Source organism: Odocoileus virginianus, chromosome 13 (assembly GCF_023699985.2).
Source record: "Odocoileus virginianus isolate 20LAN1187 ecotype Illinois chromosome 13, Ovbor_1.2, whole genome shotgun sequence".
Taxonomy (NCBI): Eukaryota; Metazoa; Chordata; class Mammalia; order Artiodactyla; family Cervidae; genus Odocoileus; species Odocoileus virginianus.
The window spans coordinates 63,346,356-63,418,444 of NC_069686.1; the positions used below are offsets into that span (position 1 = coordinate 63,346,356).

At 39.7% G+C, this 72,089-nt stretch overlaps 1 pseudogene; it reads right to left on the reverse strand.

Annotated features, from left to right (window-relative positions):
• Nucleotides 1–14,287: 14,287 nt before the first annotated feature.
• On the reverse strand, nucleotides 14,288–14,657 carry LOC110141332 (peptidyl-prolyl cis-trans isomerase A pseudogene; annotated as a pseudogene).
• Nucleotides 14,658–72,089: the final 57,432 nt, after the last annotated feature.

Genomic DNA, 72,089 nt, shown 5'->3' on the forward strand with positions numbered 1-72,089 from the left:
AATAGAACTGGAGTGGCTATAAAGATATTAAACAAAATAGACTAAAACAAAAATTGATACTAGAGATACAGTACATCAAGATATAACAATTAGAATACATAAACACCTAGGAGTAAACCCCATGATACATGAAGAAAAGCTGACAGAATTGAAAGGAGAAATAGAACATTCTATAATAACAGTTGAAGACTTCAATAGCCTACTTCTAATAATGGATGGCACAACTAGAAAGAACAGCAAGGAAGAAGACCGGAACCACACTAAAAGCCAAGCAGACCTAATGGAAATTGAGGCAACACTCTACTCAAGAGGAGCTAAATACACATTCTTCCCAAGTGAGTGTGTAACATTCCACAGGATAGGCCTTATTTCAGGTTTATGTCTTAATAGATGTTAAATGATTGAAATCACACAACGTATGTTCTCTGAGTACAATGAAATGATATTTGAAGTCAATCAATGAACGAGTTTGAATAACTCACTAAATATAGAAATTAAATGGTACATTCCTATTAATAAATAAGCAATGATTAGAGAAGAAATTACAGGGGAAATTAGAAAGTGTTTTTGATGAATATAGCCAAACACAACATACCAATGTAATGGAACTGAGTCCAAAAATAAAACCACACACCTATGGTCAATCTCGCCAACAATGGAGGCAAGATTATTTAAGGAGAAAAAAACGGCTCCAAAGTGCAAATAACCCAAAAGTTCATCAACTGATGAATGGATAAATAATGTGGTACATCCATATAATAGAATATTACTGTCATGAAAAAGGAGTGATATACTGATTCATACTACATCCTGGATGGTCCTTAAAAACTTTAAGTAAAAGAAGGCAGGCAAATCACCACATATTGAATAATTCCATTTATATGCAGTGTCCCCACAGGCAAATCTATAGAAGCAGAAAATAGATTACTGGTTGCCAGGGGATGAAGAGTGTGGAGACGGACAGGTAACACTACAAGGTCTCTTTCCGGGGTAATGGAAATATTTTGGAAAGAGGTCACGGTGCTGGCTGCACAACATTGTGAATATACTAAAAATCTCTGCATTATACAGTTTAAAATGGTGAATGTTGTGTGAGTGACATCTCAATTAAAAATGCAAATATGTGTATATATTTGTATACATTTATATAGATCTCCAGTGCAAGTTTTTTATATGCATTAACTCTTTTTATCATAATAACAAACCAATAAGATTACTCTATCCCCCACCCCCCATCCCCATTTTACTTATGGGGAAATTGAAGAAGAAAAAGCACAGAGAAATTAAGAGACTTGCCAAGGTTACATAGTTAAGAGTGGTACGTAGGTTACATGGAGGTCCAGTTTCGCGGTGCATTCTATTGACAGCTGTGGAAGCCCACTCTAGACAGCTACAGTGCTTTATGGTATCCTAATCATTCCCAGCAAGAACTCAGGAGATAATTATACTTGCTTAGGAGATGAGAAAAGTAAGGCTAAATGGTGGTAATATTGTCTATGGTCATACTCTAATTGAAATGCAGCAATACCAATGTAACAAAGCCAAATGCATCAAATGACTAATATATGGTGATTGTTAGAAAGTCTGGGGATTATCTGAAAGTCCAAATCCTTTCTGTTTTCTTGTACTGCAAACTTTGTTGTATTTATGTCCCCATGAATTTGCCTGACTCTGGAAGGTCCATTTGCCTGTTAAATAACTTTACATTATCAAATAGGGCAGGGTGATGCTTACAAATGAAAGTAGTTTTGCAGCCTGCTGATAAGGAGGCTGACCACAAGAAGTAGATTTGTATTAAACCACTTAGTTTTATCTAAGTCAGGAAGTAGGGTGTAGCAGCATCTCTAGGGGAGGAACCAATCAATCACTCAAATGTAATTTGTCAAAAGAAATTTCCTTTCAAGACAGTTCCCAACCTAACTGAGTCTGTCAATTAAACAGTGTGGTATATGAGTTTAGACCTGTTCAAGAAGAGAAAGGCAATGACAAGGTGTTTAGTCAGAAGTAACTGAGAGGCAGAGAGAGAAGTTTTTGATTTTTTTGAGGATGGAAGAACCTAAGTAAACACAGAGGGAAAGAATGGGTAAGAAGTCATTTTAAGAACCAAAGAAAATCAGAAGAGAGCGAAACTTAGACGGGCCCAGTCAGCCTCTTGCTGGGAAAGACTCAAAGCAAAAGGAGAGGGCTGCCGAAGATGAGGCGGGTAGGCAGCATCACCGACTCAGTGGACATGAATCTGAACTACTTTGGGAGATATTGAAGGACAAGGAGCCTGGCATGCTACCATCCACAGGGCTGCAAAGGGTTGGACACAACTTAGCGACTGGACACCATCAGCAAAACAAGTCAGCCTCTTGTTCAGTCGTATCTCTAAACCTCAGTGAAGTGGAAGGAAACACAGATGTCAGAAACAGATAGGCCTCTGCCTGTCTCTAAGAACCTGAGCAAGTTGCCTAAAATCTTTGATTCTTGGTTTCAGCTTCTGTAACATGGCAATAACAACACTTGCTTCTCAGGGTTTTTCATGGGGGTTAATTAACATAATGGAAAACTCCTAGTGCAGTATATGGTCATGTGCCCTAGCTGCTTGCTAAGTGCAGTTTTTTTTCCCCTTCTCACATATGTCCATGATTTTCTAAAGTATGCACTCGCTATTTTGCATATGTCAAAACTTTCCCAATAATGAGTCACCTAGGTCTCCCCATACTCAGAATAGTTCTGTTGTTGTTCGGTTGCTAAGTAGTATCTGATTCTTTGCTACCCCATGGACTGCAGCACCCTAGGCTCCCCTGTCCTCCACCATCTCCTGGAGTTTTCACAAATTTATGTCCACTGAGTCAGTGACCCTTTCCAACCATCTCATCCTCTGTTGTCCCCTTCTCCTCCTGCCCTCAATCTTTCCCAGCATCAGGGTCTTTTCCAGTAAATGGGCTTTTTGCATCAGGTGGCCAAATTATTGGAACTTCAGCATCAGTCCTTCCAATGACTATTCAGCGTTGATTTCCTTTAGGGTTGACTTGTTTGATCACCTTGCTGTCTAAGGGGCTCTCAAGAGTCTTCCCCAGGTGAATACTTGAAATATACTTTCTTTTACTTTGACCTTGCTGCTAAGACAGAATGTGTTAGTGATCATTTTATTATTATTCAGCAATGGATAGGCCAGCTATCTTTACCCTTGAAAAGAGGAGGGTACATCAGAAGGAGAAGTACACCACATTACTCCATGCAGGGAAAGCAGGGTGGGTCGGGGGCAGAAGGAGTGAGAGGAAAACGTGGGCAAGAGCCTTTGTTATGGTTTCCCAATGAAGGACCTGCCAAGACAGGGTAAGCAGGCTTAGACTGGCTAGCTTGGGTAATTTCAGTGGCCTGGGGGCTGGAAGCTACCCCTAGTTGGCTGGTACCTGGTCCTGAGGTGATAAGGAGTAGGTGGATAGTTGTTTGAAGTATGATAAGTCAATAAAGAAAGAGATGGTGAAGGCTCTGAAGGCAGTGAAGGGATTTGATCAGAGGAGGGGTGTGGCCTGAGTTACCAGTAACTACATCACTTCTGTTGCTGTGTCATGAGCAGCTGATGTTAAGAATAAAAAGTCTAAAGTGAAGTCGCTCAGCCGTGTCCGACTCTTTGCGACCCCATGGACTGTAGCCTGCCAGGCTCCTCTGTCCGTGGGATTTCCCAGACAAGAGTACTGCAGTGCATTGCCATTTCCTTCTCCAGGGGATCTTCCAGATCCAGGGATTGAGCCCTGGTACCCCTCGTGGCAGGCAGACTGTTTAACTTCTGAACCGCCAGGGAAGCCTGATGTTGAGAACAAAAGGAAACTGTTCTCAGGAGCAGGGGTGATAATCTGAGCAGAATGGTTAATGGCTGAATCACAGGGGAGTGATGAGGAGTTGGACTCTGGATGAACTTTTCAAGGTACAGATGATAGGATTTGTCAGAACAGATGCGGGGATGTTAGAGCCAGGAAGGGGAGCTTCCCAGGTGGCCTAGTAGTAAAGAACCTGCCTGCCAATGCAGGAAACCTCAGAGACGTGGATTCGATCCCTGAGTTGGGAAGATCCGCTGGAGGAGGGCATGGCAACCCTCTCCAGTACTCTTACCTGGAGAATTCCTCGGACAGAGAAGCTAGGTCGGCTACAGTGCATAGGGTTGCAAAGAGTCGGACATGACTGAAGCGACTTAGCACACAGCCATGCAGAGGCAGGGAGGAGTGAATGGAGACCCCAGGCGCTTTGCCCTGAGCAAGTGGAAGGGGACAGGCTATCAACTGAGATAGCAGCCGCTATATGAGGACAAGTTTGTGTGTGGGAAAAGCGTTGGGGCAGGGGAAGAGCAGACAGGTTTTTGGAAAATTGAATTGGAAGTGCCTATTAGGTATCCGAACGGAGATGCCCAGAGGCAGATGGATGTATATTTCAGGAATCCATGGAGGAGCTCTAGACTGGAGTATAAATTTTGGAGTCATTTGCATATAAATTATATTTGAAGCCCTGAGACTTGATGGAATAATACAGGAGGTGAACATAGAAAATGTAAAATAATAGGTTGTGAGTACCCTCTGGGCGCAATCTTCAGTCCTGACCTGTAAATCAACTAACTGGCCATCAGTTCAGCAGAATTATCCCATTCATGCTGCTGCATCTTTTTTCATATCACCTGTCTTCTCCTACTTCACTATCTTACATATTTGTCTGTGTATTTGTTGTTTATGGTCTCTCCCTTTCTCTTTTCTGCCCTCTCCTCCACTGGACCCAAGCATCTTAAGGGCGGGGTGTCTGTGTGTCTGTTTAACAATCTAGTCCAAGCACCTAAAATAACACCTGATACTAGATACTCAACAAACTTAAAGTTTTTGTTATTAAAAGAAACATTTATTAATGAAAGAAATGGTGATTTTATTAATTTCTTGTTGAAGATCTTTTATTCTTTAAAAATTTAACTTTTAAAGGTTATAGTATCAGGAAAAGGTAAACTTAATCAGATATCACACTGAAAAGAAAGTCACTCAGTCATGCCTGACTCTTTGCGACCCCATGGACTGTCCTGCCAGGCTCCTCTATCTATGTAATTCTCCAGGCAAGAACACTGGAGTGGGTAGCCATTCCCTTCTCCAGGGGATCTTCCCAACCCAGGGATAGAAGCCAGGTCTCCTATTGTGGGCAGATTCTTTACCATCTGACACAACATCTTTGATAACAGGTTTGGCAAGATCTTGAAAGAAATGGAACTAGAGTCATATCCTGGTCAGGACTGAGTAGAGAGAGGAAAAAAAAAAAAAATTAAGGGGGAATGAAGATAGTAGAGAAAACCAGGCTCTAGGACTCTGCTCTGATCTCTTAGGGAATAATGTGCATGCTAGGCAGCTTCAGTCCTGTCTGACTCTTTGTGAATGTATGGACCTTAGTCTGCCAGGCTCTACTGTCCTTGGGATTTTCCAGATAAAAATACTGAAGTGGGTTACCCTGCCCTTCTATGGAATCACTTCAGTTCAGTTCAGTTGCTCAGTCATGTCCGACTCTTCACAACCCCATGGACTGCAGCATGCCAGGCTTCCCTATCCATCACCAACTCCCGGAGCTTGCTCAAACTTACATCCATTGAGTCAGTGATGCTATCCAACCATCTCATCCTCTGTCATCCCCTTCTCCTCCCACCTGCAATCTTTCCCAGCATCAAGGTCTTTACCAGTGAGTCAGTTCTTTGCATCAGGTGGCCAGAGTATTGGAGTTTCAGCTTCAGCATTAGTCCTTCCAATGAATATTCAGGATTGATTTCCTTTAGGATGGACTGGTTGGATCTCCTTGCAGGCCAAGGGACTCTCAAGAGTCTTCTCCAACACTACAGTTCAAAAGCATAAATTCTTCGATGCTCATCTTTCTTTAGAGTCCAACTCTCACATCCATACATGACCACTGGAAAAACCATAGCTGACTAGATGGACCTTTGTTGGCAAAGTAATGTCTCTGTTTTTTAATATTCTGTCTAGGTCAGTCAAAGCTTTTCTTCTAAGGAGCAAGTGTCTTTTAATTTCATGGCTGCAGTCACCATCTGCAGTGATTTGAGAGCCTCAAAAAATAGTCTGTCATTGTTTTCATTGCTTCCCATCTATTTGCCATGAAGTGATGGGACCAGATGCATGATCTTAGTTTTCTGAATGTTGAGTTTTAAGCCAACTTTTTGACTCTCCTCTTTCACTTTCATCAAGAGGCTCTTTAGTTCTTCCTTGCTTTCTGCCATAAGGGTGATGTCATCTGCATGATATTTCTCCCAGAAATCTTGATTGCATCTTGTGCTTCATCCAATCCAGCATTTGTCATGATGTACTCTGCATATAAGTTAAATAAGCAGGGTGACAATATACCAGCTTGACGTACTCCTTTCCCAGTTTGGGACCAGTCTGTTATTCCATGTCCAGTTCTAACTGTTGCTTCCTGAACTGCATGCAGATTACTCAGGAGGTAGGTCAGGTGGTCTTGTATTCCTATCTCTTTAAGAATTTTCCACACTTTGTTGTGATCCACACAGTCAAAGCCTTTGGCATATGGAATAATATAACATATTATTATTATTTCTAAGACATGGCTCATCCTAGGCATCAACTTTGACAGGAATAGTTTTGCTAACATTTTCAACATGATTCAATTCAATGAAAATGTGGATAATGAATAAATATTTGTTTTGCCTTAGCCATGTTCTAAGCAGTGTGCTAGCCTGAGGCTAAAAGTATGAATAATGATAGTCAGTATTTAGTTGGGATATGATCAGTTAAACAATAAGAAACAGACACATACAGGGAGACCACAGGATAAGAGGCATAAGCTTGCTTGGTAGAATTAGAAAGATCTGTAAAGCAGGTATGGCTTGAAGTAAGACTTGAAAGGTGAGTAGCATGAGTTTGTCAATCATCACTCCTTTCTGGACATTTTTTTTTTGTTGTTATGTGGATTCTGACAGTTGGTAATCCCATCTTCCCGTAATGAACCAGAAAAGCTCCATAGAACAATTCAGAAGATTCAAAAGTAACTCAGGTGTCCAGTCATTCTTTCACAAACATTTACGGAGTGCTAACTTTAGGTCAAACACTGGACACTAGAAATATCAACTTAAATAACTCATGAACACTGCCCTCAGAAGACTTGTGCTCTATAGCTATAATTTTCAAACGTTGGGGCACCTCAGAATCCCCTGGAGTGCTTGGTAAAACACAGGTTCACTGGCCTCTGTCCAAGAGTTGTTGATTCATTAGGTCTGGGGTAGGGCTCAATAAGTTGCATGTAAAGCAGATTCCTAGGTAATGAGGTGTCACTAGACTGAAGACGACTTTGAAGGCTATAGACTCTGGGAGAACGGGTCAGTTAAGCAGATCCATGTGGTGGGTACATGAAAGAGCAGGTAAGATTTGGGACAGCCCCGTCTGGGATGTGGGAGTAGAGGTCACACCGCAGCAAACCGTCTTTGCTCTGCTTCCTTTGGAGCTGATTCTCTGCTGATGAGCTACAGGCTTCCTTGTGATGTATCTTACATAAAAGTATCAAAACCACAACCCCATCAATTCTCTTATGCAAGGAACATTCATGATCGCTGACAATACTCAGAGTCATTACTATAAACTAAGTACATCTGGATTTTGAATTTTTTTACTGAAAGAAAAAAAAGAAACATTTAATTCACAATGATTGAAGACCATTAAAATAGAGCATAAAACACTTTATAAAACCTACAGATTACCCAGAATTTAAGTAGATAGTAGAGTTGGGAAGAATGACTCATTTATACCCCTACAGTGAAAAGAATTCAAACCAGATCCTGCAACCAGTTAACCTTTAATGAATCAATATTGTTCTGTGAGTTTCAAAACAGTCAAAAATGTTTCTTCAGCTATCTCTCTGTGTATAGTATGGTGTGATACAATGGAAAGAAAAGCAACTTGAGAGGTGGCCCATGGCCTCAAATAGATTGCAGTACATAGTTAGACAAAAGGGTTAGGTTGTATCCATTCATGCATTTACTTTGCCTCTACTGTATACTTGAAGCTGTGTTATATTCTGGGAAAATTAAACTGTAGAATTTAAAAGGTTTTATATTTCATATTTTAGTGAAGGAGGCAGTAATTTGTGAAAAAATAAAGATATGTTGAGTAAGGTGTAGTGATTGCTCAAGGATGAAATGGTAGCAGTGACATCGATCAGCAAAACTCTGAGGAAGGAATAAGGCATTCATCGGCTCCTAATGGAAGCTGGACAGCTGGATGAGTCTATTGGACAAGGAGACATTTAGGGGAGAGGGACCGGTTTGCTCCTACAGAGAGGCATGGCATGGCATGTGACGGTCAGGAGACGTGAGCAGCTCAGTGCAGAGAAGCAGGCGAAGGGCAGATGAGCAAAGAGTCTGATTGATGTTTTTAATGCTTTAATTTTTGGAAATTGGGTTATGCTTGCCGTGCAACACTGTGCAAGTTCAAGTTTGTCATAATAAATGACAAGTATTTATTAATTCAGTTTCTGTGGGTTGAGAATCTGGGCACAGACTATCTCTGTGCCCCTGAGCCGAGATCCTTCACCAGGTTGCATGTATCAAGGTGCCAGCAGGCACTGTGGTCTCTTTGGAGGCTAGACCTGTGGAGGATCTGCTTCCAAGCTTCCTCACATAGTGTTGGAAGGATTCAGTACCTCCTGGGCTTCTGGACTGAGGGCCTCAGTTCTCTGATGACCACTGGCTGGAGACCCCTGTCCATTCCTTGCCATCTGAGCCTCTCCTAGGGCAGCTCAGACATGGCAGCTGGCTTCTATCAGAGCCAGCGAGAGAAACAGAAGGTGTCCCTAGCTTAGGCCACAGTGTTTTTGTAACCTGGACTTAGCTTGACATCCTATAACTTATGCTGTATTTTATTAATAACAGCAAGTCAGCAAGCCTAGTGCACAGTCAGAGGGCGGGGAGAAGATGAGGACATAAGCTGCAGGATGTGAGGCCCTCCGGGGCCACCTGAAGGGTCCTCACAACAATATGGATTCTAACCTCATCCACAACACTTGTTGCAATCTACCGGCCAAAACTAAGGAGCTGTTTTGACAAACGTTCTGGGACTCCGTGAAAACTCATGGGAGGAGAGTTGAGGAGGTGGGGTCCCAGATACTCTTAGCCAGGCCTTCCACCTGCTTGGCTGTCTACTGAAATAAACATGTCAGCAGGGAAGGAAATGAGCATCGTGCATCTGAAGCACAGTGCCTGCTGAAGGATTCTAAAAGTCAGCTCCATCAGCGATTCACTGAGGTTCTATTAATCTGGCAGGAAAGCCACAGGGTCTGGCTTTTAATAGAGGAAAAGCTGAGCCACAGCTGTCTTGCAAAGCAGAAGGATGTCTCCTCCCACTCTGGCTCCCTCATTGACATTCTACATAAACTTGAGTCACACTGCACTAGTTTGTCTTCATTTTGCATTTGTGTTTTTCTGCTCCTACTAATTCCTGAAAGGATAAAGGAGACACAGAGTTAATAGGAAATTCTCTATTGAGAATTAAGTGGGTTTGCTGGGGCTTCTTAGGAAGACTTTGTCAGCTATGGTAACTGATTCTTTGGGGTTTCTGGACTCCTAAGAGTCTGCCTAAGCTTAACCTATTATATAGGTAGAAGGGACATAGTTCAGCATGCAAAATTGAGGTGACATTTAAGAGCACCTCCTAAACTCTTTGCAATCAATGTTCAAGGAGCACTTAGGGCATTATTTCAGTTAACTCCTGCAAACACTATGCATGCGTGTGTGCATGCAAAATTGCTTTACCTGTGTCCAATTCTTTGCATCCGTAGGACTGTAGACCACCATGCTTCTCTGTCCATAGGACTTTCTAGGCAAGAATATTGGAGTGGGTTGCCATACCATCCTCCAGGGGATCTTCCCAATCCAAAGATCAAACCCCTGTCTCTTATGTCTCCTGTCTTGGCAAATGGGCTCTTTACCACTAGTGTCACTGAGAAGCCCCAAACACTAGGATAGACAGAGTTATTATCATCAGTTGGCAAATGACCAAAGTGAAATTTGGGGAGGTTAGGTCACTGGTTCAAGGCTACTTTGGCCATGGGTAGGGCATGAGCCAAGGTCTGGTGAAGGCTTGCCTGATTGCAGAGACCCCACTCCATGGCACATCTGTGTTCTTCACAGAGGAACATAATCACAAAAGCAGCAAGGAAGCAACAAAACAAAGCACTCCATACCCTTGGATGGCTGGTACTTAGAAATCAGGCTCACATTGCTTCACTTTTCTTAACTGGGATAAGTGTTGCTGCTGTTATGAATACTGGGACTGACACTGTTAGTGTTCATTCAGTATGTCCAAGGAATTAACCCCAGGGCCTTGGAGTGTGGCATGCATTAGTGCACACTAGTAACTCCATCACGTCTGACTCTGCGACCCCACAGACAGTAGCCTGTCAGGCTCCTCTGTCCATGGAATTCTCCAGGCTAGAACACTGGAGTGGGTAGTTATCCCCTTCTTCAAGGGGATCTTCCCAACCCAGGGACAGAACCTGGGTCTCCTGCACTGCAGGTGAATTCTTTGCCAGCTGAGCCACCAGGGAAGCCTGGAGCAGGGCATCAGTTCAGTTCAGTTCAGTCACTCAGTCGTGTCTGACACTTTGTGACCCATGGACTGCATCACGCCAGGCATCCCTGTCCATCACCAGCTACCGGAGTTTACTCAAACTCATGTCCGTTGAGTTGGTGATGCCATCCAACCATCTCATCCCCCATCATCCCCATCTCCTCCTGCCTTCAATCTTTCCCAGTATTAGGGTCTTTTCCAATGAGTCAGTTCCTTGCATCAGGTGGCCAAAATATTGGAGCTTCAGCTTCAGCATCAGTCCTTTCAGTGAATATTCAGGACTGATTTCCTTTAGGATTGATTGATTTGATCTCCTTGAGTCCAAGAGATTCTCAAGAGTCTTCTCCAGAACCACAGCTCAAAAGCATCAATTCTTTGGCACTCAGCTCTCTTTATGGTCCAACTCTTACAACCATCCATGACTACTGGAAAAACCATAGCTTTCACTAGATGGACCTATGTTGGCAAAGTTATGTCTCTGCTTTTAAATATGTTTTCTAGGTTTGTCATAGCTTTTCTTCCAAGGAGCAAGCATCTTTTAATTTCATGGCTTCAGTCACCATCTGCAGTGATTTTGGAGCCCCAAAAGATAAAGCCTCTCACTGTTTCCATTGTTTCCCCATCTATTTGCCATGAAGTGTTGGGACCAGATGCCATCTGTTGACCAGATGACTCGACATTTCTGAATGTCAAGCTTTAAGCCAGCGTTTTCACTCCTCCTTCATATCCATCAGGACACTCTAGCTCCTCTGTGCTTTCTGCCGTAAGGGTGGTGTCATCTGTTTATTTGAGGTTGTTGACATTTCTCCCTGCAAGCTGGATTCCTGCTTGTGCTTCATCCACCTTGGCATTTTGCATGATGTACTCTGCATATAGATCAAGTAAGCAGGGTGACAATATACAGTCTTGACGTACTCCTTTCCAAATTTAGAACCAGTCTGTTGTTCCATTCTGGTTCTAACTGTTGCTTCTTGACCTGTATACAAATTTCTCAAGAGGCAGATAAGGTCGTCTGGTATTGCCATCTCTTGAAGAATTTTTCATAGTTTGTTGTGATCCACACAAAGGCTTTGGCATAGTCAATGAAGCAGATGTAGATGTTTTTCTGGAATTTTCTTGCTTTTTCAATGATCCAGTGGATGTTGGCAATTTGATCCCTGGTTCCTCTGGCTTTTCTAAATCCAGCTTAAATATATGAAAGTTCTTGGTTCACATACCGTTGAAACCTGGCTTGGAGAATTTTGAGTATTACTTTGCTAGCATGTGAGATGAGTGCAATTGTGTAGTAGTTTGAACATTCTTTGGCATTGCCTTTCTTTGGGATTGGAATGAAAACTGACCGTTTTCCAGTCCTGTGACCACTGCTGAGTTTTCCAAATTTGCTGGCATACTGAGTGCATTGGCATGCCTGAGTTCAAATCCTGGCTCCTTTTTCTACTATCTGTGTGACCTTGGTGAAGTTACTAAAACTGTGAACCTCAATTTATTTGTCTGTAAAATGGAGCTAAAAGTGCCATCAATGTGGGTTCCTAGGAAGAGCTGGTGTTTGGCATGTGGAAGTTGCTGCCTTTCTTTGGAATAAGAGACAGTTAAGCATTTAGCGCTCCTCTGAGGATTTGCCTGGTTTCCTTTATCAAATGGAAGCTATGTTTTTAAGTAGTTTTATATCTTTAATGGAAATAGTTACATTCAAGTTTAGCTGTTAAGGTTGGTCTTTTCGTGAAGCATCACTAAAATTACTTTTCACTGAAATGTATTCCCCAGACTATTTTCCCCTAAAGATGGCTGGGTATTGATGAGGGATGCCCTCATGGCCAAGCTGCCAGTGGCCCATAGTGAAAGGGAAGGGCCGCTGAATCAGAAGCAGATAACCTTGTTGTAGCCCACTTGAGATGACCTGATTCCCCAATGTTACTAAATGCTGCTGAATTAAGCAAGCAATCACTGTCCCATTTTAAATACATGTTTCTTGCAGCTAAAAATCTAAGGAGCATTTGAAAAAAAAGTAGACATATGCAGAGTCAAAAAAAGAACACAAAATCCAGCTACATGGTACATCTTAAAGTAAGTGTTTCAGGGACAGAAAAACTCAAATAACATCTAATGCACAGATCCAGTTAGGAGGAAACAGAGTGTCCCTTAGGTCTGTGAGCTTGTTGAATGGACATTGATGGATTTGTTTTCCTTTCAGATTAAATTGAACTCTGATGTGAAAGTGGTTTACTGGTTTCTGATCTTGAAAGCAACATTTTTTTTGGGTTGTTTGTTTTTTCTCCCTCTAACTAAATTTCTCTTGTTTAGGTGTTTTAGCTTTTTAGCAGCTTGAAAAGAGGCACATCAGAGTATTATCAGAAGAAATTATTTGCTTAAAAAATATTGAGAGAAACAGAGAATTTGGCTAACTTTACTTTCCCTCTGGTAAAGTGGTGTCTGACAAATGGACCGTTCTAGGGGCTTGAATATTTTCTCTAAGGCTCAAATGCCCAAAGATATGCAAAATAACATTTCAGCAATTTTTCATAGCTTGACAAGATAAATATTATCAGAACTGAATGTGAACATTTGTGTAAATGAGGGCTGGCCTTTAACGATGGAGATAACACATAGGAGTGTTAAGTAGATGTCAGTGTTGGCTGTTAATTAGATAATGTCTGTGCTGAGAACTCATTTTACCTTAGCATCTGTGGATGTAATCTCATCTTCAGGGTTAGCTGGTTTAGGAAAAGATATCTTATGCTAATTTATTGCTCAATAAATTTTAATTTCAGACATTGGCAGATAAAATATCTAGATATGGCAGAGACACCCACATGAATGTAGAATAAATGCTATTGTTTATGTGTGATTGCTAGCTTTCCCTGTCATCTTTGATTAGATGTTACACTTGTCAAAAACTAAGCAATCAACATTGGTTCCTCACTGCTCACTAAATTCTAGACTTTATTTGGATTTCATCAGTTTTCCATCAATGTCCTCTTGCTATTCCAGGATGAAGATCGGGGTACCATGATGTGTTTAAGTGTTATATCTCCTGAGTTTCTTCTGTCTGTTGCAGTTTCTCCATTTTTACTTGCTTTTCATGACCTTGGCAATATTACTGTGTGCTAGCCAAGTATCCTGTGGAATTTATCCTAGCCTGGGTGTGTCTGATATTTTTTCTCATGAATTGATTGAGGTAAAGGTCTTTCTGATCACAGTATATGATGGGGTCACAACAGCCACATGATATGTCTGATGATGGTATTATTTTCCCCTGTTCTTGCTAAAAGATACACTAAAACATGCCATACTAAAGAGTATATCAAACGACTCATTTTTGCATGCTAGGTAGGAGTGATTTGAAGTGAAAGGAGGGAGTGTCATTAAAAAAATACTCTGGATATACCTTAGCCCTTCTGCATATCTGAACTTAGGTGGAGTAAGTCAAACGAAGGAACATCTGGGTTATGCCTTTTTTTAAAAGTAGTTTTCTTTTTTGTTGTTATTGTTGTTGCTGAGTTTTTATTTCATAATCATAAATTTAACTTTGCAATCCAGCTAGACTTGGAGGGGGATAAGGAAGATATGGAACCCTAAGAACTGTAGCAAGAGCACAAAGATTATAGGATATTTCAAGCATATGGGGTAAAGGGGTGCTCTCCTGGGCTACAGAGGAATAGGCTGGTGGGTAAGTAAAACACAAGTCAAATTCATTAGATTTTTCCACAGTCGGAAATGGTTATATTCTTGCTAGTCTTGCCATTCCTGGATCCAAAGCCCTCCACGGCTTCTACAATATTCATGCCCTCTTTTACCTTGCCAAAGACTGCTTGCTTGCCATCCAACACTCAGTCTTGGCAGTGAAGATGAAAAATTGGGAACCGTTTGTGTTGAGGCCAGCATTTGCCACGGACAAGGTGCCAGGACCTGTATGCTTCAGGATGAAATTCTCATGATAAAATTTCTCCCCGTGAATGGACTTGCCACCAGCACCATTAGGGCATGTGACATCACCACCCTGGCACATAAATCCCGGAATTATTCTGTGAAAGCAGGGACCTTTATAACCAAATCCTTTCTCCCCAGTGCTCTGAGCATGAAAGTTTTCTGCTGTCTTTGGAACTTTGTCTGCAAACAGCTTGAAAGAGATGTGGCCCAAGGGCTTGCTGTCGACAGTGATGTTGAGAACAAGATGGGGTTGAGCGTGGCTGGACAGCGTGAGACTCTGGGGTGGCGGTGTCTACAAGGCCTAAAGTAGTTTTCTTTAGGAGCTGTCAACGTGTTGTTGAAGTGTGGACTTGTAACTCCTCATGGACTATGGCCAGGCAATGATATGTACTTAAAAGCTGCATTATTGAAAAATGAGTGTTTTATCCAGGTACTCATTCTTTTATTGTTATTTGCTTTTTAAACTTTGTTTTAGTCACTTAAAGAAAATTTTCTTAAGGCACATTTTGCCTCAAATCCATTCCAAGTTGTTTAGGAATGGATAAAGAAGATGTCACATATGTGCATGTAGACAATGTAATATTAAAGAATAAAATAACGCGATCTGCAGCATGTGGCTGGACCCAGAGAGTGTCCTGCTGAGTGAAGTAAATCAGACAGAGAAGGAGAGATATCATATGACATCCTTTATACGTGGAATATAAAAAGAAATGATGCAAATGAATTTACTTACAAAATAGAAAGAGACTCACAGACTTAGAAAACGAACTTCAGGCTACCAGGGGAAGGAATAGTTAAGGACTTTGGGAAGGTCATATACACACTGTTATATTTAAAATGGATAACCAACAAAAAACTATCACATAGCACTTGGAACTCTGCTCAATGTCATATGCCAGTCTGGATGGGAAAGAGGTTTAAGAGAGAAAGGATACATGCAACTGTATGGCTGAGTCCCTTCACTGTTCTCCTGAAACTATCACAACATTGTTAATTGGTTATTCCCCAATACAAAATGATTTTGGTATTAAAAAAATAAAAAATAAAATTAAAAAATTACAATTAAGAAATAATAATACAAATTAAAAATATTCATAACCTTGGGTGTGCCCTTATGTGGATATGAACTAGAAAGACAGTTGTAGTTTTTTAAAAAAAATAAGATGAAATGAGGAAAATTCCGTAGAATCCAGTGATTAGTTTGAAGGGGAGGATGAAGAATGGTTTTAAAGTATTAAGTATGTGCCAGATGAATAAAAATATCAATGATAATTAGGTCTAGATAGGAAGGTAAACTTGGATAGTGACTCCATTTTACTTGGATTCAGTTTCAGAAGAAATTATTGTTCTTATGGGGCCATCAAAGAAACAGTTGAAAATGTGGGATTGAGTGTCATAAAGAAGGTCAGCATTGAAGAGAGAGCCTGTTTGAAATGAAGTATCAGTAAATGGAAAAGTTGTTTTAGAGATCTCCAAACATGGTCACTCCTTAATCTCTGCAATTTATTCAGTGGAACCACCTTCCACGTCAGACACTTCTTTGGCCGTCCCCGTTGCAGCCTCTCATTACGACTTTGGGATAAAAGCAAACCAAGGTCAAACATCAGACCCCTGCAGGGAGATAACCTGAGCCCTTCGTCTGATGAAACCTCTGCCCCTGACAGCTCGCTGCTCTTCAGGGAAACCCAGAGTGGCTTCTTTCCTTAATGTTCAGAATTCAGCACTTTGAACCGAGTCAGGGGCCTCGCTGCTGCTCCTCTCGCCTCCTCTCCAGTGATCTAGCAAACTGAGGATTTGCTGGCAGCCCTGGCCGACTCCTGGGATTTTAAGACCCTTGGCAGCTGGCACTGTGTTTGATATTGCTCTGTATTTTTCAAAGTACTTGACATGGAACAGGAAGTGTGCCACTCACATCACAGGAGGAAAACGTGAACTAGAGAGTCAGGCGTCCTTGAGTTCAGAATCTTGCTCTGCCATTTACACTTGAGCATGCAGGGATGTTGCTTGATCCTGTGGACCTGCAGATTCCCCCTCTGAAATTTTAGGAGAATAGTGCACAGTTCATGGAGAAGTTGTAAGCGTTATGTGTGGCAACATATTGAAGCTCTTAGCACAGAGTCTGGACATAATATGCACTTGGCAAAAGGTAAGAGTAACAGACACCTATGTAGCATTTACCAAGGTTTGGGTATTGCACTAAGTGAATCTAACTTAACTCATCCGTTGAATCCCCTATAACAACTCAACGAGCTCAGCAGATATTGTTACCCATTCCATCGGTGAGCAAACTGAAGATTGGTAAGCCAACTTGCCTAAGGTCACACAGTTAGAGGTAGTACAAAGTAGACAGCTGGACTCCTAATCTTTGCTTCTAAACAGTATGATATACCATTATTATGCATATAGCACACAATAATAATAATGATACCTATTATTACTATTCATAAAGATTTTTGTGTTACTATTTGGGTAGGGACAAGACAAGAGCAGTTGCTATTAACACTCTTACTTAATACAGCTTTAGCTATTCTAGTCACTAGAACAAGAAAGATGAAATATACACACAATAGAAAAAATTTTTTTTTCAGGTGTTGGCTCTCTGGCATGAAAACTCCAAATAATACATCTAAATAGAAGAAAAGCTGGGTACTGAAAAGGTTCAAAACCTGTCCTATGTATCAACTACATCAGGCAGCATTCATGAGCACTCCACAATGCCTCTGACACGTGTTTTAAGAGTTGATGCTGGCTGCTGTCTGGGGGCTCAGCAGATACTGTCAGCCAGAATCCAGGAGCCTCTTCAACTTTGTTCAGTTCAGTTCAGTCGCTCAGTCACATCCGACTTTTTGCAACCCCATGGACTGCAGCACACCACGCTTCCTTGTCCATCACCAACTCCTGAAGCTTGCTCAAACTCATGTCCATCGAGTCGGTGATGTCATCCAACAATCTCCTCCTCTGTCGTCCCCTTCTCCTCCTGCCCTCAATGTTTTCCAGCATCAGGGTCTTTTCCAATGAGTCAGTTCTTCGCATCGGGTGGCTAAAGTATTGGAGTTTCAGCTTCAACTTGATAGCGCTGGGTTAAGATACTATCAGGTTTCAATTCCACATTCCCATGAGCTGTCACCAACAATATCTTGAGTTGTGTTTCCACCCAAAATCTCCTCAAGACCAGTCCAGCTCTTAACACCAAATCCTAAAACTACACTACATAGTTTAGGCTTAAGTTATAACACCAACCCATTTCTGTACCAAAGTCTGTTCTACTATTTCTGGGTAACAAATTATCACAAATCTTAGTTGTATGCAAATACCACTTTATTTATTTTTAATTTCAATTTTACTGACAAAAACTGACAAATAAAATAATTGTAGGATATTTAAATTATACTTTATGGTGGTTTGCTCAACGAACACATTGTAAAAGGATTCCCTAGTATAATTAATACATCCATCACCTCATATATTATTCTCTCTTAGAAGGACATTTTTTTCTCTTTGGAAATTTCATTTATACAATGTTATGCTATCAACTATGCTCACCATATTTTACATTAGAGCTTTACCTTATTCATCTTATAGCTGAAAGTTTGTACCCTTTATGGCTGAATAATATTCCACTGACTATGTGCATATATAAATACACCACATCTTCTTTGTCTGTTCAACCACTGATGAACATTTAAGTTATGTCCATGTCTTGGCTACTGTGAATTGTGGATAATGCTTCAAAGAACATGGACTGCAAATAACTTTTGAAATTCTATTTTCATTTCCTTTGGATCTATGTATTTCCAGAAGTAGGGTTTCTGGATAAAAATAAAATGGTAATTCTTTTTTATTTTTTTTAAGGAAACTCCATACTGTTTCCCAGAGTGGTTGCACCATTTTACATTCCCAGCAATAGTGCACCAGGGTTCCCTTTTTTCCACACTCTTGCTAACATTTGTTACCTCTTATATTTTTCCTGATATATATTTTAAAGTGTGTGAGGTGATAGCTTACTATGGTTTGACTTCCCTAATGATTAGTGATGCTGAATACCATTTTATGTACTTGTAGGCAATTTGAATATCTTCTTTGGAAAAAAAAAAGTCTATTCAGTTCCTCTACCTGTTTTTAATTGGATTGTTTGCTATTGAGTTGTATGAGTTTTTAAAAAATAGTTTGAATATTAACCCCTTATCAGATATACTATTTGCAAATACTTTGTTCCAGTTTGGTGGGTTGCCTTTTTATTTTGTTGATGGTTTCCTTTCCTGTGCAGATTTTAAATTTGATGTAGTCCTACTAATTTATTTTTACTTTTGTTGCTTTTGTTGTCAATTTCAAAATAATTATTGCCAACATTGATGTGAAGGTGCTTACCCTCTATGTTTTGTTTCAGGAGTTGTATGAGTTCAGGTCTTACATTCAAGTCTTTAATCCATTTTGACTTGACACTTTGATGGTGTAAAATAGTGACCTGATTTCATTCTTTTGCATGTGCTGTCCAATTTCCCAATACCATTTATTGACTGTGCTTTCTCCACTGTATAATCCTGAGTGCTTAAGCGTATATGCATAGGCTTAATTCTTGGTTCACTATTGTGTGGCATCGACTTCTATGTCTGTTTTTATGCCAATTCCATCATATTTCGAGCACTATAGCTTGCAAAGTAATTTGAAATTAAGAAGTACTATGACTCCAGATTTATTCTTCTTTCTCAAGATTGCTTTGACTATTTAGGGTCTTTTGTGGTTTCATACAGTTTCAGAGTAATTCATTCCAGTTCTTTGAAAAATGCTGTTGGAATTTTGATATTGTTGGATACTAATGGAAATTGAACTGAATCTGTAGATTGCTTTGGGTCTTAAGAACACTTTAACAATGTTAATTCTGCCAGTCTATGGACATGGAATATCTTTCCTTTCATATGTATCATCTTCAATTTCTTTCATCAGTGTCTCAGTTTTCAGTGTATAGATCTTCACCTCCTTGGTTAAATTTATATCTAGGTACTAATTTTTGATGCAGTTGTAAGTGGGATTGTTTTCTTAACTTCTCTCTCTGTTAGTTCATTCTTAGTGTACAGAAACTAAACTGATTTTGGCATATTGATTTTGTATCTTGCAACTCTACCAAATTCATTTATTAATTCTAATAGTAGTCATGTATGGATGTGAGAGTTGGACTGTAAAAAAGCTGAGTGCCGAAGAATTGATGCTTTTGAACTGTGGGGTTGAAGAAGACTCTTGAGAGTCCCTTGGACTGCAAGGAGATCCTACCAGTCCATCCTAAAAGAAATCAGTCCTGAATATTCATTGGAAGGACTGATGCTGAAGCTGAAACTCCAATACTTTGGCCACCTGATGTGAAGAACTGACTCATTGGAAAAGACTCTGTTGCTGGGAAAGATTGAGGGTTGCACTAGAAGGAGATGTCAGAGGATCAAATCATTGGATCACATCACTGACCTGGAAATGTGTTTGAGCAAGTCTGGGAGGTGACGGTGGACAGGGAAGCCTGGCATGCTTCCATGGGGTCACAAAGAGTTGGCTACAACTGAACAACTGAACTGAACTGATAGTTATTTTTAATACTTTGGTCTTTTACCCTTAATATTAGATTTGTGAGTGATTTGTCTGAGACAATTACAAAAAGAGTATTCTAAGGTTAATTCTGTATTTATCTTTGCTAGTGAGATTTATACTGTCATTTTTTCCCTTGTCATTAGTATCTTTTCATTTTAGTTTGAAGAAGTCCATTTAACATTTCTTGTACTACCAGATTAGTGGTGATGAACTCCTTCAACTTTTGTTATCTGGCAATCTCTTTATCTGTCCTTCAATTATGAAGGATAACTGTGCCAGGTAAAATATTCTTGATTGATATTGTTTGTTTGTTTGTCTTTCCATACTTTGAATGTGTCATGCCACTCCCATTTGACCTGCAAAGTTTCTGCTGAAAAATCTACTGATAGTCTTATGGAGGTTACCTTGTATGTAACAAGTTGTTTTTCTTTCACTGCTTTTAAGATTCCATCCTTGTCTTTAACTTTTGATTACAATATATCTTGGTGTGGCTCTTTTTGGATTCACCTTAGTTGAAATTCTCTGGTCTTTTGGTTTTGGATGTCTAACAGATCCTACAGTTTGATTGGTTCCTGCCACACAGTCACTTGTCCCATAGTTAGGGGCTTCATCTCTAATAGAGTCCAGTAGCACATAAACAGCTGTTCTTGAAAACTATAATGGCTTAAAGATAAAATCTATTATGGGTCCCTTCTATTGGCTCACACCATAAATTCCACATGGCATCTTTCCCACCATCGATAAGTTCTTGATTGTAACTGTGAGTGACTGTAAGCAGATGCCCCATATTAAGTGTATCCTGATTCCTCCACATTGGGCCACCCTTGGTACCATTTATTATATATTGGATTCCCTGGTAAGCCAACTCTGAGATGGAGATTTGAAAGCAGGGCATTTGTTGGGAAGGGTGCTTTCAGAATCAACACTTCTGGGAGAAAAAAGGAAGCAGGATTGGGCAGAGTGAATATGGGTCAGAGTGATATAGTAACGATAAAGTTAATCAATCCTATCTTTAGCTATTGAATGAGTTGTCCCTTCAGAGTTGTCTCAGGTTAGAAAAGGAGGTCGGACATTTATATATCTGCATTGGCCAGCCACTGGATGTAGGCTAAACCCAGGGAAAGGGGCAAAACTCGTGCAAGGCAGCTTTCTTTAGCTGAAGTTTCAGTCTTGGACAAGGCTTCTGGGAGGTACCCTCATGGCACCCAGTAAGTCTAGCATTAAGGTTTATTGCTATCAGAAACAAGCTACTGATTGAAGTCAGCATTCACAGATCTTATCTCTTTATATAGTCCAGTGTAAGTTATTAACAAGACTTCATAGGAATGTAATAGCATTTCAGTTGACCGGGGTTTTAACACACTTGTATTAGCAAAGAAATGCAATCTTGTCAAACAGGAATATGTAGTTTATTAATCTCTAAGAGAACCCCAAGATTCCTACAATTGTACCTATAGAAAGTGGGCTTCTAAAATGAAAGAAATTCTAGAATGTTAATTATTTCTATGTCTCTGTCAGACATAAGCATGGATGTAAATGTGCCAGAGAATAGAATTGGGGCAGCCAGACTGACTAATCAAGGATTTCATCCCACCAATAATGCAGAGAGACACTACGCTTCTTGTCTAGTATGTGATATGTGCTATGGGTTAAGAACATCGCTATACTACTCCCTTTCTCTGATTTCTGAATGAGAACATTTTGGATTTTTATCTTATTTTCCTTTCACTTTTAAATTGATATGCTTTGGATGATTAAATTAATCATGCATTCCATTTGTAGACCACAGAATATTGAAATGGGATTTCAAGAGGCATTAGAGGCAGAATGAACATACCTTGGATCTGAAAGTGACTTAGGGCTATAACTCTTTGGGAAGTGTTGAGCAAGATTTAATTGTACATAGATACCTTGTAATTTGTTAGGTGGAAACAGAAATGGATGCCTGAGAGGGGTGTATGTGCTTGTTGGTGAGGTTAAGGAAAACTCAAGATATTGTTTTTATGTTTTAGCATTTTCCTTCCATTTACATTTCCTCTTCCTTTTAAGATGCTCCTATCTTTTTCTATGTTCCAGGAAGTCAATGAATCACAATCCCTCTCTATCACATTCACTATAGGATTGAAAGATGACCTAAATATAGCCAATCATACTAATCAATTTCTTGAATCTAAGGTTTATTTATGACCTAATCAGGGCAGATTAACTTTTGTCCTGTGATTAACATCTGAACATTGGAAGAAAGACTTCTTTTTTAACTGAGGTTGCTAAACTAAGAGGATATGAATTTGGGATTTCAGGTTATCTGTTTCCTTATCATAGGGGCAGACACTACATACAGGAGAGAAAGAATGAGACAAACCCATAGAGGTAAAGACCAGACCTTGAGAGAAAGCATGGATTGTCATTTGGGCACCTGAGTCCAGGTGTACTTGAAATCATCTCCAAATTCAGTCCTCTTGGTTACATGGGGGCATAATTTTTCCTTTAGTGCAAGATAGTTTCAGGTAGTTTTCTGCCCCTTATAACCAAGTAGACCATCAACGATCTGCTTTCAACAACCAATGATGTTTCATCAGCTCTCATTCTCCTTCAGCTCTTCTTGATATTTCCAAAGGATGATTGGTTTCTGATTTCCTGAAGCCCTCTGTCTTAGCCCATTTGGTCTGTTAGAACAAAATACAACAGACTGGGTAGCTAGTAAACAATAGAAAGGTACTGCTTACAGTTCTGGAGGATCAGGGAGCTAGTATGGTCAGGTGAGTATTCCCTTCCAGGTCACAGACTTGTCATTTGTCTTACTTGGGTGGAAGGGCTAGTGAGCTCTGCGGGATCTCTTATAGAGCACTAACCTCATTTAGGAGACCTCCACCTTCATTACCTAATCATCTCCCAAAGACCTTACTTTAGGAGGGCTAGGATTTCAAAAAATGAAGTTTAGGGGAACACAAACATTTAGACCATCACACCCTCTGTTTACTTGACCTCTGTTATTCCCCTGCCCACCCCCCAACACACACTTGTCTATGACTATGCAAGAAGCATGGACCTTTTTTTTTTTTAATTGTAGGATAATTGCTTTACAGAATTTTTTGGTTTTCTGCCATACATCAAGAAGAATCAGCCATAGGTTACACCCGTGTCCCCTCCCTTCCAAACTTCCCTCCCATCCCCCTCCCCATCTCACCTTTCAAAATTGTCACAGAGCCTCTGTTTGAGTTATGGTACATTCACAAGTAAGTTTCTTTCCCTAAGTCTTTATCTCCTCATCTCAAAAATGAAGATGTTACACTAAAATTACTCCTAAAATACAGCATTCAGTTCTAAATTTCTGTGCTTTTATAACAGGAGGAAGTGGGGAGAAATAACTGTGCAGTTAGAAGTTGCATAAACTTTAGCATGTGCTTGATTCAGATGCATTTAGGTGGAATAATTTTTTAATTTCCCTTTTAACTACTGGATAAGGTCATGATGCTCTATAATATGTGCATGTTTTCCCAGAAGAAGGGAGAAGACCTTTGAAAAAAGCTATAAAGGATTTGACGATGCCCAGTGTTATTGTTGCTCGAATCCAATTACTGGGAAAGCATTCTGCACGTCTTTACACATCACATTTCAACATGTCATCTCCTCTAAGTGGAACCGATTGCATTAAAGTCGTTATGAAACTACAGGCATCCTCCTCCCTTCAGTAAAAATGTAATCATAAAAATTTTAAATGCACATATTCATTTTCCTCCCCTTCAGCCAAGCAAGTATACCTCGTCAGTATTCTCTGCAAAAGTGATTATCAGGTCTCTGTTTATGAAAATCTTAATGGAAAAGTTAGATACACAACAGATTCCTGCTAAACTAAACATCTGATTCCATTACTTGGAAAACTAGCTGGTATTCATTTTTACATCTGCCACAAAAAATCTTTTAAGTTTGCTATTTTTCCTTCTAGTTTTTTTTCCTTTATTATGTATGTGTGAATTAAGAGAAAAGAGAAGTTAAACATTTTCCAGGTACTCAAGATAATATTGTACCAAATATTTAAATTGCAGATTTTCAAGATTATATGTTCTCACTGAAAAGGCTTTAATTTACTTATATCCAAGAATCTTTCATTTACTTTATTTCTTCCAAATCATTAAATCCCATTCCAATTCCTTATTTGTCAAAGTAGTTTTAAAAAAATGTAATGTCTTTTTGTTTTGAAGAACTTTTATCTTCTCGGGAATTATTTCAGAACACTTAGGGCCTGCCGCGAATCACAATATTTGGTTCAGATTTTCCGGTCTCTCCATAATGGTCAGCAGGAGGGTACTATATCCGGACCTACAAGATTCCTTGAAGTTGACAACATTGCACACTTTTGTCGGTGTACAAACTTGCACAAAGAGACTCTTCATGAGGCTAGGAGCCTTTTCTCCTCATGCCCAGTACTTCTGCCATGAAATCTTGTTCTCAGAAGGTCTACCATCTTTTCAAGGTACTGAATTAGGGCCAGAGTAATTGACTCTTTCACCTAAGAGATTTTCCCCCATTTCTACACTGACTTCTGAGCTAGTGCAGAAGTTTAAAAAATGTCCAACTGTTATCTGTCTATCTACCTACCCACCTACAATCTACTATCTTTATCTACAACCTATCCACTATCTATTTATCTATCTATAATCTATTTACTATATATCTACAGCCTATCTACAGTCTATCTACCTACCTATCTATATCTACCTATCTATCTATATCTACCTACCTACCACTTATCTCTCTATAACCCATCTATCTAGATAGCTATCATCTATCTGCAATCTATGTAGGTATCTACCTATAGTATACTACCTATGTACATCTTCTTTTTTCTTCCTTCCTTCTTCCTTATTAATATACAATCTATTTTCTTCCTATCTACCTATCTTCCTATCTACAATCTAGCTAGCTATATGCCTATCTATCTATTATCTATCTATCCATTTATGTCTATCTATGCTCTTCACACATAAGCAAGGTTATAGATCCCCCACAGGGGAAATTTGGTGTCCCCACCTTTGCCTGGGGAGTCTTGTATATCCTAGTACAACACAGGCACTCTTGTATCCTCAAGTCTAGGGGACCAGATGTATATATAGCATTCGAGCTTTTGAAAACAAAGGTCAGAGAGGTGTATCAGAAGTTTGGGCACTTCTGCTTTGAGACAAGACAGAGGAACATGATCAATTATCCACACAAACAAAGGCTTAGCCACATTTTGGAGAAAGGAGGAGTGAATATTACCAGCACATTTTAATATACTATAGTGGGTAAAAAGAAGCACTACCTTCATCTGGGTTCAAATCCCCACTCCATGTAGTTGTGAGACCCTGGGCTAATCACTTAAACTCTCTGTACACTCATTACCTTATTTGTAAATTGAAAATACATTATTAGTACCTAATTTATGGAGTTGATATGAATGTTAGATAAGTTATTATTAGAAAGGTGTCAGGTTATAAGTGAGCACTATGTAAATGTTTCTTATTATTAGTCATACTCTACGGCTGCCTTTTTTGAACTCAATAACCCTCAACATCTAATGTTGAATATGGAAACCCATTCTCCAGATTCAAAGGTTCAAATCTTGATCTTATCAACTGTACCTTGGGTCATGTAACCTCTCAGATTTAGTTTCATCATCTGGAAAATGTAGTTATTAGTACCTACTTAGAAGGTGGTTGAATGTATTAAATGATGTCTGTGAATCTCTTAGCAGAATGTTTAAAAAATTCTTAACTCTTGACCCCTGAAGGAAATTTATTTCCTGGTCCAATTACATGCTGCCCAACTCTAATATCATGTTTTGTCAAAGGATACCTTCTTCTTTCTTCCACTTTCTTGACCACAGGGCTAGAAACAAGGTAGGCACACAACTACACATAAATCCTTGAGTTTAGTGAACCAATCGCTGCAGAAATAGGTCTAAGTTATCTTTCCATCGGCTGTCACCTGTCATCAGCAGCACACCATCTGTTGTCCAGATCTGATGGCAGGGCTCAACCCCCTAGTTGCATTCATTTTTCACGAAGTGGAGTCACACTGAGAGAGTGTTCATTCTTGCCATGGATGCCCTGTCTTGTGCCAAGCAGCCAGGCTGCCTGAATGGAAGCCGATGTAGATTGCCTGGCCTGGAGGAGCCATCAGGACCTTCAGGTTGCCTGGGAGGATGCATCTGGTGCCCATGTTGGGCCAAGTCTAACACATGGACTGTTAGCAATATTAATGACTGTCCTCGAGTGCGCCCAGCCAAATGTCATTTCTGTTCAGTAGTTTTCCAACTCACTGTGTGTGGCAAGGCTGAGTGGGAGGATTAAGCTATGTGCTCTTGATGGCAGTAGCATCTATTCTTTGAGGGACAAAGAGGGGCTCAGCTCACATCCATTAGTTTGTGGCTGTTTTTGCTTGTTTGATTTTCATCAATCAGTGAACTGTCAGAAACATGGTTCTTCTATTGTGTGCCCATCTTTAACCTAGGCACTTTGTGAAACTCCTTAATAACTGTTTTAAGCCTCTGAGAAACTCACTATCTAACTGGGAAGAAACAAGCTATATTTGTTACCTAAGTGGGGAGTTAAATATTGAGCTCTGACATACTGATTTAACAAACATCCATTCATGGGTCACGTAGTTACTAAGAGTGACTGTTGGTGGCATGGCAGTGCACTCAGCTATAGGTGAAGAAAGCAGAACAAACGATGTATCCAAGAACAGTCACAGGACATTTCACAGGGGAGAGAGAGAGATTGAGCATTGGTTAAAGGAAGGGATGTCTGATGTCTTTCCTGCTTGGCCCCTTTAAGTAAATCCAGCCCACTGGTAAATACCATCAGAGGGATAATGCAAAGAGTTCTCTGGGTCTCAATACTTTTCATGCTGCTTGCCAGTCCTGTTGGAGCTGAGGCCTGAGTACATGAATGTCTATTTCCCAAATCCAAGTTAATATCCAGAGGTTGTGGTAAGCATTAAAGCTAGTTAGTAGTAAAGACTGTGCTCTTGTTTCCCTTTTGCTGGGCGTATGGTAGAGATGGGTTTTTTTCTCTTTTTGATGCTGTGTGTGCCCATGTGACTAATTCTGGCAAGTGAGGTTTTAATGGGAATGGACTCTGTTACTTCCACATGGAGGCTGAGAATCAGTGTGTGATTATCCATGACTCTTCTCTCCCACAACCATACAAGCATGTGCCAAAATGGAACTGCCTCAGTCTCTCTCCCTAGTGGCCTAAGCTATTGGCCAATCTGTACTGGTCATTTGTGTGAGGGAGAAATAATTTTTTTTTTTTTTTTGGCTGCACCATATGGCTTGTGGGATCCTAGCTGCTTGACCAGGAATTGAACCTGTGCCCTCTGCAGTGGAACGACAGAGTCCTAACCACTGGCCCATCAAAGAGTTCCTGAGAAATGCATTTTTGATGCATTAAGACTTTGTGTGGGATTTTGGGGCTGTTTGTTATTGAGGCAAAACCTGGATCATTGTATCAGAATTGGAATCATAGGACAAATGCCAATTATAATAGAGATGAGCCTAATGAAGGGCAGAGAGGATGTCTATCTAATCATAGGATGAGGGAATCTCAGAATCTTCTCAATAAAAAAATAATTTCCCCTACCATGTGGGAAATCCCCACTTCTTGTATCTCCTTTAAGTTATGGCAAAAAGTTTCCTGTTAGAATGCAAATATAATCCCCTACAGCTGCTAATTAGACAGCCACACAGATCAAGTTTGCCAGCTGTGTTTCTTTCTAGCCCAGTGGTTTTCATCTTCTGCTTCTGTGTAAGCCTAGTGGTCCAAAGCTACAGTGAGAGATACACACTTTTTTTCCCTCTTAGCTTTCAATGTAAAAAATTAATGAAGATAATTTTTCTTAATTAAAAAATTATTTTATGAATTGCATTAAACTCTCTTTTACATGCAATTGCTTATTGCTAGTAAAAATGTAGTCCCAAAATCTACATAAATAATTATTTCAGATACAAACATTTGCATTTGACATTCCTCATGCTGTCATGGAAAGAACAGAGAGGTGCTTAGGTTTTCTGTGACCTAAATCAGCTTGAGAAACATTGAATTATTACTCATTTATTTTCCTAGGTTTAGGGATTCACAATTGTGAATTCTGTGTTTTCCCCAGAAAAGTATGTTAAAATGATAGGTTTTAGGAGGAAACAAAAGCTCCCCAGGGGATTATGCTGCTGAAGAAGACAGAGGGTTGTCAAGGGAACTGGTATTTGGTATCAGTGGAGACAGGAGATAGCCTGTGTCCATAGAGCCTCACCACCAGGAAGAAGATTGCAGACTCCTGGGTCCACACGATTTAATTCTCCCAGGAAATTCTCACTTGGAACGATACATGTGTAAACTAATAAAGTTGCTGTTGCTTCAGGAAATTTCTGCAGATCAGTTTGTCTGGGCAAATGGTTTGCTCACTAGTTCATAGATCCCACACAGTTTATTTCTCAGGCTCACTTCAAGACCCCGCCTCACTGTGCTACCCGTCCTAAGTTATTGTCTCATGAACCAAATCCAGTAAAAATTGACTCCCTCCCTGGAAAGATCTGCTTTATACCACTGGAGTGAAAATGCCCCAATTCTGTAAATATCCTCCCAGCCTCCTCCTTATGAAACAGTATTAAGGTTCTGTCAAGGTAGCAATTCCCCTATCACACTAAGATTTGATGAAATAGGGAGATTAGGATCATACGTTCGTCCACATCATATATCACCTTCTCCTTGTTGGTGTCTGTGTTAGTCGTTCAGTTGTGTCTGACTCTTTGCAACCCCATGGACTATAGCCTGCCAGGCTCCTCTGTCCAGGGAATTCTCCAGGCAAGAATACTGGAGTGGGTAGCCATTTCCTTCTCCATATCCTTGTTTAGAAATGGAGCATTTTCTGTTGTAGAGCATGGGGAACTCTGCTTAATGTTATGTGGCAGCCTGGTGGGAGGGGAGTTTGGGGGAGAATGTATATGTGTGGCTGAATCACTTTCCTGTTCACCGTAAACTATTACAACATGGCTAATTGGCTATACTCCAACATAAAATAAAAAAGTTTTAAAACTACAGTACAAAATAAATGGAATATTTGAATATTTGCCCTCAAAAACAAAACACATTCTCAACAGAAAATTTATTTTTAATCACATAGCTGTTTATGCTTGTAAGTGACTAGTCCAGTACCAACTGCCTAGGGATTCTAGCTGTGTTGATGATACATTTAGACGAATTAAAAAGAAACAAATGCGCATGTTTTGGCCAAGGAGCCCAAATTTCAAAGTGAGTCTACACTGCATCTATCCCCCAAAGGAAATTCAAACAACTTTGCAAAGGGAAGTATAGCAGTAGATGTGAAACTTCTATAACCTTATAGACTGGTGCTCTCTGTGTAAATGATCATGTCCAGTTTCACCACTGCCAAAAAGTAGACACTTTTACAGTCAATAATGATCCTAGCCTTACACAATATGAAGATGGGTTTGGTGTATTTGGACTTTTCTTTGTCAAAGCTTTAGCTGTAACACTGTTTTGTTTGCAAATGAAGAGTGAATTTTGGTTTTCATCCATTTTAACATTAATTAGCCCTCTCATACTTATAACTGGCATATCTCACACTCCAGCAGACAGCAAGGCCACATTTCTGCTAACCCCACCTTGCCATGATTTTTGCAAATCAGATCTGTCTCCAAGAGACTGGGCTCCAGCTTTATCACTTTGCTGTCTACACCCAAAGGGGAGAACTATCCCTCCCAACCATGTAGCACTCACTAAGTATCAACCCTGCATGGAGACTGTGCTGTGAATTTACTTGTGTTGAGTCATGAATCCTCAAGATAGCCTGATGAATTAGCACTGTTATTAGCCTCATTTTAAGATGAGAACTTGTAAGCAGAGAGAATTCAAGTCAACCAGTGATAGCAGCTAGGATACGGGGAACTGGGATGTGATCTCTACTGGCTATTTCCACAATCTGTGCACTTAACAAACTCCACCATATGACCCAGAATTAACACACACCATAATTCGTCTTACTAAACAAGTCTAAAATACCTGCATCAAGATTGCTTCACCATTTTTTCTTAAGAGATGTGAAAAGGAACGGCTCTTCATTTTACATTGTGTAGGCAAAAAGTGGCTTCTTCCAAATAAAGGGGTCATCTATCTACAGGTAAATGCAAGCTTCTACTTCCAGTGACTGAAATATATTCCAGGCTCCATGAATGCTTATAACAAAGTTGAGCTCCACCTGCTAAGAGGACTGCCCTCATCATCTTGGGTTCCCAAATCACTTGGACCAGAAACTCCTTCAGTCTTGCTTGTACCTTTATTCTTATCAGGACTGGATATCAGCTGACCCTGACTAGCCTTTCTTCTGATTCCTTCCGTGTTCCCAACTGCCTGTCCTTTGCTGCATCCTGGAAACTTTTCTCCCTATATACCTCATTTCCCTATAAGAAGATGTTCTATCTCATTCATTATTTCCAAAATAGTGTGCCTACCAGTTTTATACACACAATTCAATTTTTTTCTTCATGTAGTATAAGATTAATCTATTCCTTTTACTTTATTAGATTGTTTGTCCACTGAAACAGTGAAAGTGAAAGAAAGATGAGATTGAATTAACCTTACAAGTGAGATTGTAGTGAAGTCTGAAAATCTTTAAAAAGAAAACTGAAAGATTTCTTGTTTTTTGTATAACTGGGAATGTTTTCCAAGTGGCTTAGATGCTCTATAAAAGAGGGGGAAGTTGTTCTCCTTTGAGCTTACACCTGTTGAGGCTAATAAATCACTGTACTGCACACTTTGATTTTTATCCTCCCCACACACCCCAACCTCATTTGCAAAATGCAAAGATACATGCTTCATCTGTGGGTGAATGAGTCTGTTTAATTGGCAAGTTGTCACGATTTCTTGTAATTATGGTTTTTTAACTATGTGAAAAAAGACAAATGGTAAATTATAGTAACATCATTTGTCATCTGATGTAATGATGGTCTCTGAATTATAAGTGCTGTGTGCACTAATGCATCTGTTATTTCTCTGTGACAAATAGGATGATCAAAACCTTTAATAGATTGTACTCTTTTCTCCTGACAGGTTTATTTATTCTTCTTTCTATGTTTACAAAATCCCTTCCCACTCATCATCTTTTACTTGCACCCAATGCAGGAACATAGAACCAGGAGTGAGAGCAAACCAAGCTTTTCTCTGGAAAAAGCAGAACAAAATAAAACCACCATCCTGACTGCCGGATGGGGTGTTCTTGCAGGTAGCTTAAAGAGGGAACTCGGAAAACTGAAGCCACTGTTTATGTAATACCAGCTCTTTGCTAGACATGCATTACTATTCTGGTGATCTCCAGGAATCGCTCAGGAGGATTCTCTCCTTCGGAAGGGCCCTTCCTCTGCTGAGTCTAGCCTCATTCTCTCAGTTACTCGGCGAGGCATCTTTGCTCCTTCTTAGAGTTTCACACACCGCTGTAAATTCCATCTGCCCTGCACACTACATAGGGTGACCCAAAGAGCAGCAGACTGCTCTCTGACAGCACTTGGAGGGCTGAGCAGGTGGTTTCTCTGGTGACTGGCATCTTATCTCTCATGTCACCTGTTTATTATTCCTTCCTGTCTTCTTCAGAGACTCATAATCAGTAGTCTTTAAACAGGGCACACATGTCCTGTGGATGTAGGAACATTTTCTAGGCAGTATGTATGTTCTGTGCCATGCTTAGCTGTTCAGGTGTGTCCAGCCCTGTGACCCCATGGACTGTAGCCCGCCAGGCTCTTCTGTCCATGGGATTCTCCAGGCAAGAATTCTGGGCTGAGTTGCCATTTCCTCCAGCAGGGGATCTTCCTGACACAGGGATTGGATACCACATCTCCCAGGGCTCCTGCATGGTAGGTGAATTCTTTGCATAGATGTAAGAAAATAAATTTATAGATTCTCGCCTTTCATTTGTACCCTTCTCTAAGACTATTCTGCATGAAACCCATCTATCAGTCCTTTACTTAATTCCTGTTTATGAATTTCTTTTTCTAATTTCCAAGGGAAAAAAGGAAAGTATCTCTCTCAGCTATCTGGATTCTATTAAAGCGCTGTGATCCAGGCTATAAGAACCTCCTGGGCACTCAACAAAAGGACAACTCGAGACTGTTTCCCTCTGAAAGAAGGGAGCTTTATTCCAGCCAGGAAACACCCATGCAAGAGAATATTCACTGCTAGCTAGTTAACATCTTAGCATTAAAACTCAGTAGTGAGAATTTCATGAAGGGGATGTGCACTAACAAGTTTATTTAAATTTAAAAAATGAACTTAGGCTTTTTCTCTTAGAATTTAAGCCTCTTTGGCTGATTGGTGTGACAGCCAGGACTAAGATGAATGGACTAAATTTGTAGATTTTAATCAAAATATATTTAAAGCATTATAAAACATGTAATACATTGGAAAATGATCTCTGACAATTATTAGAATTGTGATAAAGCTTTTCAGGTATCATATTAAAAATATGTCATGGGTCCAGCCACGTTGTCACATGCGAACAAAATAGCACTGACTGTTCAGCTTCCTATCCCAATTCAGCCTCCCCTCTTTCTCTTCCTGTATTTCCTCCTTCCATCTCAAAGTATGGAGAGCAGCAGTTCCTTAAAGCTTGAACCGGAGATAGAAATAAAATTGTTTTTTTAAAAAGATCTGAGTTCTTAGAATACAGGAGTGGACTTGTTCATTTTAAATGTGACACACGTTCTTTACACAGATGGATTAAGGTTGATTTCATGGCTCTCTTTCACATCCTGGCATGATTTACTTTTATAGACATTAGAGTTAAGGTAGTCAGTGTATGTTTTGAAGGAATTAAAGCCTTAGGGATTTAAGTGGTCGCATAAACTAGTGAATTATTAATGAGCCTGCAGCTCAGTGGAAATATAATTAGGAGAGAGACCCAGTGCAGGGCAAGAGCCCCAAAGACAGAGGCATCCATTCAGCCCTTAAATGTTAAGCAAAAGGTTTCCCTAAAATGCTTCTGGATGAAAGCAAATCCAGAATCGTCAGTTTTCAGAAATATCAGGGCCTAAAGGAAAGTTCTTTTTAATGTATGTCTTGTAATATTTATACCCAAGTGTCAAAGGGAGAGTTTGGGTATTAATTCAGTCATAAACTTGAGATGAAACAGCCCCCAGGAATATACTTGTCTGTTGAGATCTGTCAAAGCTTGGTAGCAGGGTGCACACCTTCCCTTCTGGCTGGAGACATGACAAATGATCTCCTGAGATCAGAAAGCTTGTGGGATGGGACATGAGGCATGGTATAATTACATATTTCCCCCTGCTCTGAACTTTGGAACTAGATGTGCACAAAGGAAAGTTACCTTACTATGTGAAAAAAAAAAAGGAGTTTATGAGCAAGATGAAGACATAGCATGTGAGCAGACAACACTCTTGCCCAGAAGGAAGTCACTTTGGTGTGAGGTGAAATGGAGCCCTTGAGGATCATAGAACATGCTCAGAGAAGCAAAGGCATAAGAAAGACCTGAGAAGGGAGGGCCAGAGAATAAGGGAAAGGTAGACGGAAGGGAGAGAGAAAGAATAGCTGGTTTAGAATGCCAAAACTATGAGTACAGATATGTTCAGGGCATGAATACAAAGGTGACTGCATCAGTGCATAGGGGATTAGAATCCACAGGGGTTTGCTAAAGGAGGAAGCAAACATTTTTAAGTCACCACAGTAACAGCATAGTCCAGTATTGCCGCCACTGCTGCTAAGTCCCTTCAGTCATGTCTGACTCTGTGCGACCCCATCCCCGGGATTCTCCAGGCAAGAACACTGGGGTGGGTTGCCATTTCCTTCTCCAATGCGTGAAAGCAAAAAGTGCAAGTGAGGTCGATAGTCCAGTACAGGGCTCAGTAAGGAGTCAGTAGCAATGGCCTCGGGTCATTCTGCCCCACCGCCTGTTTTGTATGGTTCAGGAGCTGTGAATGGTCTTGATCTTTTTAGATGACAGAAAATACAAGAAAAAATATTTCACAATGGTGCTAATTTGTGATTTTCAAATTCCAGTGTCCACTTGAAACTAATTAGCACACAGTCATACTCCTTGTGACTCCACAGACTGAGTCCACCAGGCCCCCTGTCTATGAGATTCTCCAGAAAAGAATACTAGAGAGGGCGGCTATCCCCTTCTCCCAGGGGTTGGACCTGGGTCCCCTGCATTGCAGGTAGATTCTTTACCATCTGAACCACCAGGGAATACTTCATATTTATTTGCGTATGCCTAAATAAAAGAATTGAATCGTTGTAACAAGGTCATATGTCCTGCAAAGTCTAAAATATTTACTCTCTGACCCTTTACAGAAGAATATTTCTGACTCCTTGCCTAGAGAATGTATATCGGGCTTTTAGACAGAAACACATTTTTGTTTTCCTCTGCGTCACCTGGGTAGGTTAGTTAGACTTTATTGGCTTTGGTTTCATCATAAGTAAAACTGATAATATATTTTGGTGGGTTTATGGTTTAACTGGGAATAGTCTCAAAATGTATTCATGAACCTGGCAGAAATTGTTTAAAGTCATTATTTAACATAACAATGAGTAATTCTTCTAAGTCAGATTGACTATTTCTTCTGGAGTCAGTTTCAGTAGTTGGTCTATTTGGAATTGGTCAATTCCGTCTTAGTTATCCAATTAATAGACATAGAATAGAGTAACATTCCTATAGAATCTCTTTCATTTCTGTAAGGTTGTTACTAATGTCCCTGTTTCCTTTTTTATTCTAGTTATCTGACTCATTGAACTTTTTTCTTGGTCAATTCATGCAAAGATTTGTCAATTTTGTTGATCTTTTGGTTTTATTATCTCTGTCATTTTTCTATTCTCTATTTTATTACTTTCTGCTAATTTTTATTCTTTTCTTTTTTTTTTTGTTTGCTTTAGACTTAATTTTCTCTCTCTTTTCTCTGTCTTAAGGTAGAAGGTTAGATTATTGATTGAGGTCTTTCTCTTTTTTCTTTTCTTCTTTTTAAGGTCTTACTTATTTTTTTAATATAGACATTTAGAACTTTCCATTTCCCTGTCATTACTGTTTTGACTACATCACATCAGTTTTGGGATATTGTGTTTTTATTATCATTTCATCTCAAAATATTTTCTCATTTTCCAATTAATTTCTTCTTTGACTAGTTGAATGTTTGAGGTGCTTTGTTCAGTTTCTGCATATTTGTTAGTTTCTCAAATTTCCTTTTGTTATTGATAATTTTGCTCCACTGCAATAGGACAACAAATTCATTGAATTTTATCTTTTAAATTGACTGAAATATATTTTATGGACTAGCATCTGGTCTGTCCTGGAGAATGCTCCATTCTGCTTAAAGAATGTGTAATCTTCCACTTCTTGTTGGATGATTCTATAAGTATCTGTTAAGGTTAATTTGTGTATAGTGTTATTTAATACCGATATTTCATTTTTGTCCTCCTATCTAATTGTTCAACCCTGATGCTGGGAGGTATTGGGGGCAGGAGGAGAAGGGGACGACAGAGGATGAGGTGGCTGGATGGCATCACTGACCCGATGGCCATGAGTTTGAGTCAACTCCTGGAGTTGGTGATGGACAGGGAGGCTTGGCGTGCTGCGATTCATGGGGTCACAAAGAGTCGGACATGACTGAGTGACTGAACTGACTGACCTAATTGTTCAATTCATTAATTGAAGGTGTGGTTGTTGAAGTCTATAACCACTATTATTGAATTATCTATTTCTTGTTTCTAAGTTTTTTCTATTCTTAGGTGCGTTTTGTTGCTGTTTTTCAGTTGCTCAGTCATGTCCAACTCTTTGCAATGCCATGGGCTACAGCATGCCAGGCTCCCCTGTCCTTCACCATCTCCTGGAATTTGCTCAGACTCATGCTCATTGAGTCAATGATGCCAGCCAACCATCTCTAAGTCTTTTTCATGGCCCAGCTTTCACATATGTATATGACTACTGGAAAAACCGTAGCTTTGACTATATGGACCTGTTTCTGCAAAATGATGTCTCTGCTTTTTAATATGCTGTCTAGGTTTGTTGTAGCTTTTATTCTAAGGATCAAGCATCTTTTGATTTCATGGTGGCAGTCACTGTCTGGTGATTTTGGAGCCCCCCAAAATAAAGTCTGTCACTGTTTCCATTGTTTCCCCATCTATTTGCCATGAAGTGATGGGACTGGATTCCATGATCTTAATATTTTGAATGTTGAGTTTTAAGCCAGCTTTTTCACTCCTTTTTCACCTTCATCAAGAGGCTCTTTAGTTTCTCTTCTCTTTCTGCCATAAGGGTGGTGCCATTTGCAAATTTAAAGTTGTTGATATTTCTCCCAGCTATCTTGATTCCAGCTTGAGCTTCATCCAGCCTGGCATTTCACATGATATGCTATGACCAACTTAGATAGTGTATTTAAAAGCAGAGTCATTACTTTGCCAACAAAAGTTTGTCTAGTCAAAGCTATGGTTTTTCCAGTAGTCATGGATGGTTGTGAGAGTTGGACCATAAAGAGAGCTGAGTGCCAAAGAATTGACGCTTTTGAACTGTGGTGCTGGAGAAGACTCTTGAGAATCTCTTGGACTCAAGGAGATCAAACCAGTCACTCCTAAAGGAAATCAGTCCTGAATATTCATTGGAAGGACTGATGCTGAAGCTGAAACTCCCATACTTTGGTCACCTGACGCGAAGAGCTGACTCATTGGAAAAGATCTGAATGCTGGGAAAGATTGAAGGCAGGAGAAGAAGAGGACAACAGAGGATGAGATGCTTGATTGGCATCACCAACTTGATGGGTATGAATTTGAGCAAGCTCTAGGAGTTGGTGATGGACAAGGAAGCCTGGTGTGCTGCAGTCCATGGAGTTGCAAATAATCGGACATGACTGAGTTACTGAACTGAACTGACTCTACATATGAGTTAAATAAGCAGAGTGAAAATATACAAACTTGATGTACTCCTTTCCCAATTTTAAACCAATCCTTTGCTCCATGTCCAGTTCTTACTGTTGACTTTTGACCTGCATATAGGTTTCTCAGGAGGCAGGTAAAGTGGTCTGGTATTCCCATCTCTCGAAGAATTTTTCACACAATTTTGTTTTGATCTACAGAGTCAAAGGCTTTAGTGTAGTCAGTGAAGCAGTAGTGGTTTTTTGGAATTCCCTTGCTTTTTCTATGATCCAACAGACATTGGCAATTTGATCTCTGGTTCTTCTGCCTTTTCTAAATCCAGCTTACACTTCTGGAAGCTCTTGGTCATGTACTGTTGGAGCCTCACTTGAAGGATTTTGAGAATTACCTTACTAGCAAGTGAAATGAGTGCAACTGTGTGGTAGTTGAACATTCTTTGGCATTGCCCTTCTTTGGGATTGGAATGAAGATTGACCTTTTTCCAGTCCTGTGACCGCTGCTGAGTTTTTCAAATTTGCTGGCATATTGAGTACAGCACATTAACAGCATCATCTTTTAGGATTTGAAATAGATCAGCTTGGTTTGTAGTAGTGGTTCCTCAGGCTCATTTGACTTCACACTCCAGGATGTCTGGCTTAGGTGAGTGACCACACCATTGTGGTTATATGGGTCATTAAGACCTTTTTTGTACTGTTCTTCTGTGCATTCTTGCTACCTCTTCTTAATATCTTCTGCTTCTGTTAGGTCCATACCATTTCTGTCCTTTATTGCGCGCATCTTTGCTTGAAATGTTCCCTTGGTATCTCTAATTTTCTTGAAGAGATTTCTGTCTTTCCCATTCTATTGTTTTCTTCTTTTTCTTTGCATTGTTCACCTTACAAGGTTTACTTTTATAATTATTATATCTTATATATATATTATATATATATATATAACATGCATTATATTATATATCTTTTTATATATCTTATATATAAAATGTCACTATTTACCTCTGGTAACATTTGTTTTGTTTTAAAGTGTATTTTTTCTGAAATTATGTAAGTAAGCCAGCTTTTTTCTGTTTGTGTTTTCATGATATATTTTTCCATATTTTTAATCTTGTACCTCAGACTCTATATTTGTCTCCTGTAGACAGTGTATAGTTGAACCACCCATTGGGAAGCTGGGACTAGCTCCAGGACCCTGCTTACCAGTAGGCCAACACCAGCTATCAGTCACCAGTGAGCCAACACCAGTTCTGGGTCCATTGGGCCCCGGTGCCAGAAACTACAGAAAACATTATGGACATTCTTCAAAAAAGTAAAGATAGAACTACCACATGGCCCAGCAGTTTCCCTCTTGGGTGCTTGTCTGAATGAGAGGAAAGCACTAACTCGTAAAGCTACATGCACGCCTATGCTCACTGCAACATTGTTTACAATGGTCGGGATACTGAAGCGGCCTAAGTGCCCACCAGTAGATGCATGGACACAGAAGATGTACTATGTGGTTTATGTGTGTGCATACGTATACTTTTAAATGTATAGAAATATAAAATCAATATGTTATGTAACATGAACTACACAGAGTTGTAGGTCATTTATAATTCAAAAACCTACCAACCAACTCATAGAAAAAGAGATCAGTCTAGTGGTTACCAGAGGAAGGGTTGGAAAGGGGAGGAATTGGATGAAGGTGGTCAAAGGTATAATCTTCCAGTTATAAGATAAATAAGTACTAGGATGTTATGTAAAACATAATAAATATGATCAGCATTGCTGTATCTTATGTATGAAAGTTGTTAAAAGAGTAAATCCTAAGAATTCTCATCACAAGGAAAATTTTTGTTTTCTAGATCTTTAATTTCTTATTTATATGGAAGGATGGACGTTCACTGAATTTATTATGATAATCATTTCATAATGTATGTAAATCAAATCATTGTGCTGTGCCCCTTAAACTTTTTTTTAAAATTTTTGTATCTAATATTATTATTATTATTTTTTCCATTTATTTTTATTAGTTGGAGGCTAATTACTTTACATCATTACAGTAGTTTTTGTCATACATTGAAATGAATTAGCCATGGATTTACATGTATTCCCCATCCCGGTCCCCCCTCCCACCTCCCTCTCCACCCGATCCCTCTGGGTCTTCCCAGTGCACCTGGCCCGAGCACTTGTCTCATGCATCCAACCTGGGCTGGTGATCTGTTTCACCCTAGATAATATACATGTTTCAATGCTGTTCTCTTGAAACATCCCACCCTCGCCTTCTCCCAGAGTCCACAAGTCTGTTCTATACATCTGAGTCTCTTTTTCTGTTTTGCATATGTTGTTATCGTTACCATCTTTCTAAAGCCCATATATATGTGTTAGTATACTGTAATGGTCTTTATCTTTCTGGCTTACTCTTTTTTTCTCTCTGTATAATGTGTGCCCCTTAAACTTATACAGTGTTGTATATCAAGTTTAGCTCAATAAAACTGGAAGGAAAAAGCAAGTTCACACGTACACATCTGTATGTCTTAAATTGGTTATTTTGTCTTTTTTTTTTCATTTTTGTGCCAAAATTGTATTCTTTAAATTATCATGGCCTAAAACTGTGTCAGATTGCTTGATAGAGTCAGTGCAAATAATCAATTATTCCATGTATATTTGAAATATAAGTTTCTAATCACAAACGCGATGGCTGCGACGTCGCACAAGCGCGGCGGCCGAGAGGAGCTACCCCATGTCAGAGGTAAGGAGCAGCGGCTGCGCTTTGCTGGAACAGCCGTGAAGAGTTATCCATGTCCAAGGTAAGAGAAACCGAAGTAAGATGCTAGGCACTGAGAGAGGGCATCAGAGAGCAGACAGACTGAAACCACAATCACAGACAGCTAGCCAATCTGATCACACGGACCACAGTCTTGTCTAACTCAGTGAAACCAAGCCATGACATGTGGGGCCACCCACGACGGACGTGTCATGCTGGAAAGGTCTGACAGAATGTGGTCCCCTGGAGAAAGGAATGGCAAACCACTTCAGTGTTCTTGCCTTGAGAAGCCCATGAACAGTATGAAAGGCAAAAAGATAGGACACTGAAAGATGAACTCTCCAGGTCAGTAGGTGCCCGATATGCTACTGGAGATCAGTGGAGAAATAACTCCAGAAAGAATGAAGGGATGCAGCCAAAGCAAAAACAACATGCAATTGTGGATGGGACTGGTGATAGAAGTAAGGTTCGATGCTGTAAAGAGCAATATTGCATAGGACCCTGAAATGTTGGTTCATGAAGCAAGGAAAATTGGAAGAGGTCAAACAGGAGATGACAAGAGTGAACACTGACATTCTAGGAATCAGTGAACTAAGATGGACTGGAATGGGTGAATTTAACTCAGATGACCATTATATCTACTACTGTGGGCAGGAATTCCTTAGAAGAAATGGAGTAGCCATCATAGTCAACAAAAGAGTCCGAAATGCATTACTTGGATACAATCTCAAAAACAACAGAATGATCTCTGTTCGTTTCCGAGGCAAACCATTCAATATGAAGGTAATCCAAGTCTATGCCCCAACCAGTAACACTGAAAAAGCTGAAGTTGAACCGTTCTGTGAAGACCTACAAGACCTTCTAGAACTAACACCCAAAAAAGTTGTCCTTTTCATTATAGGGGACTGGAATGCAAAAGTAGGAAGTCAAGAAACACCTGGAGTAACAGGGAAATTTGGCCTTGGAGTATGGAATGAAGCAGGACACAGGCTAATAGAGTTCTGCCAAGAGAATGCACTGGTCATAGCAAACACTCTCTTCCAACAACACAAGAGAAGACTCTACACATGGACATCACCAGATGGTTGACACTGAAATCAGATTGATTGTATTCTTTGCAGCCAAAGATGGAGAAGCTCCATACAGTCAGCAAAAGCAAGACTGGGAGCTGACTGTGGCTCAGATCATGAACTCCTGATTGCCAAATTCAGACTGAAATTGAAGAAAGTGGTAATACCACTTAATGGTATTACCTAAACCATTAAGGTATTACCTAAATCAAATCCCTTATGACTATACAGTGGAAGTGAGAAATAGATTTAAGGGACTAGATCTGATAGACAAGAGTGCCTAATGAACTATGGATGGAGGTTCATGACACTGTACAGGAGATAGGAATCAATACCATCCCCAAGAAAAAGGAATGAAAAAGGCAAAATGGCTGTCTGAGGAGGCCTTACAAATAGCTGTGAAAAGAAGGGAAGCAAAAATCAAAGGAGAAAAGGAAAGATATACCCATTTGAATGCAGAGTTCCAAAGAATAGCAAGGAGAGATAAGAAAGCCTTCCTCAGTGATCAATGCAAAGAAATAGAGGGAAAAAAATAGAATGGGAAAGACTAGAGATCTCTTCAAGAAAATTAGAGATACCAAGGGAACATTTCTTGCAAAGATGGGCTAAATAAAGGACAGAAATTGTATGAACCTAACAGAAGCAGAAGATATTAAGAAGAGGTGGCAAGAATACACAGAACTATACAAAAAAGATCTTCATGAGTCAGATAATCACAATGGTGTGGTCACTCACCTAGAGCCAGACATCCTGAAACATGAAGTCAAGTGGGCCTTAGGAAGCATCACTACAAAAAAAGCTAGTGGATGTGATGGAATTCCAGTTGAGCTACTTCAAATCTGAAAGATCATGCTGTGAAAGTGCTGCACTCAATATGTTAACAAATTTGGAAAACTCAGCAGTGGCCACAGGACTGGAAAAGGTCAGTTTTCATTCCCATCCCAAAGAAAGGCAGTGCCAAAGAATGCTCAAACTACCACACAATGGCACTCATCTCACATGCTAGTAAGTGAAAGTGAAAGTGAAGTCGCTCAGTCGTGTCCAACTCTTTGTGACCCCATGGACTTTAGCCTACCAGGCTCCTCCGTCCATGAGATTTTCCAGGCAAGAGTACTGAAGTGGGTTGCCATTTCCTTCTCCAGAGGATCTTGCCAACCCAGGGACTGAACCTGGGTCTCCCACATTGTAGTCAGATGCTTTAGCATCTGAGCCACCACACACTAGGAAAGTGACGCTTAAAATTCTCCAAGCCAGGCTTCAGCAATATGTGAATCGTGAACTTCCAGATGTTCAAGCTGGTTCTAGAAAAGGCAGAGGAACCAGAGATCAAATTGCCAACATCCACTGGATCAGCAAAAAAGCAAGGGAGTTACAGAAAAACATCTGTTTCTGCTTTATTGACTATGCCAGAGCCTTTGACTTTGTGGATCACAATAAACTGTGGAAAATTCTTAAAGAGTTGGGAATATCAGACCACCTGACCTGCCTCTTGAGAAATCTGTATGCAGGTCAGGAAGCAACAGTTAGAACTGGACGTGGAACAACACACTGGTTCCAAATAGGAAAAGGAATACGTCAAGGCTATATATTGTCACCCTGCTTATTTAACTTACATGCAGAGTACATCATGAGAAACGCTGGGCTGGAGGAAGCACAAGCTGGAATCAAGATTGCTGGGAGAAATATCAATAACCTCAGATATGCAGATGACACCACCCTTATGGCAGAGAGTGAAGAAGAACTAAAGAGCCTCTTGATGAAAGTGAAAGAGGAGAGTGAAAAAGTTGGCTTAAAGTTCAACATTCAGAAAATTAAGATCATGGCATCTGGTCCCATCACTTCATGGCAAATAGATGGGGAGACAGTGGAAACAGGGGCTGACTTTATTTTGGGGGGGGGTCCAAAATCACTGCAGATGGTGACTGCAGCCATGAAATTAAAAGACGCTTACTCCTTGGAAGGAAAGTTATGACCAACCTAGACAGCATACTAAAAAGCAGAGACATTACTTTGTCAACAAGTCTGTCTAGTCAAGGCTATGGCTTTTCCAGTGGTCATGTGTGGATGTGAGAGTTGGACTGTAAAGAAAGCTGAGTGCCAAAGAATTGATGCTTTTGAACTGTGGTGTTGGAGAACACTCTTGAGAGTCCCTTGAACTGCCAGGAGATCCAACCAGTCCATCCTGAAGGAAATCAGTCCTGAATATTCATTGGAAGGACTGATGTTGAAGCTGAAACTCCAATACTTTGGCCACCTGATTCGAAGAGCTGAATCATTTGAAAAGACCCCGATTCTGGGAAAGATTGAAAGCAGGAGGAGAAGGAGACGACAGAGGATGAGATGGTTGGATGGCATCAGCGATTCAATAGACATGGGTTTGGGTGGACTCCGGGAGTTGTTGATGGACAGGGAGGTCTGGCATGCTGTGCTTCATGGGGTCGCAAAGAGTCGGATATGACTGAGCAATTGAACTGAACTGAACTGAACTGAACTGAATCACAATGTAGCCCATTGCAAGAACATTAAGTTTATAGATTTAAGTTGAAATAGAGTTGACATCTTTACAAAATTAATCCTTCTGATATACAAACATGGTATAATCTTTCTAATTATTCAGGTTTTTGTTTATGTTAATAGATTTAAACTTTTTTCTTTGTAGAGTTTCTATCTGCTTTTTTTTTTTTTTACAGTTATTAGGTTAATTCCTCAACCAATTATTTTGCTGTTGGTATTCTACATCATATTCTGTTACAGTTTTCCTTTTTAAAAAATTATTCATGTTGAAAAATACTTCTAAATGTTATATGTTGTTCTGTCCTTTGTGGTCAGTAGCTTCAGTCATGTCTGACTCTTTGTGACCCTGTGAACTGTAGCCCACAGGATCCTCTGTCCATGGGATTTCTCGGGCAATTTTCTTAACCCAGGGACTGAACCTGTGTCTCCTGCACTTCAGGCAGTTTCTTTTCCACCGAATCTCCAGGGAAACCCCTATACATTGTTTTATTACATAGCAGTTTAGCTAAACTTAGTTTACTGGCTTTAATATCTTCTCAATTTTGCTTTCTTGTAAGTTATCATATCATCTGCACATGCACAACTTTATTTGTTTTCTTTTGATCTTAATAATTATTTTCTCTTATTATAGGTATTCTTGTCTTATTATTAACTTAAAAACACCTCTTCAGTTTCTATATTAAGCTTAAATTTTATGTAGAGGTTTTGTAAATACCGTTTGTTAGATTACAGAACTTTTTTATATTCCTGTTTACCTATAGGTATCTTAAATTTGTTAATATATGTTAACTTGCTAAATGCCTACTGACTGCTATGCTGTGATTTTGTTTTTCTCCTTAAACTGTTAATTTGGTGAAACAAAATGAAAGACCTGTAATTATATCTTTGGTTTTACATCCCAGTGATAAATCTATATGAATTGGAAATTATGTTTTGCTTAATATACTCTTGGGTAGAATTAACTATAATATATTATTTAAGACTTTTTAGATCTATGCTCAAAAGGAAAATGAGTCCACATTTTTTTATCTCTTTGAATTTCATTATGTGACATGTCAATTACATATTAATTTCATTTGAAATCTGAGAAGTTTTCCCCTTTCCCTAATTTTGGGAATGACTTATTTGTGAGTGTGATTTTGTCTTTTGACATGTGGGAAAATCCACCAGTAAGTCATTTAGGTTTAGAAATGTGGAGAATTGGGAGATTGTTGACAATTTCATGGTTTAATAGTTATTTGAATATTTAATTTTTCCATCCATGTGCTAATTTTGACAGTTTCTGTGACTTTGATCTTATATATTTATCCATGTTAAACATGTTTTTGGCTTATTCTTTTCCAACATGTTCTTCAAAGATTTTTAATCTCTCCTATATTTGTGGCTATTTTCCTCCCTCTTTTCTTGTTTTGGTAACTTCGTTCTCTCTCTGTTATAAATGCTTGCTTGTTGTGTTTTATTGATTTGTCTTTTCAGAAGTTTATCATATTCTCCATTCATAATCATTCTTTTGTTGTTCTTTTTTCTGTCTTTGTATTTGTGACATCTTTTTTGATTCCTTATTTCAAGTTTATGTTTATAATTTATTTAATTTCCTGAGGCTGATACTTAAGCTCATTCATTTTTAAAAATATTTTTCTGACAAATTAAAAATTATTATTTTTCTGTTTAATTAAACATTTTGATATTTTAAAATTTAACTGCTATTTAGCACTAAGTACTTCAGATATTTTTCATCATTTCCTCTTTAAACCATTGGTTAATGGGAATAAACTATTTTTAGTTATGTGTACCATATATGTGAGGTTGCTTCAGTTGTGTCCAATTCTGACACAACTGAATCCGGCAGACCATATGGTCTTTATGACCATATGGACTGTAGCTGGCCAGGATCCTCTGTCCATGGAATTCTTCAGGCAAGAATATTGGAGTGGCTTGCTATTTCCTTCTGCAGGGGATCTTCCCAACCCAGGGAGTGAACCTATGTCTCTTTCGTCTCCTGCATTGGCAGGTGGGTTCTTTATCTCTACTGCTCTCTGGGAAGCCATTTTCAAATTTATTGGATTGTGGTCAGAGAAAATATTTGGATGCTGAAATGTACTGAGACTTTGTCTATGCCTTATTTCATTATTCCACATGCTTTTTGAGAGGAATCTAGAGTCCTAATGAATGGTACAGAAAGTGGAAACACTTCAATTAAAGTGTACTTGTTATGCATGTGAGTCAAGTTCTCTATAACCTAGGATGATTTTGAGAATACTATGTTTTGAGTGATGTGTGTGTGTATGAATTCTAATTACATTTGTAAATTACATTTTTCCTACTACTTTTTCATCTGATATGCTACACAGTTCAAGGCTACATATTTATGTGATGTATGATTCTAATTATTGTACCCACTTGGTATAGGTTTTTCCTTTAATCAGTATGCTGTGTTTCTTTTTGCCACACTTTCATTTTTATTTGAATGCTTCTTTGTTATATTGAAATGACCAGCCTGAATGATTTTAATATTTGTTAGCTATTCCTTTGTTTCTGATCTGTTTCTATCAAACTTCTTGTGATATTTTTTCTTTATCTTTTAAATACATATGTTAGTTTTGTTTTCTTAAAATTTATTCCTTTAAGAAATAAATCCATTTATATATATATCATAATGACATATAAAAATGAGCTTACTTTGCCATTTCCCTTCATATTTTGAATTATCATGATTTTTTTGGCCTTGATCTCTTTTCCTAATTATCGTTGCATAGATGATTGTTTTTTCTTTTTCCATTGTTTGTTTGTAAGCTATACATTTTAATTTTTGGTAGCAACACCTAATTTTAAATATATATTCATCATTTCCCTAATTATTGAAGATTATCAATACCTATACACTCTTTTATGGAAAACAACAATTGTTTTTATCACGCTTTTATCACTCATCTATCTTTAATTTTCCAAACCATCATGCTGACTTTATCTGAAGTTTTAATCTTAGACTGTTGCAGGTACTCTTGGTGAGTGTGCTATCTTGTCAAAAAATCAATCTTACAATTGTATTTCATCAGTCCTAAGAGAAATTGTGAAAAGCAGCATTTAATTCAAGTAATATTCATCTGAATATCAGTATTATAGAAAAACAAGTTTTTCTAACTTAATCTTTTTCTTTCTTTATGGTGCATAAAGTAATGGTGAATCACTTTATCTTTGGCTCAATTAAATATGGAGATTTATTTGTTAACTTGGATTCCTAATCTTCTTGTTTCTTATGTGGTCATTGAATACATTGTGAAATACTTCCCCTCAAAGTTATCAGATATGATTTTTCTCTCATACTCTTTCTGGGTCCTTGTATGACTTCAAAGGGGAAAACCTTGGTACTCTATAAACCCTTTCAACAGAAATCTAGTATCATTTAAAAATAGATATATTGACTTAAAGAATATTTTGTTTTTCCTTTGTCCCTATTTCCCATCTTCTTTAGGCAGGTTGGCTTTTTTGTTTTCACATTTCTTAGCTTATCACTTATAATTTTCATTCTCTATCTCTTGATTTTGCTTTAGAAAGACCTCCTTCATCCTACTTTTCAGTTTACTAATTTGCTCTCTGAATCTAATTTATTCTGTAACTTAACTCATTATTATCTGTTTCAGCACTGTGTTTGCAAGTAGAAGAAAATCCAGTTTCATTTTAAAGATGAAAAGGAATGTAATGGCATATGTAACAAAAATTTAACAGTCTACAGCTATAGTAGGAAGAGAGATCCAAGCTCTGATCTTTATATATAGAACTGATGCTCAGACTCACTTGCATTAAGACAGAAAAATTATTTTAGGAGTCATACCACATCAACCAGAGCAATCTACAAGCATCTGTGTCTCACAACTTCCCAGTGAAATCCTGAAAGTCACTTGAATTTGACCACCATAGGTTACATGACAGCACACACATCAGTCCATGTGTCCAGGAGGCAACATGTACTGTTTAGTTTTCAAGGCCACATGCTCTTTGATAATCACACATGTCCTGGTGGAAATCATGGGCCACTAGAAATGAGGATGGTGATGCTGTCAGAACAACCAGTTGGTGCCAAGAATATTTTTGAAAATGTTATTTTTAAGGCAATATCTCCAATCACTTCTCATGCACATATCTTGTTCTTATTTTACATTTACAAATGCCTTTTAAAATTTTCAGAAATACTAACAATACTTACTTTAAATCTCTCCTTAAATTGCCACATTGTACTAGTCTCTTCTGTTATAGATAGGTCTCTTCTGTTATAGAAAGGTTTTTTTTATTGCCTTTCTTTCTCAATATTTAGGAAAGCTATGGCTTCAATGTTGAGGAAGCTATGGCTTCCCTCATAACTTAGTTGGTAGAGAATCTGCCTGCAATGCAGGAGACTCAGGTTTGATTCCTGGGTTGGGAAGATCCACTGGAGAAGAGATAGGCTACCCATTCCAGTATTCTTGGACTTCCCATGTGGCTCAGCTGGTAGAGAATCCGCCTGCAATGCTGGAGACCTGGGTTCAATCCCTGGGTTGGGAAGATCCCCTGGAGAAGGGAAAGGCTACCCACTCCAGTGTTCTGGCCTGGAGAAGCCTGTGGACTGCAGAGTCCATGGAGTCGCAGAGTCAGACACGGCTGAGCAACTTTCACTTTCACTCATTGTTTTACTTTCATCAGTACCTTGCTTGTTTAGCTCCAAGCTCAGGTCTAGGATTATCCTCTTTTTGGTAAAATGTGTGGCTGGAAAGCTGTAGTGTGGACTGAACCATCTCATTTTTCTCATGACCGTTTTTTGCCCCCAGCTCAACTTTCTCCCATATCTAAAGGGGCCACTCTTGCCTGATGAACACAACCTTAGCTTTAATTGCCTCCTCCAAAGGGAGGTGATATAGATGCACACTGGCTGGCACGTGTTCTTGGCATGACTTTGGCATTGCCTCCTTGCCTTCAGGGAGTGCTACTGCTCTCTCACGAGAGACCGGGATGAGGTGGGCCTTCAGGCAGTGGCATGCTCATGTGCCTGTTTGTAGGACTCCCTATTCTGAGTGTTCCCCTGGCCAGCAACACCACCCAATGTTCCTCCATGCCATCAAAGGGACTCCAATCAGCTCTTACCCAGAGTGCTCTGTCAGAGGCAAAAGATGCTGCTCCAAAGTTTTATAGGTGCCCTACGTCAGCTGGGCTCAGGTCCCCGTCTCTGTCCCTCCTCCAGCCACCATTCTTCCTGACAGTGAGACCCAACCATCTGTGTCTTCCAAGTGTTCCTCAGGGTTTGTCCTGACAGGCAGCTGTTCTGACACCCTGTGTTTTCTCGAGTGTCTGCAGGCTTGGCGTCTGCGTGTTCTGACGTCTCAGTCATGTCCGACTCTGCGACGAAGTCCATGGAATTCTCCAGGCCAGAATACTGGAGTGATAGCCTTTTCCTTCTCCACGGGATCTTCCCAACCCAGAGATGCAACCCAGATCTACCACACTGCAGGCAGATTCTTTACCAACTGAGCTATCAGGGAAGACCAGGCTTGGTATGAGGGGCTATGTGAGAAAGTGGAGCACAATTTATCATCTAGACCCAAATTGGAAGATTTTCGTTATTCTTCTATGATAGACTTGAATCTCTGCTATCATTTATACCCACTCCACCAGTTGAAAAGATGGATGACCAAAGTTTGATTCCTTATCACTCCATGGGAGGTGCAACTTTTAAAGAGATGTTGTTACTCAGAGAGAGGGAAAAAATGATGGGAAATTTCAGGCACAAAAAAAACAGTGAGATATATTTTTTTATTATGGGGTAAATGTGGTTCTTAAGGCTCACAATGGAGGAGAATAGATAACTCACTTATTTGTAAGATTGTCCTTCTACAGCCTGTAATAGCATTTGCTGTCATTTATTCACTAAGTTGTGTCTGACTCTGGAACCTCATAGACCCTAGCTCGCCAGGCTTCTGTGTCCGTGGGATTTCCCAGGCAAGAATACTGGAGTGGGTTGTCATTTCCTTCTCCAGGGGATCTTCCCGACTCAGGAGCTGAGCCCACATCTCCTGCATCTCCTGCACTGGCGAGCGGGTTCTTTAGCACCGAGTCACCAGGGGAGCCTGGGTTAAGAATTGCCGTTGGGACTCCCTGGTCGCCCGGGTTAGGACTCCCTGCTTCCAGTGCAGCGGGAGCAGGCTTGATGCCTGGCCAGGGAACTGGGATTCCATAGGCTAGACGGCACAGCCAAAAACTTCTTTAAAATTAAACAAAGAGAATTACCCTTGTTCCATACATTGAACATTTATAAACAAGTAAAATTAAGAAGATGTTCTTAGAAACCTTGAAGAACATTTGACAAGGGCAGAGATAATCAAACCGCTTTTGTCATAAGGGTGAACTGAGATATAGTCAGAAAAAGTTAATATGCTAGTCATACATTACCAGAAAAAGTTGTACCAGTCATAAAATGTGTTGCTATTTTCTATTCTCATTGTTGGTTTGCTTTGAAAAATTTATTGTCTTCATTGCTGATATTTAAAATCAGTTCTTTAAGTAAACTATTAAAATAAATGTGATATAGAAATGAATTCAATGACTTTAGTTTTAGCAAATCAAGGTCTGTTTGATTTTAAAGTATTACATTAGGTTGAAGATGTAAGTAGCATCAGTGAAATTAATAGGACGAAATTTTCAGGACTTTTAAAATGCAAGCATTTTATAAAAGTTTTTGTGTTTTTCCTTCTCTTTTTCTCATTCAAAAATGTGTACACATACTTAGAATATTATATCAAGCAGAAGTAAGTCCCACCTTAACAGTAAGACTTTACATGTAAACTTTCCAGTCAAAGACAGAGATTGTCAGAGTGAATAAAAAATATACTTGATCCAACTTTATACTGTCTATAAGGGACCCAAATTAGAACATATGAATAGTTTGAAAGCGAAATGATAGAAAATATATTCCATGCAAATAGTAACCAGAAGACAGCAGAGGTAGCTCTGGAGATATCAGAGAAAACAAACCTTAAATAAAAAATTCATAAGTGACAAAACAGAGCAATGTGTCTTAATAAAAGATTCAATATAGCGAGAAGATACAGAAATTACCAACATTTACTCACCTTGTAACAGATCAACAAAATATACGAGGCAAAACCTGACAGAACCGAAGGGAAAAATAGATGCTTTTTCAACAATAGTTGGGGATTTCAATATTCCGCTCTCAGTAATGGACAGAGCAACCAACGAAAAAAGTAAGGAAATAAGGACTTAAAGAACACATAAACCAACCAAATGTAAAAGATATATGCAGAGCATAGTAACATTAATTGTACACTTAAAAATGACTGAGATATAAAATTTTATGTTATGTATATTTTATCCCAGCACAAAATTAAAAAAATATATAAATATGAGGAACTATGGTTTAATGGATACAGTGTTTCAGTTTTGCAAGATGAAAATAGTTCTGGTGATGGATAGTGGGAGTGTACTTAAAACTAGTGAACTGCACACTTTAAAATGGTTAGGATAATACATTTGTGTGTATTTTGCCACAATAAAAGAAGTTAAAAAAAATCATCATAAAAAACCTTCACGTGAAAGACCAGAGTTCAAAACCCATTTCTCAAAGCAGAGACAGATGTGGGTTTGGTCCCTGTTTGGGGAATGTCCTCTGGAGAAGGGAACGTCTACGCACTCCACTATTCTTTCCTGAAGAATCCCGGGGACAGAGGAGACTGGTGGGCTACCGTCCACAGGTTCACAAAGAGTGGGACATGACTGAAGGGGCTTAGCACATGGCACAAACCCTGCATTTCTGCTGTTCCTGAAAAGGGAAAAGTTCTAGACTCTAAAACAAGTCTGATGGGAAGGTTTCAGATATATTATGGGCCTGCACTTGTTTCTATCAGGGAATTGCAAAACTTACATGTAACCCTTGTAGACGCTGAGTTTCTGGAAAGTAGACATATTTACCCTTTGAGTTCCTATTACCTTGTCCAAAATAGGTGGTGCTCAATTAATGATCTTTTGTGGTCTGCTGTACCTGACAAAGGAATTAGAGCATGCCCCGGAGCCTGAATAGCAGGTGTAAGAAGATGAACTACCGTGCCCCATTTTTGAGACTAGATCCCCAAGGACAATGCTAAGATGAATTTCAGGGCATGTCCATCATTACCTTATACATATTTGACTCCTTTAGAGGTCTAAACCCAGCTAAGCTTTAGATTTTTAATGTTACATAACAACAGTGCTGAAGGCTGAGAAATCCTCATACACCTTCATGATTTACCAGGTCTGACAAATACTGTATGTTGGAATTTGCTTTTTACTGTGTCTTGAATCCATAACATTAAGCCAGGGATTCATGTTTGGATAATATTCTATCTTTTTGCTCAGGGTCACACAACTGGAGTATTTTCTCAAAATATCAACCTGAACCGGTTCCCCAACATGACAAAAACATGTTTCCTTTGATTAAAGTTGCAAATTACCTTTCATTTATTTCCAGTTTTCCCCCAAATTTCCAGCTGCTCTATTTACTTCCTTCTGTATATTAACAAACCACTTTCTTTTTTTTTTCCATTTATTTTTATTAGTTGGAGGCTAATTACTTTACAACGTTGCAGTGGTTTTTGTCATACATTGAAATGAATTAGCCATGCATTTACATGTATTCCCCATCCCAGTCCCCCCTCCCACCTCCCTCTCCACCCGATCCCTCTGGGTCTTCCCAGTGCACCAGGCCCGAGCACTTGTCTCATGCACCCAACTTGGGCTGGTGATCTGTTTCACCCTAGATAATATACATGTTTCGATGCTGTTCTCTTGAAACATCCCACCCTCGCCTTCTCCCACAGAGTCCACAAGTCTGTTCTATACATCTGAGTCTCTTTTTTCTGTTTTGTATATTAGCAAACCACTTTCACCAAAGTTTGAGCTTCTTCAGTCTCCTCATTCCACTGTTCAGCAACAGGTCCTATACATGTAGATGCCCAGAATTTTTGGAAAAAAGTTTTAAAATTATTGCCACTGTTCTTTTACATGTATTTAGCTTATAATTATAAACCTCTGATAAATGAAAGAAAAGCAATGGGAATAAGTCAGGACAGGTAAAATACTCATGATCAGGAGGGTCTCAGATCCTGCTCATATCCACTTTGCTCATGGACCACATGGATAGGAAGTGATTTAAGTGACAAACAGAATCAAGTGCAAAGCTGAGATCTGGTGCCACCTGCTTCCTTTTCATTTTGGTCTTGCCTCAGGTTAAGCCAAAAATTGTAATAAGCCCTAGATGAGCCCTTGTACAGAACAGTTCAGTTCAGTCACTCAGTCGTGTCTGACTCTTTGCGACACCATGGACTACAGCTCACCAGGCCTCCCTGCCCATCACCAACTCCCGGGGTTTACTCAAACTCATGTCCATTGAGTCGGGGATGCCATCCAACCATCTCATCCTCTGTCATCCCCTACTCCTCCTGCCTTCAATCTTTCCCAGCTTCAGGGTCTTTTCAAGAGTCAGCTTTTCACATCAGGTGGCCAAAGAATTGGAATTTCAGTTTCAGCATTAGTCCTTCCAATGAACGTTTAGGACTGATTTCCTTTAGAATGGACTGGTTGGATCTCCTTCCAAGGGACTCTCAAGAGTCTTCTCCAACACCACAGTTCAAAAGCATCAATTCTTTGGTGCTCAGCTTTCTTCACCGTCCAACTCTCACATCCATGCATGACCACTGGAAAAACCATAGCTTTGACTAGATGGACCTTTGATGGCAAAGTAATGTCTCTGCTTTTTAATATGCTGTCTAGGTTGGTCATAACTTTCCTTCCAAGGAGTAAGCATGTTTTAATTTCAAGGCTGCAATCATCATCTGCAGTGATTTTGGAGCTCCCCCCAAAAAAGTCTGCCACTGTTTCCACTGTTTTCCCATCTATTTGCTATGAAGTGATGGGACTGGATGCCATGATATTTGTTTTCTGAATGTTGAGCTTTACACCAACATTTTTACTCTCCTCTTTCACTTTCATCAAGAGGCTCTTTAGTTCTTCTTCACTTTCTGCCATAAGGATGGTGTCATCTGCATATCTGAGGTTATTGACATTTCTCCTGGCAAACTTGATTCCAGCTTGTGCTTCATCCAGCCCAGCGTTTCTCATGATGCACTCTGCATATAAGATAAATAAGCTGGGTGACAATATACAGCCTTGACATACTCCTTTTCCTATTTGGAACCAGTCTGTTCCATGTCCAGTTCTAACTGTTGCTTCCTGACCTGCATACAGGTTTCTCAAGAGTCAGGTCAAGTGGTCTGGTATTCCCATCTCTTTCAGAATTTTCCACAGTTTGTTGTGAGCCACACAGTCAAAGGCTTTGGCATAGTCAGTAAAGCAGATAGATGTTTTTCTGGAACTCTGTTGCTTTTTCGATGATCCAGTGGATGTTGGCAATTTGATCTCTGGTTCCTATTCCTTTTCTAAATCCAGCCTGAACATCTGGAATTTCACGGTTCATGTATTGTTGGAGCCTGGCTTGGAGAATTTTGCGGATTATTTTGCTAGAGTATGAGATGAGTGCAACTATGCGGTAGTTTGAGCATTCTTTGACATTGCCTTTCTTTGGGAGTTGGAATGAAAACTGACCTTTTCCAGTCCTGTGGCCACTGCTGAGTTTTCCAAATTTGCTGACATATTGAGTGCAGCACTTTCACAGCATCATCTTTCAGGATTTGAAATAGTTCAACTGGAATTCCATCACTTCCACTAGCTTTGTTCTTAGTGATGCTTTCTAAGGCCCACTTGACTTTACATTCCAGGATGTCTGGCTCCAGGAGAGTGATCACACCATCGTGATTATCTGGGTCATGAAGATCTTTTTTGTATAATTCTTCTGTGTATTCTTGCCACCTCTTAATATCTTCTGCTTCTGTTAGGACAGAACAGGCATTCATGTTACATCTGTTGATTGAATGGAATATTGTGAGGGGAGAACAGGTCACTAATATTAATGAAAGGAAATGCCCAGGTTGACAAGAAAGACATGCTAAAATAAAATTCTTGAAATCATCACTCTATCCCTTTAAATAAAGAACCATGCTTTGACAACCAGTTTGGATTTCATTTCGACTTCTAACAGTGATGCTAATTTTTAGTCTTCACATTTTAGAATCTGAGTGGGGTAAAAGAAAAGGTCACTTTTGGTAATGAATGGACTGGAAGTTAAAGCAAGACATCAGGGATCTCAGGAGAAAAGAGTGAGGAGTCAGTCTTATACCTGTTCCTTGTATATACTGTATAACTTCATTGGGATGATTTTAAGTTTTGTGTATTTATTACCATTTTTCAACAACTGCTTATGATATGCCTTTGTGTCATTTTCATCATGTTTCTTTTACTTTGAGTTCATTGAGCTTCTTGAATCTGTGGGCTTATAGTTTTCATTGAATTCGGTGCATTTTTAGCCATTGCTGCTCTCAGTACTTTTATTCTGTCCCTCTTTGCCCTCTCCTTGGGGGACTTCAATTATATGAGGCTGCTTGACATTGTCCCACAGTTCATCAACTCTACATCCCTTTTTTTCTGTCTTTCCTTCCCTTTTCCCCTCTCTCCCTTCCTTCCCCGCTTCCTAGTCTGGGTTTTATCCTGGATAGCTTATATTGCCATATCTTCAGGATTACTAGTGTTTCTTTTGCAATATCTCATCTGCTGTGGATTCTCTCCCAGTGTATTTTTAACTTCAGACATTGTGGTTTTCATCCCTATTTCAGACTTGAAAATATCTACTTGTCTTTTCTTTATCTATTTAATGTTTCCTCTAGCTTCTTAGCATAAGCACCATAGCTATAACAATGTTACTGTTCTTGTCTACTAATTCTATCATCTATGTCATTCTGGTTTAATTTCAACTGGTTGATTTTCTCTCATAATTTTGGGTCATTTTTCCTAATTCTGTACATGACTGCTGATTTTTTGTTGGTGTCAGATGCCTGTTGTTTGATGATGAGTATTTTATATTTCTATGAATATTCTTCAGCTCTCTTGTGGGATGCAATTACTTTACTTTGAAACAATTTTATACTTTAATATCACACAGTTTTGTTTGGCAAGACCAGAACAGAACAGTGTTTAGCTGAGGAAATAATCTTCCCACTACTAAGGCAGAAACTTTTGGGTACTTTACCTTTTGCCCCTTGAATTATGAAGCTTTCTACTCTGTTTGCTGGGAACACAGATTATTCCCAGTTCTGGGTGAACTCCGGGTATTCTGTATTCTAGTTCTCTGGGGACTGGTCATTGCCTTGACCTTGTAGCTTCTCCACATAAATGCCCCGATCAGTGTACAGCTGAAGACCTGAGTGGGACCCTCAGTACATTTCTGAGACACCCTCCGAGTAGAGCTCTCTCTTTTCTGTTATTCTGCCTGTGAGCCCGAGCTGCCCTGACCCGTCCGACTTCCCAGCTATATCTCCTCAATGCGGGGATTCTTCCAGGCTGCACCCGGATCCTCTGTCCCTGTCTGTGATCTTGACATGCTCTCCAGGCAGTAAATTGGTGCAAGTTTTGGCCCACCTCATTTGTTTCCCAGCTCTCAGAAAATCATTGTCTTTCATTGCCTGATGTTCAAAACCATTATTTCACATACTGCGTTCAGTAATTTAGTTTTTTTTTTTTTTTTTGGCAGGTGGGAAATATGATCTCTATTATTCCATCTTTTCCAGAAGTGGATATCTAAAAGGAATACTTAGAAAAACTCAAGAGATTGATTTGTCTGGGTCATAGAGAATGTGAAGAAAAGCAGTTGAATTGAGATATGCTGTGAGAAAGAGATGATGGAACAAGTTTTCAAACAGCCTCAAAGTTGTCAGTAAAAAGGCAATGTTTTGTTTGGAAGGTCAGAGAAGGTGCCTCTCACGTAAGTGAACAAAACCGCAGCTCTGGTAGAGGACTAACCTTCCAGTAAGCAGGGATCCAGGGGGACCGTATCACTCTGCAGGGGACCTGCAGAACCACGGGGACACAGAAGCCACAGGAGCCCCCAAGACATGGGACGTGATCCAGATCGTGGCTATAAAGACCCGAAGAGGACGCGGGAGAGGGACGCGGGAGAGGAATCAAGAGAGGGAGCTGAGAGCAGAGTTCGGGATGGCAGCACAGGACGGCCTGGACCCACCTCCTCCCACGGATGCAGAACATCTACAGCGGCCCATGGAAAGCCTTTTCTCTATAAAGGACCTGAGAACTGAGGCAGCTCCTTCACAGCAACAGACTAAATAAATGCACTCAGGAGGCTTCAAGAGATGCAGACACGGCCTTGCCCAGGACCTCACCCCAGCCATCCTGACCCCAGAGCTGGGAGGGATCCCTTGAGGAATGAAGGGCATCCTGACTCTCAGGGGCAGCACTGGACATATGGGCCCCTCCCAAGTGTCTGGTTTTGACAAAGGGGACCAGATGAGGAGAATCACAGAAACTTAGGAAACAGATTCCACTCCTAAAGGGCAGGCACGCACAGTTATCCCTGAGACCTAGTGCTGAAACAATACATTGAAAACATACTAGAGCCTGATTGAGGGACATTCACTTACCCATTTTAAAGCAGCTGCTACAGGAACCTTATTCAGAGTTGGGAGCATGGCTGGTCACCATTTGTTCAATTTCATCCTAACTTGCCAGAGGTGGAGTCAACAGACATCGTCTCAGGAGCCCTCCCTGCAGCCTGCTAGCCCTGGAGCGGGTGCTGTGGAGACCTCGGGCTGCAGTCAGGCTGAGAGAATGCTCCACGCCCCTTCCACCTTGTGCAGAACCGAAGCCACAGCTGTGTTGGGCAAGTATGTCAGGCTCTGCCCTCTCTGCGCAGCTGCCAGGCCGCGCCTGCACCTTGCTCTCCCCAGGCAGCGGTCGAGCCACAGTTGGACCTAAGTGGGTGCCCTGGGCCCTGCCTGGCATCCACAGAGACCGAGTTTCACTTGGGATGGGTCAGCAACTCAAATCCCTTCCTTATCCTGAAGGGGCTGCGGCCCTACCACAAATGGCAGGCACACGAAGCCTGCATGGGGGATGCCCATAGATTGCCTGGCCCTGGTGGCCTGCGGAGATTGTACACTAGGCCACACGGAACAGTTTCTACACAAGACCATTCCTTCAAGACTGAGGGAGGTAGCCATTTCACCTAAATGCATATAGACAAACACATAGAAACAGGATAAGTGAGGAGACAGAGGACTAGGTTCCAAACTAAAGAACAAGGCAGATTCCCAGAAAAAGATCCTTATTAAGTGAAATGGTGATAAGCAGAGAACCTGATTAATAATTCAATTGAATGATCATAAATATACTACCAATCTCAGAGAAGAAAGGATGAATGTAGTGAGAGTTTCAAACAGGAAATAGAAAATATAAGAAAGTACCAAACAGAAGTTATAACTGAACTGAAAAGTGCACTAGAGGGGTTCAACAGCACAGTGGAGAAAATAGAAAAATCAGGGAGCTCAGAGGCAAGGCAATGGAAAACAAACACACAAAACAGCAAGATGAAAAAGAGAATTAAAAGAAGCAAGAAGAGCTTCAGGGACCTCTACCATCACAGTGACGGTGAACGCCGCTCGGCCGTGTCCGACCCTGCAGACCCATAAACTAGCCCATGGGATTCTCCAGGCCAGAGCACTGGAGTGGGCAGCCGTTCCCTTCTCCAGGGGACCTTCCCAACCCAGGCCTCCTGCGCTGCAGGTGGGTTCTTTACCAGCTGAACCACAAGGCAAGCCGTCAGGGGCCTCTGGGACAGCGTCGGATGAAATAGCTTTCACTTTATGGGGGAGAAGAGAAAGGGAAAGGGCCAAAGGTTATTTGAAGAGATAATGGATGCAAACTTTCCTAATCTGGGGAAAGAAGCAGAGATCCAGGTCCAGGAAGCCCAGAGAGTTTCAGATAAGGTGAATCCAAAGAGACAAGCACTGAGACAGACGATGATTAAAATGACAAAAGTTAAGGATAAAGAGAGAATTTTAAAAGCAGCAAGAGAAAAACTACATATTGTATACAAGGGAAACTCCAAAATCTGTAAGTAGATTTTCAGAAGAAATTTTACTTCCCAGAAGGAAGGCTGTGACATATTCAAAGTGCAGAAAGGAAAACAACATTATAAACAGGAATTCTACCTTGCAAAGTTTTCTTTTAGAGGGAAAAATTGAGTTTTCTAGACAAGCAAAAGCTAACGGAATTCATCATCACTGAACTAACATTACAAGAAATGTGAAAGAAACTTCCTAAGCTAAAAAGGAAAAAAGTGATAATTAATAATAAGAAGCATATAAAAGTGAAAATCTTACCAGAAAGGCCAGAAAATAACAAAAAGTAGTGTTCAACAACCATTCATGATTAAAATAAAAGCTCAACAATGTAGGCATAGAAGAAACATACTTCAACAAAATAAAGACCACAGCTAAGATCATACTCAACTGTGAAAACCAAGAGCATTTTTTCTTTAAGATCAAGAACAAAACAAGGATGCCCACTCTTACAATTATTCAAAAATAGTACTGGAAGTCCTACCTATAGCAATGAGATAAGAAAAAGAAAGAGAATCTGAAGTGCAAAAGAAGAAGTAAAACTATCACTGTTTGCAGCTGACATGATACTATACACAGAAAATCCTAAAGATGCCACCAAAAAACAACTAAAACTCATTAACTAATACAGTAAAATGTGGGATACAAAATTAATATACAAAAACCTGTTGCATTTCCTTACAGTAGTAAACAGAGAAATTAAGAAAAAAAAATCTGATTTAAAATCCCATCAAGAAGAGCAAAATACCTAGGAAAGAATTTGGCTAAAGAGGTAAAAAAAAAAACCTGTACTCAGAAAACTACAGGACACTTTTGAAGGAAATTGAAGGTGATACAAACAAATGGAAAGGTATACTGTGCTCATGGGTTAGAAGAATTAACATTGTTAAGATGACCACAAAAACAAAGGCAATCTCAGATTCAATGCAGTCCTTACCACAAAACTAATAGCATTTTTCACAGAACTTAAGCAAATAACCCTAAAATGTGTACAGAAACAGAAAAGACAATGAATGGCAAAACAATCTTAAGAAAGAAGACTATAGCTGGAGGTATCATAGTCCCTGATTTCAAACTATACTACCAAGTTATGGTTATCAAAACCGTATGGTACTGGCAAAAGAACAGATACATAGGTCAATAGAACCAAATGGAGAGTCCAGAAAAAAACTCCACACTTACCTGGTCAATTGATATATGACAAATGAGGCAATGGGGAAAAGATAATCTCTTTAACAAACTGTGTTGGGAAAAGTGGACAGATACATGCCAAAGAATCAAACTGGATTACATTTTTACACTGTATTCAAAAAGTAAAGCTAAAATCGATCAGAGAATTAAATGTAAGAGCTGAAACCATAAACTCCTAGAATAAATCAGAGGTAGCATGCTTTGACATAATTTTTTGTGTCAGTCTCCTCAGGCAAGGGAAACAAAAGCAAAAATAAACAAATAGGATTACATCAAAGTAAAAAGGGTTTGCACAGTGCAGAAAACCATCAATGAAATGAAAAGGCAGCCTGTTGAAGGGGAGAAGATATTTGCAAACAATGTATCTGATAAAAGTTTTAATATTCAAAATACACAAAGAACTCATAAAACTCAACATAAATAACAAGATTAAAAATGGGCAAAGGACCTGAATAGACATTTTTTCCAAGGAAGACACACAGGTGACCAATAGGCACATGAAAAGGTACCATCACTAATCATCTGGGAAATGCAAATAAAAACAATGAGAGACATCACCTCACACTTACCAGAATGGCTGTCATCAAACAGACAACAAATGGCAAGCACTGGCAAAGATGTGGAGAAAGGGGACACTTCTATACTGTTGGTGGGACTTTAAATCAGTGCAGCCACTATAAAAAATAGTATGGTAGTTTCTTAAAAATACTAAAAATAGAACTATTATACAATCCAGCAATTCCACATCTGAGTTGTTATCTGAAGAAAACGAAAACATTAATTTGAAAACATATTTGCACCCCTACGTTCATTGTAGTGTTATTTACAATAGCCAAGATATGGAAGCAACATGTTTCCTTTTATAGATAAACAGATAAATTTTTGTATATATACCATGAATGTTAATTAGCCACAAAAAATAAAAGAGAATGGAATCTTGCCAGTTTCAACAGCATGGTGGGACCTAGATGATATTATGCTAAGGGAAATGTCAGACAGAGAAAGACAAGCACCAGAAGATTTCACTTACATGTGGAATCTAAAAAATTAAAGAAAGGGAACAAAATATAAACCTGAAACAGACTTGGGGGCAGAGAAAAGACTGGCAGTTGCTGGAAGGAAGGGGTGGGGAATGGCTGACATAAGTGAAGGGGCTAGGAGGTACAAACTTCCAGTTATAAAATAAATAAGTCAAGGGATGTTTTGTCAGCATAGGTGATAGAATCGATAATATTGTAATGATTTTGTATGGTGACAGGCGGTAACTATATCACTGTCGTGATCATTCCCTAATTGTAAAAGAAGAAACCACTATGTTGTACACCTGAACATAGTATAATATTGTATTTCAATTATACTTAAATAAAAAGAACTTCCAAATTAAAAAGAGGAAGAGAGAGAGGGCTACACAGCTTGGCTGGAATGAGGAAGGACCGGAGGCAGGGTGACTCTGACACCTGAACTGAACATCACTGACTGGGAGGATGACCTGCAGTTAATGAAAATTAGTTATGCAGCATGAAGACCAGGCTGTGGGAAGAAATGTGATACTTGTATAGGACTTAACTTTAATCATTTAAGGATTTGAGACCACACACAGTCAAATGACTTATCCAAAGAAACACTTTCCTCTGGTGAAGCAAGACATAACCTCCTTTCTCTGTCACAGTATTTTCCACTTGACAACTTTCACTTTAGTGTTTATTCTGATTAACAGGTGTTTAAACTTCCTTCTTTTAACTTGAATTTTTTAAAGTAAAGCCAATATTTTTTATTTTATCTTGTCTTCCCTTAACATACAGATGGAACCCTTATCTACTGTATTATTTTCCTTGGGTTAAACAGTCTTATTTATTTTTATCTTTTCCTGTGCATAGTATCTAGTTGAAACTAGCTTGAATTAACTATGCCTTTGCCATTAGTGAGGGCCATTATTTCATTTGAAGTTTCATTTCAAAATGAAATGCTTGCTAATTGATTTGCTCTAGTTTCAATGAGTTATTACTGATGAATCTGGGAACATAATGCCAATTACTGTTACCTTCTGTGATTGGCATTGGTAGTAACCAAGCGCAGCTGGACGTAGACATGTGAACTCTGTCTTCTCACCTTGGTGCTCCTTCCCTCCCATATCCCATCTCAAAAGCATGTCTATTATATCTAGGCTCAAATTTATTTTGGGCTTCAGGACTAAAGGATGAGGTTTCCACATGAAATGTGAACTTCTATAGAATGCACATTATTTTTCAATCACTTTCACACAATCACATTTGGAGACTGCAATAAGAAAAAAGACAATACTGCTCTCATGTTGATAACAGTGAGGAAATGAGTCTAAGAACATATCAACAGTTCTTCAGAGGTGACAACATGACATCATAAGTAGTGAAAGAAAAAAAAATTAATCCATGTAATAAGACTCTTCATTTCTGTTTAGATGCTAAGTCATGTCCAACTCTTTTGTGATCCCCTGGACTGTAGCCTGCCAGGCTCCTCTGTCCATGGGATTTCCCAAATAAGAATACTGGAGTGCGTTGCCATTTTCTTCTCTAGGGGATCTTCCCCACCCAGGTATCAAACCTGAGTCCCCTGCATCTCCCGCATTGGCAGGCAGATTCTTTACCACTGAGTGACCAGGGGAGCCTCTACACTCTAGTCCAGGGCTTTCCCCACCCTCCATACATCACTAAATGCTGACTCCAGAGTCATTTCACTTTAAGTTAATCAATCATCTGCATCTCTTTTTTAAAAAAAATTTTTTAATTAGTTGGAGGCTAATTACTTCACAATATTGTAGTGGTTTTCGTCATACATTGACATGAATCAGCCATGGATATACCATGTATTCCCCATCCTGATCCCCCCTCCCACCTCCCTCTCCACCCGATCCCTCTGGGTCTTCCCAGTGCACCAGGTCCGGGCACTTGTCTCATGCATCCAACTTGGGCTGGTGATCTGTTTCACCCTAGATAATATACAGGTTTTGATGTTGTTCTCTTGAAACATCCCACCCTCGCCTTCTCCCACAGAGTCCAAAATTCTGTTCTATACATCTATGTCTCTTTTTCTGTTTTACATATAAGGTTATCATTACCATCTTTCTAAAACCCATATATATGTGTTAGTATACTGTATTGGTCTTTATCTTTCTGGCTTACTTCACTCTGTATAATGGGCTCCAGTTTCATCCATCTCATTAGAACTGATTCAAATGAATTCTTTTTAATGGCTGAGTAATATTCCATGGTGTATATGTACCAGGGCTTCCTCATCCATTTTGCTGGTGGGCATCTAGGTTGCTTCCATGTCCTGGCTATTATAAACAGTGCTGTGATGAACATTGGGGTTCACGTGTCTCTTTCAGATCTGGTTTCCTCGGGTATGCCCAGAAGTGGGATTGCTGGGTCATATGGCAGTTCTATTTCCAGTTTTTTAAGAAATCTCCACACTGTTCTCCATAGCGGCTGTACTAGTTTGCATTCCCACCAACAGTGTAAGAGGGTTCCCTTTTCTCCACACCCTCTCCAGCATTTATTGCTTGTAGACTTTTGGATAGCAGCCATCCTGACTGGCGTGTAATGGTACCTCATTGTGGTTTTGATTTGCATTTCTCTGATAATGAGTGATGTTGAGCATCTTTTCATGTGTTTGTTAGCCATCTGTATGTCTTCCTTGGAGAAATGTCTGTTTAGTTCTTTGGCCCATTTTTTGATTGGGTCATTTATTTTTCTGGAGTTGAGCTGGAGGAGTTGCTTGTATATTTTTGAGATTAATCCTTTGCTGCTTCGTTTGCTATTATTTTCTCCCAATCTGAAGGCTGTCTTTTCACCTTGCTTATAGTTTCCTTTGTTGTGCAAAAGCTTTTAAGTTTCATTAGGTCCCATTTGTTTATTTTTGCTTTCGTTTCTAAAATTCTGGGATGTGGGTCATAGAGGATCCTGCTGTGATTTATGTCGGAGAGTGTTTTGCCTATGTTCTCCTCTAGGAGTTTTAGAGTTTCTGGTCTTACATTTAGATCTTTAATCCATTTTGAGTTTATTTTTGTATATGGTGTTAGAAAGTGTGCTAGTTTCATTCTTTAACAAGTGGTTGACCAGTTTTCCCAACACCACTTGTTGAAGAGGTTGTCTTTTTTCCATTGTATATCCTTGCCTCCTTTGTCGAAGATAAGGTGTCCATAGGTTCATGGATTTATCTCTGGGCTTTCTATTCTGTTCCATTGATCTATATTTCTGTCTTTGTGCCAGTACCATACTGTCTTGATGACTGTGGCTTTGTAGTATAGTCTGAAGTCAGGCAGGTTGATTCCTCCAGTTCCATTCTTCTTTCTCAAGATTACTTTGGCTATTCGAGGTTTTTTGTATTTCCATACAAATTGTGAAATTATTTGTTCTAGTTCTGTGAAAAATACCGTTGGTAGCTTGATAGGGATTGCATTGAATCTATAGATTGCTTTCGGTAGTATAGCCATTTTGACAATATTGATTCTTCCAATCCATGAACACGGTATATTTCTCCATCTGTTTGTGTCCTCTTTAATTTCTTTCATCAGTGATTTATAGTTTTCTATGTATAAGTCTTTTGTTTCTTTAGGTAGATATACTCCAAAGCATTTTATTCTTTTTGTTGCAATGGTGAATGATATTGTTTCCTTAATTTCTCTTTCTGTTTTCTCATTGTTAGTGTATAGGAATGCAAGAGATTTCTGTGTGTTAATTTTATATCCTGCAACTTTACTATATTCGTTGACTAGCTCTAGTAATTTTCTGGTAGAGTCTTTAGGGTTTTCTATGTAGAGGATCATGTCATCTGCAAACAGCGAGAGTTTCACTTCTTCTTTTCCTATCTGGATTCCTTTTACTTCTTTTTCTGCCCTGATTGCTGTGGCCAACACTTCCAAAACTATGTTGAATAGTAGTGGTGAGAGTGGGCACCCTTGTCTTGTTCCTGATTTTAGGGGAAATGCTTTCAATTTTTCACCATTGAGGGTGATGCTTGCTGTGGGTTTGTCATATATAGCTTTTATTATGTTGAGGTATGTTCCTTCTATTCCTGCTTTCTGGAGAGTTTTAATCATAAATGGATGTTGAATTTTGTCAAAGGCTTTCTCTGCATCTATTGAGATAATCATATTGTTTTTATCTTTTAATTTGTTAATGTGGTGTATCACATTGATTGATTTGTGGATATTAAAGAATCCTTGCATTACTGGGATAAAGCCCACTTGGTCATGGTGTATGATTTTTTTAATATGTTGTTGGATTCTGTTTGCTAGAATTTTGTTAAGGATTTTTGCATCTATGTTCATCAGTGATACTGGCCTGTAGTTTTCTTTATTTTGTGGCATCTTTGTCTGGTTTTGGAATTAGGGTGATGGTGGCCTCATAGAATGAGTTTGGAAGTTTACCTTCTTCTGCAATTTTCTGGAAGAGTTTGAGTAAGATAGGTGTTAGCTCTTCTCTAAACTTTTGGTAGAATTCAGCTGTGAAGCCATCTGGTCCTGGGCTTTTGTTTGCTGGAAGATTTCTGATTACAGTTTCGATTTCCTTGCTTGTGATGGGTTTGTTAAGATCTTCTATTTCTTCCTGGTTCAGTTTTGGAAAGTTATACTTCTCTAAGAACTTGTCAATTTCTTCCAAGTTGTCCATTTTATTGCCATAGAGTTGCTGGTAGTAGTCTCTTATGATCCTTTGTATTTCAGTGTTGTCTGTTGTGATCTCTCCATTTCGTTTCTAATTTTGTTAATTTGGTTCTTCTCCCTTTGTTTCTTAATGAGTCTTGCTAATGGTTTGTTAATTTTGTTTATTTTTTAAAAAAAACAGCTTTTAGCTTTGTTGATTTTTGCTATGGTCTCTATAGTTTCTTTTGCATTTATTTCTGCCCTAATTTTTAAGATTTCTTTCCTTCTACTAACCCTGGGGTTCTTCATTTCTTCCTTCTCTAGTTGCTTTAGGTGTAGAGTTAGGTTATTTGTTTGACTTTCTTCTTGTTTCTCGAGGTAGGCCTGTAATGCTATGAACCTTCCCCTTAGCACTGTTTTTACAGTGTCCCATAGGTTTTGGGTTGTTGTGTTTTCATTTTCATTCATTTCTATGCATATTTTCATTTCTTTTTTTGATTTCTTCTATGATTTGTTGGTTATTCAGAAGCGTGTTGTTTAGCCTCCATATGTTTGAATTTTTAATAATTTTTTTCCTGTAATTGAGATCTCATATTACTGCACTGTGGTCAGAAAAGATGACTGGAATGATTTCAATTTTTTTTGAATTTTCCAAGACTAGATTTATGGCCCAGGATGTGATCTATTCTGGAGCAGGTTCCGTGTGCACTTGAGAAAAAGGTGAAGTTGATTGTTTCGGGGTGAAACGTCCTGTAGATGTCAATAAGGTCTAGCTGGTCCATTGTGTCCTTTAAGGTTTGTGTTTCCTTGTTAATTTTCTGTTTAGTTGATCTATCCATAGTTGTGAGTGGGGTATTAAAGTCTCCAACTATTATTGTGTTACTATTAATTTCCTCTTTCATACTTGTTAGCGTTTGCCTTACATATTGTGGTGCTCCTATGTTGGGTGCATATATCTTTATAATTGTTATATCTTCTTCTTGGATTGATCCTTTGATCATTATGTAGTGTCCATCTTTGTCTCTTTTCACAGCCTTTATTTGAAAGTCTATTTTATCTGATATGAGTATTGCGACTCTTGCTTTCTTTTGGTCTCTGTTTGCATGGAATATTTTTTTTCCAGCCCTTCACTTTTAGTCTGTATGTGTCCCTTGTTTTGAGGTGGGTCTCTTGTAGACAGCATATATAGGGGTCTTGTTTTTGTATCCATTCAGCCAGTCTTTGTCTTTGGTTGGGGCATTCAACCCATTTACATTTAAGGTAATTATTGATAGGTATGGTCCCGTTGCCATTTACTTTGTTGTTTGGGGTTCGCATTTATACAACCTTTCTGTGTTTCCTGTCTAGAGAAGATCCTTTAGCATTTGTTGAAGAGCTGGTTTGGTGGTGCTGAATTCTCTCAGCTTTTGCTTGTCTGTAAAGCTTTTGAGTTCTCCTTCATATCTGAATGAGATCCTTGCTGGGTAGAGTAATCTAGGTTGTAGGTTATTCTCTTTCATTACTTTAAGTATGTCCTGCCATTCCCTTCTGGCCTGAAGGGTTTCTGTTGACAGATCAGCTGTTATCCTTATGGGAATCCCCTTGTGTGTTATTTGTTGTTTCTCCCTTTCTTCTTTTAATATTTGTTCTTTGTGTTTGATCTTTGTTTATTTGATTAATATGTGTCTTGGGGTATTTCGCCTTGGGTTTATCCTGTTTGGGACTCTCTGGGTTTCTTGGACTTGGGTGGCTATTTCCTTCCCCATTTTAGCGAAGTTTTCATCTATTATCTCCTCGAGTAACTTCTCATGGCCTTTCTTTTTGTCTTCTTCTTCTGGGACTCCTATGATTCGAATGTTGGGGCGTTTCACATTGTCTCAGAGGTCCCTGAGGTTGTCCTCATTTCTTTTGACTCTTTTTTCTTTTTTCCTCTCTGCTTCATTTATTTCCACCATTTTATCTTCTACCTCACTTATCCTATCTTCTGTCTCTGTTATTCTACTCATGGTTCTCTCCAGAGTGTTTTTGATCTCATTTATTTCACTATTCATTTTTAATTGACTCTTTTTTATTTCTTCTAGGTCCTTGTTAAACATTTCTTGCATCTTGTCAATCTTTGTCTCCAGGCTATTTATTTGTAACTCCATTTTGTTTTCAAGATTTTTTGGATCATTTTTATTATCATTATTCTAAATTCTTTTTCAGGTAGATTCCCTATCTCCTCCTCTTTTGCTTGATTTGGTGGGCATTTTTCATGTTCCTTTACTTGTTGGGTATTTCTCTGCCTTTTCATCTTGTTTAGATTGCTGTGTCTTGAGTGGGCTTTCTGTATTCTGAAGGTCTGTGGTTCCTTTTTATTGTGGAGGTTTTACCCAGTGGGTGGGGTTGGACAATTGGCTTGTCAAGGTTTCCTGGTTAGGGAAGCTTGTGTCAGTGTTCTGGTGCATGGAAATGGATTTCTTCTTTCTGGAGTGCAATGGAGTGCCCAGTAATGAGTTTTGCGATGGGTCTATGTGTTAGGTGTGACTTTGGACAGCCTGTATGTTGACACTCAGGTCTATGTTCCTGCGTTGCTAAAGAATTTGTGTGGTATGTCTTGTACTGGAGCTTATTGGCTCTTGGGTGGTGGTTGATTTTGGGGTAGGTATGGAGGCTTTTGGATGGTCTCTTATTCCTTAATGTTCCATGTAGTCAGGAGTTTTCTGGTTTTCTCAGGTTTTGGGCTTAAGTCTCCTGCCTCTGGATTTCAGTTTTATTCTTCCAATAGTCTCAAGACTTCTCCAACTATACAGCACTGATAATAAAACTTCTAGGTTAATGGTGAGAAGATTCTCCACCATGAGAGACAACCCGAGAGGTTCACCGAGTTACATAAAGAATAGGAAAGGGAGGAAGGGGATAGAGGTGAGCAGGAGGAGAAAAAGGGGACTCAAGAGGAGAGAGACAGATCTACGCAGTTATCTGTTCCCAAAGTGTTCTCTGTAGCCCAGACACCCACAAAGATTCACAGAATTGGATTGGGAAGAGAAGGGGAAAGGAGGAAATAGAGGTGTTCTGAGGTAGAAAACAGAGAGTCAAAAGTGGGAGAGTAATGACCACACTCCTGAGTAAAAATGGGAACTGAATATTGGATTCTTAAATGTCCAAAATTTATATCACATACTGAAAAACAAAAATTAAAAATCTAGTGTAGAGGTTAGACTCTTTGAAATACAATATTTAAAAACAAAAACACAAAATTTAGAAATATATATGAAGTTCAGTTTAAAAATAGGGCTTCTCTCTTTTTTTTTTTTGCAAGGTTATGGTGAAATGAAAATGAAAATTAAGGAGTAATAGAGGAGTATTAGAAGACTTTAAAAGGAAATAGGAGAGAAAAACAAGAAAAAGAAAAAAAAGAAAGAAAAAAAGGAAAAAAAAATTTTTCCCTAATTAAAAAAAATCATAAAAATATATGAAAATGAAAGTTGAGGAGTAATGGGGGAGTAATAGGGAATTTTAATAGAAAATAAAAGAGAAAAAATTTAAAAAAAAATTTTGAAAAGGAAAGAAAAAATTTCTTTTCTTTTTTTTTTTTGATTTAACATAAAATATACATATATATCTAGGAATTTCTCTGGAGCTGTTGCGGTCAGCGTAGGTTCAGTTCAATTTCAGATAGCTCCTCTTTCCAGCTTACACTTCTCGATATCTGTAGGCCCCTTCTCGTGTATTCGGTGTTACCTTCAGGGATTTTAGTCTGTTGCACCGGTCCTTTCTGAAGCGGTTCCCTTTGTTTATTTGGCTTCTGTTTGCTGTCTCTTTGGTGTCTAATTTCCGCCCTGACACAGGTGGGCGGAGGTGATCTCTTATTTAGGTTCTCTAGTTCAGTTCAGTCCTGCTGCGGGGAGGGCGGGGCGCTGCAGACAGACACCGCTCTGTGTGGATAGCGCTCACCGTGTTCCAGCCACACTGGGTTTGCCCCGCTCACGGGTGTCTGTGCTTTCGCCGTCTACACTGCTCAGGCTCCCGGCTGCTCTATATGGAGCGGGCCCTGCGTTGAGTGCGGTTCCAGTTTTCAGGCACTCCACAAAAGCACGGATTCGGTTGCGCCTGCGTTTTGTGCCTTCCCCGGCCTGAGCGGCCCAGGCAGCCAGAGGCTTGGGCGTATTCTCCCCGGGTGCAGCGCGCCTTTTCCCTCCTTGTCGAGCGGTTCAGGCAGCCAGAGGCTTGGGCGTATTCTCCCCGGGTGCAGCGCGCCTTTTCCCTCCGCGGCGAGCGGCCCAGGCAGCCGGAGGCTTGGGCGCACTCTCCCGGGTACGGTGCGCTTTCCCCCCCGCGGCCCCAGCACGCACCGCCAGTCGGGTCTCAGGAAGTCTTTAGCTAGAACCCGGAGGCCTGTTTGCAGTGTGGGAGGGGGTGGCTTCTCAGGGGCTGAGTTCGCCCTTTTCCCCTCCCCCCTGCCTCCTACCTCCAGCGGGGATGGGCCGGCTCTTCTCTGGAGTTTCTCAGTCCCTTTGTTTTGCGAACCGCCGGCAGTGTGTTCGGGCCGTTAATTTTGCCTCTTGCTATCCCACAGTTTAAAAAAGCTCCCTCCGACCACTCTCAGGTCTTCGGGCTGGTCCTTACTCTATTAAGACTCCCTTCCCGGTATGGGTCTCCGTCCCTGGCTCTTTTGTCTCCCCTTTTATCTTTTATATTTTGTCCTACCTCCCTTCGAAGACAATGGATTGCTTTTCTGGGCGCCTGATGTCCGCTGCTAACGATCAGAAGTTGTTTTGTGAACTTTGTTCAGCGTTCAATTGTTCTTTTGATGAATTTGTAGGAGAGAAAGTGGCCTCCCTGTCCTATTCCTCCGCCATCTTGGCTCCTCCCCCCATCTGCATCTCCTTTAAAATCTTCCCCAAATCTCCATAGTTGTCCATATCAAATATAGAATGTAGTGACAAAACTGGGGACTCCTATGTCAATTTTGCTTCCACTTTTCCATGCAAGCATTTTGTTGGGGGCACATGCAACTGTGTGAATGTGTGTGTGGGGAGGTGCTAAAAGTGAGTGTGTAAGTATATAAATAATTTATGGCAAATAAAAGGGGAAAAGGTGGAAAAAGTGACAGACTGCATATAGTGCAGCTCTGCAAATAGTGACTGCAGTCATGAAATTAGACGTTTGCTCCTTGGAAGAATAGCTTTGACAAACCTAGACAGCATATTAAAAAGCAGAGACATCAGTTTGCCAACAGATGTCCTTTTAGTCAAAGCTATGATTTTTTCAGTAGTCATGTACTGATGTGAGAGATGGACCATCTAAAAGATTGAGTGCTGAAGAATTGGTGCTTTCAAATTGTGGTGCTGGAGCAGCCTCCTGAGAATCCCTTGGATAGCAAGGAGATCCAGTCAGTCAGGCCTAAAGAAAATCAGTCCTAAATATTCATTGGAAGGACTGATGCTGAAGGGCTCTAATACTTTGGCCATTTGATGCAAAGTGTCGACACAGCAGAAAAGACCCCGATGCTGGGAAAGATTGAAGACAGGAGGTGAAGGGGTCAATAGAGGATGAGATGGTTGGATGGCATCACCAACTCAATGGATATGAGTTTGAGTAGTCTCAGGGAGATAGTGAAGGACAGGGAAGTCTGGTGTGCTGCAGCCCATGGGATCACAGAGTCAGACATGACCTAGTGACTGAACAAGTATATGAATGCTTATGTATGTTCGAGCATATGGAGTGTGGGACATGAACATGTGTGTGGAGGCACATGGAAGTGTGTATAACTGAATGACTGCTGTGCCCTGGAAACCAACAGAACATTGTAAATCAATTATGGTTTAATTTTTTAAAAGCCGAATCCCTTGGTCATTGTTTGGCAGATAACCCACCTGTATCACACTAGGACATAAACAATAGTCAAGCTTTCATTTGGTTTAGCCACTGTGATTTATGGAGAGTTGTTCTTGTAGTATCTAGACCTGATTATTCCAAACCAATGTAATTCTCTATTTTTTCTAGTTAAATTATTTTCTGCTTTACTTACCCAGAGTCAATTTCTATTGCTTGTACCCAAAGAACCCAGATTGGTAATATGCTATCCATTACACACCAAAAATAAAGCACACATATGACTCTTTGCTTATGACTTTGCTTCCTTTGCAGGGGCTTCTCTGCTGGCTCAGACGGTAAAGAATCTGCCTGCAATGCAGGAGACCAGGTTTGATCTCTAGGTCGAGACGATCCACTTGAGAAGACAATAGCAACCAACTCTGATATTCTTGCCTGGAGAATTTCATAGACAGAGGAGCCTAGTGGGCCACAGTGCATGCAGTCACAAAGAGTTGGACATGATTGAGCAACTAAAAAAGAAATTTTTTTTTTTTGCTTCCTTCTCTAGGCTGTGAGCAATTTCAACCCAGGAACTGTGTTTGTTCTTTTTGTACTGCTAGTGACTGGAATATTGCTCGGTACAGAAAGAGTCTTCATTTAGGCTTGCTAAAAGAATAAATTCTTTTGTCCTTAGTGTATCTAATTTGATTTTCATTTGTCTTGATAAAAATAGTGTTTTGATCCTTTGGAATAAAACCCAGGTGAGTTTGCCTTCCAACTGAGATACCGGTACACTTTCATCAAGTTAATTAAATTTTCTGATCTTCCAACTCCTTATCTATAAAATGAAGGCAAAAATATGAACAACACAGCAGGGTTATTGGTAAAATAAAATAAAACGTGTGCAAAATTTTTAGCACAGTATAAGACACACAGTGAAAACTGAATTAGCAACAACTGTTGTTTATTATTTATTATCACTGTGGGATGTGGGTCATGAGCCTTTATTTTAACCCATGTTTGTTTTCCTAAACCATTGATACCAACACAACCTAGTGGACCAAAGAGTCCCACGGACTTTCTCCTCGGCCTTCTTGTCTGTACCTAATCATTAC